This window comes from Biomphalaria glabrata, chromosome 8, assembly GCF_947242115.1.
Source record: "Biomphalaria glabrata chromosome 8, xgBioGlab47.1, whole genome shotgun sequence".
NCBI lineage: Eukaryota > Metazoa > Mollusca > Gastropoda > Planorbidae > Biomphalaria > Biomphalaria glabrata.
Genome location: NC_074718.1, coordinates 37,774,428 through 37,846,516, shown reverse-complemented (window position 1 = coordinate 37,846,516; position 72,089 = coordinate 37,774,428). Strand labels below are relative to the sequence as shown.

At 36.9% G+C, this 72,089-nt stretch overlaps 2 protein-coding genes across 8 annotated transcripts in view; both read left to right on the top strand.

Annotated features, from left to right (window-relative positions):
- Positions 1 to 8,184, top strand: part of LOC106078134 (E3 ubiquitin-protein ligase makorin-like) — a 24,596-nt gene extending 16,412 nt beyond the window's left edge. Inside the window, exons 3-5 of the mRNA XM_056039162.1 lie at positions 2,308 to 2,477; positions 6,476 to 6,593; positions 6,885 to 8,184. Of these exons, the coding sequence (XP_055895137.1) occupies positions 2,308 to 2,477; positions 6,476 to 6,593; positions 6,885 to 6,911 (315 nt within the window). The 3' untranslated portion in view covers positions 6,912 to 8,184. The remainder of the gene's footprint in view (positions 1 to 2,307; positions 2,478 to 6,475; positions 6,594 to 6,884) is intronic.
- A 16,298-nt stretch (positions 8,185 to 24,482) lies between these two features.
- LOC106078128 (uncharacterized) lies at positions 24,483 to 64,942 on the top strand. 7 transcript variants are annotated; one of them, XM_056039489.1, is made up of 8 exons: positions 24,490 to 24,626; positions 26,743 to 26,962; positions 27,371 to 27,471; positions 34,198 to 34,436; positions 35,015 to 35,210; positions 38,332 to 38,432; positions 60,685 to 60,917; positions 62,174 to 64,942. In XM_056039489.1, the coding sequence occupies exon 8, from the start codon at positions 62,183 to 62,185 to the stop codon at positions 63,920 to 63,922; it is 1,740 nt and encodes a 579-aa protein (XP_055895464.1). In that variant the 5' UTR covers positions 24,490 to 24,626; positions 26,743 to 26,962; positions 27,371 to 27,471; positions 34,198 to 34,436; positions 35,015 to 35,210; positions 38,332 to 38,432; positions 60,685 to 60,917; positions 62,174 to 62,182; the 3' UTR covers positions 63,923 to 64,942. The 7 variants fall into 7 exon arrangements, with proteins under 7 accessions (XP_055895465.1, XP_055895463.1, XP_055895470.1 ...); XM_056039490.1 differs by lacking the exon at positions 26,743 to 26,962 and having other exon boundaries at positions 24,483 to 24,626; positions 35,117 to 35,210; XM_056039488.1 differs by lacking the exon at positions 26,743 to 26,962 and having other exon boundaries at positions 24,483 to 24,626.
- The last annotated feature ends 7,147 nt before the right edge of the window (positions 64,943 to 72,089 follow it).

Here is a 72,089-nt window from a genome sequence, read left to right as displayed (position 1 = left end):
CAACTTACTATTTCATGGATCTAGGCCATGTTTACATGAAAGAAGATTGAAAAGGATCTAGATCTAGAGATGTAATTTTTAAGAACTACACTTTACACAGATAAGTTTTTACTTTGACTTAAACACATGAACATACCATTTTGGTCCATTCATTTCATATTTCAAATTAACATTCAGATTTGTTTTTCTAAATCATTTTTCATACATTTGTTCACTAAATTTATAGCTGCGAAGTTATGTTGACATACATTTTAATAGTTCCATTCATGAGTCCCGTACATCTAACAAGAATTAAAGGTCACACATGCGCATAGCGAAGCTTTCACGCACGCGCAGAACGAAATATGTCCAAGCCAATATTTAACTTAAGATCTATATTTAACTCTAGATGATAGATCTACTTTATACTTTAACACAAGAACATACAAAATAAAGTCTATTTCATATTTTAATCAAATATATGTAGGCCTACAAACAAATATTTTTATTTTTAAAAATAGATTTAGGTCGATTAGCTTTATTGTGATAGCTCCATTCATACTATTTTTATACATACATTCATGCTTTCGCTTTACTTATAACATTATTATTTCGTTAAATTGTTTCCAAAACACTCTCAATGACTATATCGACAGTGATGCGCAAATTGAGACCCAGGGGCCACTGGTAACATATGTCTAGTAATCTATAGACCTATATTATAAAGCGCTGTTAACAAAGAAAATGTAGACTGAATTAAAGGTATTGTAATAAAATAAAAAAACATAAAACACAAGAGCGAAGATGACAAAGTAATCTTAAAATCTTCAGAATTATGAAAAGCCTTATTATTTTCAAACCATCTATCTATCCTTCTTTCACTTATATGGTCAAAGGCAAAATGCAGTAGTACATTACCAAAAAATAGATATTTTACTCTCAATTTCTGTTAAATTCCTACCTTTAGCTCACTCTCTCTTCAGGGATAAAAGGTTAAATTTAGAATTAGGATAAAGACAAGGAAAATAGCTTTAAAATACTGTAATACAATTATACAGCTTATAGAGCGAATAAGCCTACTTTTCTCTTAACCATTAATGAATGTTACAAAAAAAAAAAAAAAAGAACATACTTCGCCACACCACCTCTTCCCTGCCCAGAATCCTGTTATAATTAATGTATAGATCTACTAGACATTATAAAATACCATAATAGGTCATAATATTAGATCTAGACTTTGAAGATGATGTGTAAAATGTTTCTGAACATTAATTTATTAAACTCTTGAATGAATAATGCCTACATGCAGAATTACCCAAAGACATATTGTCTGTTCAAGATAAATATGTTCTCGGTCCCTTGGCAAGTTTAAATTTATTTCTTTTTTACTTTGAAAAAATTGAATGGTCAAAGTAGAGTTTTACCTTGGTGGCCAATGAGCTAGTAATTTTTTTCCTACAATATACAGCAACTATCAAATTTCCTGGAAATTTGTTAAAACCATTTTTTGAAATCCTTGTCCAGGTTTCGCCCACCCAGGTTCCATGAAGGTATGAGTTAAATAGAGGTATTATAAAAACTAACTCCTATATTTCATGATAGCCTGGTCGTGCGGATTGTCATTCGGGCTTATCGATGGTCTCGGGTTTAAACCTTGCCGCTTCCATCCCTCGTCGTCCTGCGGGAGGTTTGGACTAGGAAGTAACAAGTAAATAATCTTCAACTCTGAAGGAACATTCTGAACATGTAAAACATTTTACAAATCAGAATTTCACACAGAGAAATATGGCTGGTTAATATAGCTGAAAGAGCAATGAATGAATGTCATGAGATTGATCCCTATACTGGGCTTTTTTACAATACCTCATCTATTCAACTCATACCCTCATGGAAACTGGTTAGGTGGTCTAAAAACCTGGACAAAGATCTCAAAATGGCTCTAAAAATTTGACTGTTGATGTTGTATTTAGGATTTTTTTTTCTACAGTGGGAGGGGGGGAATAAGTAATATTGATAATCAAATTCGCAGTTAAAGTATGTGTTTAACAGTTGTTTTTTTTAAGTGTTCAAGCAGGGAGAAAAGAAGGTCATGGGGGGGGGGGGGGTAAAAAGTGACATAGAAATCATAAACAAAAAGTCAGTGTATAACCGAAAGCTGAAAAAATAATCTGATAGTGTAAATAAGATTTGTTAAGGCGCAAGGAGAATATATTACTTGTCTTTTCCGCAACCACATAGCTTAAAATGTTGTCATCTGAACTATGAGCATTTGTTCATGTATTTTATTGGTGTTATTATTTAAGGACTGTAATCTTTTTTTTGTTTTAGGTGTGTCTTGCAAAACACCTGGAGCAAAGCCATCACATGGAATGCAATATTTGCTTTGAGAGTTTCAAAGATACCAAGTATGCATTTGGGATCCAAGAGAATTGCAATCATTGTTTTTGCATTCAATGCTTAAGGCTTTGGCGACAAAAGAATGAAATGGTTAATTATAGGTATATCTGTGTAAAACTAGTTACTAGATATAAATGTTGTAATGATTTTGTAATTGGTGAATGAAAAATGTTATGTAGCTCTGTAGGCTACCAAAATTATCTTTCTTATTTAAGTATTTTTTTTAGAACATCTCTATTCAAGTCACAAATTTGGTATGGGCAAAACAATTAGGGTGGACAGATTTCTCTAAAATGGCTCTAACAATTTTCCTAGAAATTTTAGAGTTGATGAATATTATTGAAAAAAAGAATTATAAGCTTGTTGGCCACATTGGGAAAACTCTATTTTGACTTCTAATTTTTCTTAATATAGAAAAAACAACTAAATTTGGCTAAAAAAATCTTTTATCTTGAACAGACGCCCAAAATAAACAAAATCAAAGCTAAAATCAGTCACTAAATTCTGACCCCCCCCCCCCCCACCTTTCCCCCGGCAGTCAAGAGAGGTTACACATTTCTACCAGTGGCAGGGCTCCATTAATAAAGTGGAGTGAATGGTCATCTCCCGTAATTGAAAAAACTAAATGTGGCTCAACAAAGATTGCTATGGCAAGTAAGCGCCTAATCTGGTCTTTAAAGCGTTTCCGCAGGGCACCTCTGTTTCGTCGACCACCTTTTAGCTCACCAAAAAAGACAGCTTTTGGCATACTTCGTCCCCAATACAGGGTACATGCCCTGCCCAGTATAACTGTTGGACCATAAGAAGTCCCTTTATACTACTTTATACTGTCCATAGCGGCGTTCGCAAGGACATCAATGTTAGTTTTGCTGTCTGGCTACCTTATGTTTATGATTGAGCTCAAGCATCTTTGGTGAAAGCGTTCAAGTAGTCTTAGATTGCGTCCGAACGAAACGTGATGTCGATGCCTTCGTGCAGTCGCTGTATCATTTGACCCAGCATTATGCCAAGGAAGATAGCGAATAGAGTAAAGTAGATAGCCTGCTTCATGCCATTTTCTATTGGGAAATCATCGACATGTCATCATTTTGTCTGATCTGGCCTTTTTGTTCCACATGAAACTGTTTGAGAATGGATATGTGCGTAGTTGGGCATCCAAGCCTGGCCAGAATCCTCCATTAACCATTGACCGTGTCGAAAGCCTTGGTTAGGTCCACGAAGGAAACGTATGTATAGGTTTAAATCTAGTCAAAAATTAAGACTAAGTCTAAGACTTTAGATCTAGACTGCCTAGAGTACCAGTAAATTCTGATTATCATAGATCATGTTTCTTCTATATTTATAGCCTAGATATATATTCTAGAAGTAGATCTATACATTCTATAGTTACAATTTCAATTCCCTGTGAATATTTATGATTAGGCCTATATAGATTACAGATTTTTATCTAAATTTTATATATCTATGCAGTAGTGGCTTTAGGGGGTGGCAAGTGGGGCAATGATCCAGGCCCTGCACCTGAGGGGCCCTGCATAAAGAAATTCCATTCACTCAGACCAGTTCTCAAAAACCTGTTATTCTATATTTTAGAAGCCCTTTCCTGCATCAATGTGATACCAATTTCCATGTAAACATGACATTTTTGGTTTCGAAACTCCATTCAGATTCGACACCTGTTGATTTTAATAGGCCTTGACCTCCATATCAAAGGTGCCGAATAGGCCATCATTGTTTAACAGTTCAACTTTAAACAAAAAAGTTTGCACAGCCAAAAGCCAGAAATGCTCTCCGACTAAATCTGTATTTGACCTTCTAAGCAACTATATGTGGTGTTAGTTTTATTGCAACTGTTCTGGCTATCCTCCATAATTAATGGTTATTTTCTGACTCTGGAAAGCATCTAGTTTGTTGATTTTTCATGCAAAATGTTTCTGAATCATTATAGGCAAAAATCTTCCATGAAGAAGAATTATGTGCTATACAGTAGCCCACCTAATGTAGTAAAACAACCAATAAGTAAGGTACTATGTTTTGGAACAAAAATAAGGCCTATATACACTGCCTAAAGCATTAGAGGCGGACGGACGAGCCCGTTAGCTTTAAGTGGTATGGTTTATATGATCTATGACTATTATGACAAGGCCCAATTTTTCAAAGCAACTATAATTAATAGACTTCATCTACAACCTATCCCATTATTGAAGACAATGTGCATAATTTGTGTGAACATTAATTTATGATAGGCCTACTCTTGAATCAATAATGCCTTGCATTCTAAAATATCAAACACAATAGTCCTTTCAACAACGTGATCATACTTTCAGAACCAATGTTTGCTCTAGATCTAAGTTATTCAACGTCTAGTACTCAAGCTAAATTTACATTTAATTATTTTTTACTTTGGAAAATTATAACAGTCAAGCTAGAGTTTTTCCTGCGTGGCCAACAATTAAGCTAGTAATTCTTTTCTCAGCAATAAACATCAACCATTCAATTTATAGGGAAATCTTTGAAACCATTTTTGAGATCAGTGTCCTGGCTGATTCTAGATTCCATGAAGTTCTGATTTGAATAAAGGTATTGTAAAAAGTTGGTATTGTCATATTTAAAATTTTAATTTTTCTTAGGCTCTACTCTTCTTACTGTTAATGATTATGGGTTTGAACCTTTGTAGATAGTAAAAGTAATTTAACAAAATAAAAAAAAATTTTAAAGAAAAATGATATCTTGGTAAAATATTTTTAAAGAATGAATATATTTAAAAAAAAAACTTCTTGCCAGAAGTTAGAATTATTACAACTTGCCGCAATCCACTATAATAATGTAACCAAACGTCTCGATTTAGGCGTGATAGTCCAGCTTTGGACCGCCTGTCACATTTTTCATAAAATGTCCAGGCGGGACAGCGAACATCTAGCTTTCATTAAAAATAAGTGGATTAATGTCACTCTTTTGTTTTGTAAACTTTTTAAAATCTTGTAAGTCTCCATTAATTTAAGGTACTTCTCCGACATTTAAATACCTAATAGATAGATCAATTTGATTCTGGAAAATTTATTTTTTTCAATTATATAGTCCAGTTTTTTATCAAATGTGAAGCAATTAATTGTTACTTAAGGTTTGGTCCCTATATAATGAACAAAGTAAAGAAGCTGGCTAGTGATGCACAGTTTTCAGATACTTTAAGCCCACAATAAAGTGAAATTGTTTTCCCTGATGATACATTTCTTTGTGCCTTCGGTGGAATCTTTAGAGGAATAAAAAATCCAATGTATAGATTTAGAATATAGCAGCTAGAATTCCTGCTATGTAAAGACCAAGTGGTTAGTTCTGAATACTTCAGCGAAGAGACTATTAAAATTATATCCTGCTTTGATTTCTTTTCACTAGAGTACTTTCCCCGCAATAATAAGTTTAATTGAAAACCTGTGTACTGAATTTAGGCTGCCTTTTGTACTGTGAAATCCAACCCCACAAACCATGCTTTCGACTCCATATCACCAAACTGTGAGTGTAAAAATGTATTTTTTAAAAAAGTGAAATGTAGGCATATAAAGTATATTATTGGGAACAAAAATCATAGTGCTATGACACTAGAGTGATAACATTTTTGAAGAGGTCCTACAAAAAGCTACATAGAGCTTGTGAAATTATTTAATGTTGAATTACGAAGCCAAAGGAAGGTAATTGATTTTATGTAGATTTATTTTTTAGAATGGTGACAGGGTACAGCTAAAAAAAATTGATGCTAGAATTCTCAGGCCAGAAGTATGTGTTTATTTGTGGGAGTTTGATATAAGCAGGCCGTTCTAATTTAAAGTCACATAGTATAAGTCATGGGCTGAAATTAGGTTTGAGGAACATTTAAATTGGTGGGTAAGTTCATTCGAAATTGTATGTTTATGTCTAATTTGCAAGATGCAGTAATAGAAAAATGATTTACAGGCTAGATGTGAGTGTGTTTGGGAAAGTTTTTTTAAAACAGGACATAAGCCAAAAAAGGAATTGTTGAAAGTGAAAAAATAAAAAGGGGAGGTTATGGCCAAAGTATTATATGAGCAACAGGATTTGCATGATGTAATTCTCTTTTTTTACTCAGGTCCTGTCCAGTGTGCCGTACTCCATCAGGTGACATTTTGAAATTCCCATTGTGGTTCACATGTTCATTGTCAAAAAAGTTGATGTTTGCTTGTAAGAAAAGAACACTGGCTTTGGAGGTAATTAATCCATTCTATCAGTACTTAGGTAGAGGGGAAGTAGTGTATTTCTTTCTGTTTATTAAAAAAAAATATTTATTGAATATTGTATCACATATGTTACTTTGCAATAACATTTCTTGTTTTAGATATTTATTTTGGCGGAAATTTAACTAGCAATTTTAGTGTTACAAAAGTTAAATATTTTTTGTTTCATTATTTAGTTTTCATTTCCGATGTTTTGTTATAAACTTATCTTACTTAAAAAGTTTTACAGCAAAAAAAATTTTTTTTTGGTTTGTTTTGTTTCAGAAGTATTATCGATATGTTGCCTATTAAGAAAGACTTTGCAACATGCTGATTTTTTTTTTTCATTCAAATTGAATATAACTTTAAAATAAAAGAGACTTTCTTTCTTTTGCTTTTTTCTTGACCTTGTTTTCTTTAGTTTTATAGTTTTAATTTTTCGATGTTTGAAATGCACTTGAGAAAGTAGAAAAAATCATGGCCTATAGCTTAAAATATATTTATAAAGCTAGAAGACAAGATTGACCTATTGCTGATTGTTAATTAGAGTACATATAAAAATACAATATATTCTGATGTTATTGGCACACATTGATTCATTCAAAACAATGATTGCTTACCAATAAAAAAAATAAAAAAATAGAATAATTATAATCTACTGGCATGTATGTGAGCTGGTGCTCCCAGATCTATTTTTGTATTTTAATTTGTCATTTTTACAGGCTAATGTAGGATAGATGTATTTTAGTGTTTTTTTTAAATTATTTTGTATAGTACAATGCAGAGTAGAATATATTTTTTGCTATTGATTACATTCTGCTACTTATATATATCTTTTGGGGCTATTTGTGTTTAACTCAGCAAACAAAAAGTTTTCAGAATTGTTAATAAATGTTAAGAGTTGGATACATTTTTTTTTTCCTACTACGTTTTACTAAATGTAGTCTTTAGTACCCATGTTCCAGTAGTAGTTATTATTAATTTCATTTTGAATGTAGGTCTATACTATAACTTTTGGTCATTATGATGTCACTGAAAGTTCCCCTTATCAGATCAAGCAGTCTATAGGGTAGATTATGTTAAGATCTTCTGTTTCTTTGGCCAATGGTTGACTCAGGTGTCATGTAGCTAGCACAATGACCAATGGCCTTTACTTTCCCCCAACTTAAGTCAGGTACTCATTAGAGTGAAGTGGATTAAGGGGCATCCTAAAAATCCTGAAGTTCAAATCCCATTCTTCACAGAGATTCAAATCCAAGACCCAGATATGTTAATTAGAAATCTGACCGTTTTAGATGTGAAGGAAAAATTACATGAGAAAAAACAACAATTATCTTATATATTATAGACATTTTTAAAAACAAGATAAGAGAGTTTGTGTTATCACAAATACTCGGAGGCGGTCCGCATTGAATTCACCAATGGACGAGAAATATTCAAATCATTGTCTGGTTTTGATCGTTTAAAGTAATAAAGTAATACAAATTTAAAAATCATTGGGCAGTAAAATAATACACATTTTGTTTTCTCTTTTACATTTTTTTTTTTTCAAAATGAATTTTTATTAAACATAAACTTTTTTCAATTACAAGTTGTTGTTATATTTTTTGTTGTTGTTTTTTTTTTGTATATTCATTAATTAAAGTTCCCTTTTCATATCTAGTGATCTATGGGGCAGATGATGTCAAGGTCATCTGTTTCCATGACAAGCGGTTAACGCGACCAACCACCTTTACTTTTCCCCAACTAATATCAGATAACATTTAGAGCTGGGTGTACTCACAATGGAAAAAGAAACCCCAACAACTCAGAGGTGCCCTGAAGTTACCGAAAGTAAAATTCCCAGGATTGGAAGCAAAGCCCTTTACCACTCAGACACCATGCATCCTGTATATTATTCAGCGTACACTATAATTCTTTAAATAATAATTATTAACCTTATCAATACATTGAAATTTAATTAAATGTCATATGTAATAAGAGAAAATAATAAAAATAATTTTCCCCTCGCAAATAAAAATTAATAAATCCCTTACCATTTGTCATACAATGACTATTTTAGTGCGGATGGAGATATTTTTTCAAGCACTTTTCAACCATATAGCGTTAAAGTTCTTATATCTGTACCGCTATTTTGAGTTTAGAATTTTTATCAAACTACCTAAATCTAAACTAGACTTAGATCAAGACTAGATCTAGAATGTTGATATATAATACTTAAAACTAATGCGATGTTTCGGAAGGAACATTAAAGGTTAAATCAGATTTTCAATAGCTTATAGCGTTTTTGTTTTTTTATCTAAACGTGACTGACAGACTGACCAATAGACAAAACGTACAAAAATAAACGGCTTATATTCTGATGGGCTCTAAACAAGAAAACATTTTTTTTTTATTTTAATACAATTTTATTTAAAAGAAAACACATAACATATTATTTTATATCAATAATAATACAAAGAATATGTTGGAAAAACAAATTTTGTGAAGAAAATAGTTTCAAAAACACACTCCATGATTTCCATCATGAACGTTGAATAGACCGCAGCAAAGGTCCAGAAAATGATGACAGCAAGAGCCAGAAAATGATGCCAAAGCCAATTGACATAAATCTTGAAAATTATCCTCAAATCAAATATTCCACACAAAAAAATTAAATTTTAAGGGCTTATGAGTTTTTTAAAATTCATGACTTTTTGCAACAATAGTTCCTCTTAAGAAACCAAGACAAAGAATCTCCATCCTATATCATCAGGAAATCTCTGGGGTTTGTTAAGAGTTACAATAATGTATATATAATGAAACAATATATTTACTATAATAGTACAGAACTCCTATAAGTATGTAATTTTTTCGGTGATTTATATATTCTTGTAATCTCCCTTGGGACGAAGCACTAGTGTTATTTTGAGTTTCTCCTTCATTTTTTTTTCCAGTTTGTAGTGGTGTAAGTTCCTTCGAGCCACAGAATTTCTTGTCGGTGTTGTAAGCCTCCTTTGACTTCCGGTCACGGTGTGCTATTGATGTTCTTCCTCTTAAGCAGAGGAACGTAAGCACTTGTGAGTTCATTTGTTGGGTGCGCTGGCGGTGGGACACTCGCCAAGATATAGAAATTGTCGTCTCGTTCTCATCCTGTGTCCACGGGCTTGCCATGTTCTCAGAGTGTATAGCAGACAGATGACACTCGGGTTAACCTGCGCCGTGCTCTCTGATCACGTGTTCCAGGAGGACGTAACAAGAAGGAAGAAATAGTCCCGCAGAGGTGTTGACTTTCCTATAATAAACAGTTCTTGAATAGTTTTCCGTGAGCAGTATTTATTTGAACTTTCACATACTCATGTAAAGTAACTTTAACCAAATATAACTTACTAACAAAGGAAGTGTCATTGGTATCCCTACAGATTAATTGCAACATAGAATCTGATTATGTAAAATTTTAGGTGGTAGGATAGTCTTCGTTTGGTCATTATCACTGTAATGAGGCCCATCTCAATACTGCACGAAATGCTGCACGAAAATCCATTTTTTTAAATGTACATGATATTTACATAAAAAGTGCTTTATTAGCCTTTATAAACAAACAGAAATGTTTTCTTTTAATTTTAACGGCTAGTTGACCAGAAAAAAGTTAACTAAAATTTATATTTGTAAACATTTCTTGTACATTTTATAAATACATTTACTTCATGATACTGTAAATACACAAAAAGTTATCTTTCTTCGTTAACATGTTGTAACATTATCTCCTTTACATTAATGCATTGTAGAATTGGTGTATTTTTACGAATAAAATCGCTTGCATAATTAATTTATAAACTAAACAGTTTGCTTTTGGAAAACCAAAAAAGTAGCCGTCGCACCTAAACTTTGCAAGCCACAACGCACCGTGAACTAATATATTTTTTTCTCTTCTAGTTTTTGAGATCTGAGTCTGACAGACGGACGTTTTGCACAAACCTAAATAACTGTTTTTTCCCTTACGGGGGCAGCTAAAATGCTTCTTCTGAGGTGTTACCCTTTTAGTAAACAATTGTAGGTCGAATATCAAATCTGCTAACCTCTGCACTTTATGTAATGGAATAACGACTACTAGAATACCAATAGCATGGCTTTATTCGACAAGGTTACAGTAGACAGAGGACGAGCACAAACACATCTCACACGACATTGCTTAACTACTATGAACACACACACACTGGATATGACCTTCTGACACGCTGTACACACGCTGAAAATAAAAAAAAGAATCAGTTACATTACGACCACCCCGCCTTGAAGTTATAGGAACCAAACATGTAAATAATAGAAAATAAACAATGATAGTTTTATAAGAGTTGTAAGTATCTATACAGAATGCTTACAGTATTACTCTATTAAAAAGGCATTATGTAACCATAAAGAAACAATATAATCAGTTCTTAAGTGTATCATACTATGCGTATACATATCAAGTTAGACCATTAGAAATTGTAGTTTAGAGTAATAAAATAACAATTAATACAATACAAAATGTCTAACTAGAAATGTCATATACTATTATATGGTCATTTCCTAAGTGTGTCACATTATGCCTATACATGTTAAGTTAGACCAATAAAATAAAATAACAATTAATACAATACAAAATGTCTAACTAGAAATGTCATATACTATTATATGGTCATTTCCTAAGTGTGTCACATTATGCCTATACATGTTAAGTTAGACCAATAAATACAATGTTAGACCTTGTAATTAGGTCTGTTTTTTGTTGGTTTAAGTTGTATCCACTAGGACCAATGCTGCCGTCTCTCTGAATTGGTGACATCGGCGGCTCTCGAGCTAGAGACTCAGCCCCTGTATTTACTTCTTACTGTTCATTTTCCCCCTGTTGTACTTGTGTGTTGGGAGTAGCCATTGGTTCCATAGTAGCATGGTCAATAGGCACCTGCGACTGAGTCTTCATGTTCTGTATGTTGGTACACCTCCGTATCTCGCTCTCCTTGAGCGGGGGCTAACTGTCGCAGTGACACTGTTTCTTCTCTTCCATCAGGAAGTCTGACAGTGGCATACTGTGGGTCATGGGCGTAGCCAGGGGGGGGGGTTCCTTGGGGTTCAAACCCCCCCCCCGAAATGAATTCCCCCCCGCGGGGGGGGGGACGGAATTAAATGACTGATTTTTGCTTTCATTTTGTTTATTTTAAGTGAGATTTTAATACTAAATCCTCACTTACCACAGCACAGCCGAGGCAGTTTTGAGTTCAAAACCCTCTACCAGGGGGTTTTGAGATTTTAAAAACCCCTATCAGGGGGTTTTCAGATACAAATCCCTCTACCAGGGGCCTTTGAGTTTAAAACCCCCTACAGGGGGTTTTGAATTTTAACCCCCTGTAGGGGGTTTTTGCAGTTAAATCCCCCTCTTCTATAAAACAAAAAAAAAAAAAATGCAAACAACAATCCCCAAATTCCAACAGCAAAGTTGAGGAAGATTTTGATTTTAAAACCCCATCCAAAATTTACGATAAACCCCATCTTCAATATAAAAAAGCAAATTACACACTCAAAATTCTATGAGCGTAGCCAAAGGGGTTTTGAGTTAACCCCCCCCCTTTCCAGTTGGGGTTTGAAGCTAAAAAGTACCTCTTCAATATAAAAAAAAAAGCAAATTACACACTATAAAATCTATGAGCGTAGCCAAAGGGGTTTTGAATTTAAATCCCCCTCCTCCAGATGGTTTTTTCTTTAAAGTTGAAAACCCCTCCAGATGGTTTTGAGTTTAAAATTCCCCTACAGAGCGTTTAGAGTTGAAAACCTCTCTCTTCAATATTATTTTAAAGCAAACTGCAGTCACCAAATTCTATGATCGTAGCTAAATGGGGTTTTGAATTAAAAACAAAACAAAAAAAAAAACAGAGATTTTTTAGTTTAAAACCCCTCAACAGATGATTGGACGAAAAAACTTTCCTTTTCGATATAAAATCTAAAGCAAAATACAGGCATGTAGTCAAGAAAGGTTACAAATTTCTACTAGTGGCTTGGGCTCCATTAATTAAGTGTGAATAGTCTTCTGCCGAAATTGAAAATCATGGCTAATGGCTAGATGGCTAAGACAGATTTTAGGAGTCAGTCATAGAGATCGGGTCTAAAGCAAAGAAATCATATGCCGAACTGGGAGTCGAATCCTTAGTAAGGTTGTGACAGAGCGTCGCATGAGGTTTTGCGGGACATGTTGTCCGACAAAATGAATTACGCAAAATAAGAGTTGCGGAAACAGCTTGCGGGAAAATGCGCCGAACGGCGCGAGAGGGTCTAAGTCAGTAAGAATAGCACATTAGGTTTTTGAAATAAAACTTTTTAATAGCAAGATAATGCACTGTAGATACCTCAGAATATGCATTTTGTTGGCTTTCAATACCAGAAATAGTGCTCGGCGGCGGGGCTTCGCCCCGCGCTGGGGGAGCGCTGCGAACTCCCCCAGACCCCCTTGCTAGCAAGGGCGGGGAGTCTACAATAAACGTCTTCCGAAAGGGTCAGAATGTAATAAAGATTAATTATGTACACACACACACACACACACATATACATATATATAATTTTTTTCCGCGGGAGGGGGGGGGGTGGACCCAAAACCCTCCCCGAAAAAAAATCCTGGCTACGCCCATGCTGTGGGTTGCATGTGTTTAAGTCGTCATATTTTGATGGACGAATTCCCTTTCTTAACAAAACTTTTCCAGGTTGAGTTAACCATATCGGGAGTGATTTTTCGAAGGTGGACCTTCGTTAGTAGCGGTACTGAGTAGAGAACGAATAGAGTGCAGGACTTGGTTTAACACCTGCTCCCATGTGGAAACCGGGAGTCCTTGAGTTTTTAAGGCCAGGATTATAGCTTTCCATAATGAGCCGTTTACTTGAGAGTTTCCTTAGGGATTATATGGGGTGGTCCTGCTGGTAGCTACCCCACTCTCATGTAAAAAAAAATCCTGCACCTCCCTTGATATGAATGACGTACCTCTATCAGAGTGTACGTAGTCATGCATTCTGAGTAGTCCGAATAGGTTATCGAGATATCTGATAATTGTAGAAGCCGACATATCAGAACAGGCGTATGCAAACGGGAATCTTGAAAATTCATCCACAATGGTTAGCATGTATGTGTTCCAAGATGTAGAAAGGAGCGGTCCTTAAAGTCCATACGTAGTCTCTGGAAAGGTTTCATCGCCTTAGAGTTCCATTAGGATTACTGAAATATCTGGGTTTTACTTCGGCACTGATTGACAACCAGCCTGGCATCTTCATTCAAAGAAAGGTAAGTTTTTCGCTCGCACTAAATGCCATAATCTTGCTACTCCCGGATGACACAGAGAGTCATGGAGCAGTTTTAATTCATTTCGACTCATAGCAAAAACACACCCGTTTCTAGAAAACATATCAGCCGCTACATTGTGTTTGCCTGGTCTATACAAGACATCGTAGTGGAATCAGCTCAGTTCCAGTCTCCACCTTTGAATTTTTTCATTCTTTATTTTCCTTTTGCTCTGTTTATCATAGATGAAGGCCACAGAGCGTTGATCAGTGACAAGGGTAAAGCAATTACCTACTAAGTAGTGGTGCCATTTCCTTAAAGATTTATCATTGGCGTAGGCCTCTTTTTCTATTGCTGAGTGCCGCCTTTCACTTTTGGAGAGTGTTCTCGAAAATAACTCTAAGAGGCAGCCATCCTGGTTGAGTGTGGTAGCTATCGCCATATCCGAGGCATCCGTTCCAACCGTCAGAGGTCGAGTATAGTCAATGGTGAACTTGTCAGCTTTCTTCAGCTCCTGCTTTAATTTTTTAAGTTATGTCTTTACTGTTTCTGAAAGTAGGAATGACGTGTTATTTGCCAAAACATTTAATTTGTTAGAAAAAAATGGGATCCACTGTGAGTAGTACGCCAACATGCCCACAATTCGTTTTTGTGAGGGCATATCATGTAGAGGAGGAAGGTTTCTTAAAGCCTGGAATCTGTCAGGGTCTGGTTTGAGTGGGCCTTTAGAATTTTCATATTCTAATAGACAAACTTTGTCAGTGACTATCGTACTTTTGTCTCCATTAGACGTGATCCCATACTTTCTAGAAGCATCTAGAAATCTTTGAAGATTCTCATCGTGCGACTCTTTATCATGACCACACACCGCTACATTATCCACGGGATGCATCAGAACTGATAGAGATTGCCACACGCTTCAAAGGCAGTAAACTGCCTTTTTTCAGTCTTGATTGTTATTTGATGGTAGGTACTCTTGAGGGTTCGATGCTTTTTGTACGAGAGGAGTTTTCTAACTTAGACTGAATAAATTTGTTATCACCTATTGAGTGCTTTCGGGACTTAGTAGCCACCGGTCTGCAGTCAGAAGTTAGATTACTGAATAGGCTAGGTGTTTCGACTCGTACTGCCTTAAGACCACAGTAGTGTAAGGGATTTCGTTTTCCTCCGTACGGTATGGTTGACTCCTGATGAAGATTTATAAAGTCTACGCCAAGTATTACATCCGAGCACAATCCAGCAAGTATAGAAAGTCATAGTGTTCTTCCTTGTATTGGATATCAGCAAATGTATGTCCGAGTGTCTTTTCAGAAAGATGTGTAGTGGCCATAAATATTCTGTTTGTAGATAAGTGATTTTTCAGCAACTTTAGTTTAAAGTCTTCGTTAATATCCTTGATGGACGACAGACAATTCTGAAATGTGTCACACCAGTAAGTCCATTTTTCGGAAGCATTTGGAGCATATGGATCAATGTCCAACTCTTTTGGTCTGAGTAATTTATCCATTGTCGATTAAGAATTCCAACACTAATCCAGGCACATAATCTTGTCGAATAAATTGGTATAAAATAACAACTACTATAATACCAATAACATGGCTTTATTCGACAAGATTGCAAATAGACAGTGAACGAGCTTAACTACACTATGAGCACACAACTCAGTTACATTACAACTTTATAAATGGAGATCAGTGACCGATAAAAAAACAAATCAATGTGTGAAATGCTTTATTTGTGGTATGATTGAACCTCCAATGACTATAGTTAGCTTTTGTAGCTTTTATTAATAGGTTACAGCACCTGGCAGAAAAAAAAATACTAGGCTCTAATGATAACTATAGTTTTCCTTTGTATTTTTTTTTTTGGTCAACCACAAACATTTGATTACTTTAGTTTTCCTATAATTTATTATAATTTTTTCATATTGGAGGAGGTTTTAACATCTAATATCTTTCGTGACTACGTACGCTCATGGAATATAATAGTTGAAGCTTTGCGGTTTACTTTTTAAAAGGGGTAACCTCTAGCTCCCACCCTCACGCACCGGTTATGATTATGGAATCTATTGACTAATGATTCATCAGTTTTTTAGTTAAAAAAAATGGGGAGGCTATACACAAATCCCTTATTTTACCTACGCTTTAGTTACTTAGTGACTATAATTTTGCAAAGCTTTTATATTAGAGAGAGGGTTTTAAAATCCTTGGCAACATTTATGGATTAGGGAATTTGCTGACTGTAATTAGCTTTAGTTTTTTTCTTATTGAAGAGGGAAGTTTTATACTTTCTTGAAAGGGGGGAGGGTCAAACTCAAACTGAGTCCTTGGCTAGGTTCATGTTATTTGGTGACTAGTTCGCCTTATTTATTTATTTTGTATTGAAGATTGTGGATTTAACACAGCTCCCCTGAAGGGGAGTTTTTCACTCAATTCTCTCTGGAGGAGGATTTTCAGGTCCTACCCTCATCCCCCCCCCCTCATAACTATACGCTCATGGAATTTGGTGACTGTAATATGATTTATATTTTTTAATTGAATAGTAGATCTCTAGCCTGAAAACCCTCTGTAAGGACATTTTATAATCCAAACTCCCTGTAGGGGGGGGGGATATTAGGCTTCAAACCCCTTTTATGGCGGGATAAACTGTAGTTCACTTTAGATTTTTACTAAAGATGTTTTTAACCTCAAAACCCCTTGGCAATGTCAGGGCAAGTAAGGGTTTAACATTGAAATCTCCCTTCCAATTAAAAAATAATTATAAAAACAACAGTCCAAAAAATTCCCCAACCAAACAAATTTCAGGGGGGGGGAGAGAGTTAAGCTCGGACCCTCCCCCACCCCCTGGCTACGCCAAGAGCGACAATAACACTGGATGCTTGATACATTAGAATCCTTATTAAGACTTTCACCTTCTACACGTTACACACAACACCACAAATGAACTCTCAAGGGGAATAATTCTACGGAGCACAACAGTAGAAACACATAAACACAATTTGAACTCTTAGCTTGGAAGAAGGCACACATGATATTTACTTTACCTTTCCGAAATGCCGATGGGAAACATTTAGAAAAAACAACAACATTTGTTTCTTAGGAATTATATACAAACAGGCCTCACTATAAAATAAAAGCTGTAATAACTTGCCAAAAATATAAACCAACATAACCATATTTATATATTAGACAAAAGTAGTGGTCAAAGACAAAACCGTAACAGCACCATTACACAATCACTAAAAAACATATTTAACTCTTTCACTCCTAACTGATGATACCAACGTTGATTTGACACCATTGAATGTCATTAATTATGGTTTATAAACTTTAATATGTGTTATATAAAAATAGCATGTATTCTTCTATAAATATATACATTATATAACATTTCCTGATTGTATACGAAAAAAGTTATTGAAGTTTAATCATAACAGGGTAGTGCAACATACATGAGCAAAATTAATACTGCCATCGGAACGTTGAAAATAATTACGGAGAGAAAGAGTTAATTGGGGATGAAATGACTGGACACCATCCCGCTAAAGCAATTCTTTCCTTTCTAGACAAAAAATCACTTGGTTGGGACCAGTAAACATAAGTACCACTGTCAATGAAGGTGCATTTTCGCTGGTGTTCTTTTCTTTAAAAATAAAAATTACTAAAATTTCTATATTGTGAAATTGAAAGAATCAAACTTAATTATATAAGATGTTTAGTTTTCATTTAAATATGAACTTGCTTCCATGTAAAAGAAATGCAAATATGTGTGTGTACTGAGTGTGTGTGTGTGTGTGTTTTTGTGTGTAATTTGACTTATGGTCATTTTTTAGTTTAAAGATCCAGATAGCTATTACAACTAAATCAATTTTATCTTTATTTTAAAGAGTCTACCTCGAAAAACAGGTAGCGGAGGGGGTTTAGCAATACTGTACAGAGACAGTCTAGCCAAGTATGTAGCAATAAGACCTGACAGCCCAACGTATAGGCTACTACCTTTGAGATGTGCGAGTTTCGCCTTTCCCACCACAGTAGAACACTGACTTTTATTTTCCTGTACCGCCCACCACCAAGCAAGAGAAATGAATTGACAACAAAAGTTTTCATCGAAGATTTTCAAGACCTCTTTGACAGTCACATAGCAACAAAAGATCTATTTGTCATAGGCGATGTGAACTTGCATTTTGACAGTGAAAATGAGACATACGCGATGTCGCTGAAAAATGCGCTAAAGAATCGCAACTTAGACTAACTGATAAACGTCCCGACACACGTCAAAGGCCATACTCTTGACTGGATTGTTACACATGCAAGTGAACTTATAGCCAAACTCAATGTCTCAGACCGCGGCTTGTCAATCATTTTCTTGTACACTTTGAAATGCGCCTATCAAAAGCAAAAAGGCCAAAGAAAAACGTGACTTCCCGTAAACTTAAAGCCATAGATATTGCCTCCTTCAAAATGGACGTGATCTCTTTGCTGTTGCAACAGAGCAACACAGACGTTCTCAGCAATTACAATTCTTGCTTGAAAAAGTTGCTGGACAGCCATGCACCTCTTGTCACTCATACAGTCTCAGTTAGGCCATCTGCACCCTGGATGACGGAAGACATAAAGACTGCCAAACTTATTCGACGACGTGCCGAACGTACATTTCAAAAGACAGGTCTGACGATACATCGACAAATATACATACTAGAAAAAAACAAGGTTAACCGTATGATTAGAGACGCAAAAGCTAGTCATATTCGACAAAAAATCGAAACTTCTGATTCATCAAAGGAGCTATTTAGGATCACCGCTGAAATGTTAGGGGGAGCTAATAACGAACGTTTGCCGTCATCTATCCCAGTATCTGAACTCCCTGATTCCTTCAATAGATTCTTCATTGGAAAGATTGAGCAAATCAGAAATGACATGCCATTCCTCTCATCACAGCTTGACCACTCTCCAATCTTTCAAAATTCTCCTTTTTGCGAGTTTCAGCGTGTATCTGAAGATTATGTCAAAAATAATATTTTAAAGATGCCAAATAAGTCATGTGACCTTGATCCCATTCCAACTTCCTTGCTCCTTGAATGTTTGGATGAGCTTGTACCCACAATTACTAACATTGTGAACTCTTCACTGACTTCAGGCATTGTACCACAGCAGTTTAAGCATGCACTTGTCAGGCCCTTATTAAAGAAATCCAGTCTTGACCCGGAATGTCTAAAAAACTATCGCCCGGTATCAAATCTTCCCTTCTTGTCAAAGGTTTTAGTAGTGCCACGTTTCTCCCTCAAAAGCTACAGTCTGCGGGCTTTTTCAGTTCACGGACCAAAGGTTTGGAACTCACTCCCCATTGATCTCAGACAGACAACATGCGACACCACTTTTAAGAAGAACATTAAGACCTATTTGTTTAAAACTTTTTAGATTAACTGTCATTTAAACTGTCGTGTTTGTGTTTGTAATGTTATTCCAGCGCCTTGAGCCTACATTTTGTTTGTTAACAGCGCTTTATAAATAAAATTATTATTATTAATTGAATTCTTGAAATAGGACTTTAAAAATACGAAAACAAACTTATTTCGTATTGCAAAACTTAATATAACTTTTATTAATAATCCTATACTCTTAAGCGAGCAATTCTTGTATGTATGTATGTATATATATTTATATTTATATATATATATAAATTTTATTTCGAAAACGGCTCTAACGATTTTCTTTAAAAGTTCACGGTATGTGCATAATAGTGAGAAAAAAATTCTCAACTCATTGGCCACATCGGGAAAACTCGAGGTCGACCGTTATATCGGTTTGAAAATGCCTCATTATCGAAAAATTAATTTTGGCTAGAATGTTTTATGAATGAAAATTTTCCATGACGTAAACGGGAAAAACGCTGCTTACGTCACTAGGCTTACCGCAGTACACTAAAGAATCAATAGACCTAATTAAACATTTGCCAACCATCTTACTGTAGATTAATTTATTATAGAACTATGAAAGAAAAGTAATGAAATTAAATGTGCCGGTTTATGATTAGTTATTGTGTTTTAAGTGCTTAATAAATTGTTTACTCTTTAATTGCGTAGAGTGGTGTAGATACCTTTTACATTGTTGTTTATTTTGCTGGTGACCTCCAGCTGTCTCGTTCTGTGCTATCTTCTATGTCGGCTAAGGCAAGTTGGCGCCTGTCTTTTAAGCGTTACGGTGTTACGTCGACCACTTTTTAGCTCACCAAAAAAGACTGCCTTTGGCATACGTTCGTCTGAGATTCGTCTCCCATACAGGATACTGCTCTGTCCAGCGTAACTGTCGGACTTAAAGAATTCCATCTATACAAAGGACGCGGATACACATTTGAGACCAAAATAAAATCTGCTGCCGAGGACAGACGCAGACGCTAAAAGAAAATCTTAATCGATCACCGCGGACAATGGTTATGCTTGCCCTGTATTTGGCAAAATATGTAGGTCACAGCTGCAATCCTCATTAATTTTCGGACTCGAAGACAAGCCTTATTATTATTATTATTTTGCTGGTGAATTATTACCATGTGTTCATGCTTCGGTATCTACTGTCCTGTACCAAAACAAAGGAAATGGTCATAACACAGCTTCTCTGCGCCTTACTTGCGAACTTCTTATAGTCCTACAGTCAGGCTGAGCAGGGCACGTATCCCGTATGGGGGACGAACATATTTTTCGGCGTAACAGAGGTGCCCCACGGAAACGTTTCTTTAGAAAACTAATGCAATGATTTAAGTCTATTAAGAAAAAAATTGCCATTTTACTTTGTCACAAAGTGCCTATTTTAACCTATAACGTAGAGATTTGCGTCACTTGATGTTTCGTACTAAAGACATAATGAATATACTAATTCCATAATTAAATGTCTGAACGTAACCATCTGAGAAGTAACACTGCAAAGACTTTCTTCTAAGCCAAGAATAGTAGGCCTACAATAGTTTTACGCAAAAGATGGATTGTAAAACTATAAGACGGATGTGAGATGTGGTTGGTCTAGACTATAGGAGGACTTAAGAGACTTTATATTTAATCGCCATGTGCAATTACATTTAGAACTAACAGAACACTAAAGCAACTCTTCAGATTAGTAGTCTTTATCTGATCGTTCATTTTCGTAATTACAACAATAGCCCAATAGTTTTACGCGAAAGAAGCAATGTAAAACGTTAAGACGTGAGCTGCGGTTTTCTACAGGCCTACTGTTGGGGGGACTTTCTATTCTATCGCCATGTACAATTACATTGAGAACTGACAGAACGAAAAAGCAACTCTTCGGATTGACAGTCTTTACCCGATCGTTCATTTTCGTAATTACAAAAATATTCCCAAAATGACTTCGGGTATATATCCATCCTTAACGAATTATTCATCCGAGCGAGGCTCGGTCACCTGATATTTTATAACAATTCAACTTGAGATGGGATATAGATCTAATAGCATTAGCGTAGCTAGGAATTCGCCATCATTTGGAGGCCCGGGAAGATTGACCTCTTTAGGGGTCCTGCATTTTGACATTCGACATCATGATATGAAATAATGTCGTAATATTTAATATTGAATTTAAAAAAATAATTTCAAACACTCATTTTGGTGCCCAGAGGGATTTTCAAAATCTCTCCCCCCCCCATCCCTACCATAGCTACGCCGCTGTCTAATAGTAACAAAATTAATGATATTTAAACAAAATCTACATGACCGTAGATATAAGTGTACACCCTCTTATGTCTATGATTCCTCAACTCGCACCTACGTCAGTTCTAAACGTAAATTATGAACACTAACATGAACAATAGATAGTTATATAGTTTTCCCTATCACTAAAATCTTTACTAGCAAAGTGGTTACCGTGTTGGCTTGAGAAGGGTTTAGCCTGCGAGTTCGAATTCACGTCGCTCACCCAGATATCCAGTTTTTTTCCCCATTCATTTATAACTAGCCCTGACAAGTTATAGGATCATAGCTAAAAGCATGAAATTGCGCTAAAGAAAAACAATAGGTAAAAATCGGTAATAAAATGTGTAATTGCACAAATGTATTATTGCTAGATCTATTATATATTTAATTAGATGGCTGATGCAAACTAATTGATACTTACTTACTTAATCTTGTGTACTCCAAGGGGAGCATAGGGCCTCAACCACACCTCTCCAGCGAACTCGGTTCTGAGCAGCTTTCTTCATCTGCTCCCATGACATTCCAGTACCCTCAGCTTCACTGATGACTGACCTCTTCCAGGTTTGCTTGGGTCTGCCCACTTTCCTCTTTCCTTGTGGGTTCCAGTCAAGTGCCTGCCTTGCAACATTGGTAGCTGGTTTTCGCTGGGTGTGTCCTATCCAGCTCCATTTTCGTTTTGTGATGTCTTGGGCTTATGGGCTTTTGTCTAGTTCTCTCCCACAAATCGATAGTAGTTATCTTTTCTGGCCACCTAATTCCTAATATCCGGCGTAGGCATCTGTTAACAAAGGTCTGGATCTTTTTCATATTTGTTTTAGTGACTCTCCAAGTTTCTGAACCGTATAGAAGGACAGACTTAACGTTTGTATTATATATTCGTATCTTGTTATGTAGAGATAATGCCTTAGAGCGCCAGATAGTTTGAAGAGTTGAAAAGGCAAACCTAGCTTTATTGATCCGAATTAGTATATCATCATCAGCTCCGCTGTCTTTACTAACTCTACTTTCCAGATAAGTGAAGTGGTCCGTATCAAGGATGTTCTCTCCCTGTAACATGATTGGGAATGGGTTTTCTTGTCTGTTGTTGATCCTCAAAACTTCTGTTTTCTTTTTGTTGATTAGAAGTCCAGTCTTTTTCGCTATTTCTTAGAGTCTGGTGAGTTTGGTCTGAGCATTTTGTTGTGTATGGGAGAGGAGGCAGATGTCATCGGCGAAATCCAGGTCCTCTAAATGTTGTGTTAGTGTCCATTGTATGCCGCTTTTATTATTTAAGACTTAGTTTAGTTTAACTATATTTTGAAAATCATGATAAACGTTTAGTTTAACTACTTTATTTTAGTTGAAAACTAGTTTTAGTTTAACTTTTAAAAGTTAGTTTAGTTCCCATCACTATCAGTCCCATGTACACGTTTGTATTACTCAGAAGTAGCTCTACCCACCAGTAATTCAATATTGATATCTTCTTCTTCTTTTTCTTCTTATCTTATCTCATTTTATATAATGCAGACGTTACTTCAAAAAAGAAGATGATTACGTCCTACGTGTGATGCATTCAGTCATGCATATTAACCAATGACTTAAATTCTGCTAAGTCACTGGTTTTCCTGGCCGACTCAGGCAACTTATGCCATGCTCTAATAGCACTAGGGAAGAAGGAGTATTTGTACAAATTTGTACTAGCATATGCGACGAGGAATGTGCTTTTATCTTTGTGTCTTTCAGAGTATTTTATTAAATATTATTTTTGTATTTGAATAAAATATACATGCTACTTTTACCATATTTATCCCAATACTCTTTTGTTTGAATATTTTAAAATCAAATTTAATCGGATCCCGAAAGAATCTGTTTAAATCTGTTATGATCGGATCCGAATCTCATTGAATCAAATTAGATATGATCATATCTAATTTGATTTGTTCAGATTAGATCAAATCGAATCTAATCATATTTGAATCAAATCAGATCCGGATCGGATTGGATCCGAATGTAATGGGTTTGGATTCTATTTTGATAGAGTCGCTTCAAATCGAAACCGATCAGATCTGAATCAAATTGAACTTGTTCAGATTGTGTTGAATTTTTTTTCTTCTTCTTATATGTTACAGACGTTACTTCAAAAAAGAAGATGATTACGTCCTACGCGTCGTGCATCTAGTCATGCTTATTAACTAATAACTTAAATTGTGCCAAGTCACTGGTTTTCCTGGCTAACTCAGGCAACCCGTTCCATGCTCTAATAGCTTTTGCACAAATTTGCCCTAGCATATAGAACGAGGAATGTGCCTTTATCCTTGTGTCTTTCTAAGTATTTTATTAAATTTTGCTTTTGTTTTAGAAGATTATGGTTCAGTGTTTTATGTATAATTGCTACTTTACTTTCAAGTATTCTATCCTGAAGGTTTTCTAAATTTAGTTATTTTACTAAAGGTGTTACTCTAGTCAAATGTGAATATTCGTTTGTTATGAATCCCACTGCTCTATTTTGTGCCCGTTCCAGTTTCTTAATGTAATCTTATCATATTGATATAATCGTATTGAAAAGAATCCGTATCGGTAATTATCAGACAGACAGATAGATAGATAGAAAGATAGATAGATAGATAGAAAGAAAGAAAGATAGATAGATAGATCGTCTATCACAGCGGTTCTCAACCTTTTAAGCTCGGCGACCCCTTTTTACAATCCCCCACTCTGCCGCGACACCCCCCCCCACACACACAGCAATAGAAGAGTAGACAATACCAATCCATATTTTCGATGGTCTTAGGCGACCCCTGGCAATTGATCAATCGACCCCCAAGGGGGTCGCGACCACAGGTTGAGAACCCCTGGTCTATCAACAAGTATAATGCACATGTGCACAATTTAGCATCGCCAATTTCTATTGCACTATTGTGGTCATATTACGTCATTGTATTTCCTATTTCCGTCTAAAAACAACCTGATATTATAAGGCTAGGTTGTTGTTTTTTTTCTTTGAGTCAGCAGTGTTTTCTTTGAGTCAGCAGTGTTTTCTTTGAGTCAGCGGTGTTTTCTTCCTTTTTCTCGTGTAAGTGACATATATAATCATATATTTATATACGTATCGTTTTTTTTTCCTACTGGCTAGTTGTCGATTCGCCTTATTCTGTATGTAGAGAGGAAATTTTAAAAAATGGTCTGATTCTATATTTAAGAAACTAGATCTATCTTCTAGTACTCATCTAGATCTAGATCTTTTTGTGGGCCAACTTTGAAGCCATAATAGATCTAGATCTATATGTTCTCATCTTAAATATTAATATAATATATTACTTGCAGAACACACCGGCTACGCCCGTTGATATGGTATCAGCCTTTATATTGCTTGTTATGGCCGAGCCTCCCCTCCCCCCCCCCTTTTTTTTTAAAATAAATAAGGCACATTTTAAATGTCAACCAGAAACCATTTTTGATCGTGTAAATGTTGGACCTCATTCACCAACCGTCAACAAATAATAATGAGCCATGTGCTTCTCTATATCTTCTATATAATTTACGATCTCATTTTAATCAAAAAATGGTTATCACGTTACAAATTAATGAAGCCTTGATATATCATCTACGATTTTAACACACCGTCTTATTATAGTTGTACACCGTTCGTTTTGATGACTGAGGACCTGAGGTCCATTAGTGTTTCTGCGAAATGAAATTTTAATGAAATCTTACGGCCTGCTCTCTCTCTCTGTCTCTCTCTCTCTCTTGGCTCGGAAAGACCCGCTTCATAACACATACTCTCTCATATGTTGGGCTCGTTAATTCTAGTATCAATTGTACTTATCCCCCCCCCCTTCCCCCAACAAAAAGCTAGTTCTACGTACACTCTATTCCGTTTCTTCGGCTTCTCAATTCAATCTATTGTATATTTCGACAGTGAAACCCCCCCCCCTCTTTTTCTTTCCGCTTTGATTAGTTGTACTTGCAATCTTAAAAAGTAAGCAGTGTAGGCCTACCTATTTTCTTATCTTATATAATACAGACGTTACTTCAAAAAAGAAGTTGATTACGTCCTACGCGTCATGCATTTAGTCATGCATATTAACCAATGACTTAAATTCTGCCAAGTCACTGGTTTTCCTGACTAGCTCAGGTTTTAGACACCGAATATATTTCTTTATACTACCAAAAAAGTTTCAGGCCTAGAGGGGAAAATTGTTTTTTTCGAATGCCCCAATCGACTGCTACACGTCCGTTCCCCTTGTTACAATGAGTTTGGTATTATGTTCTCTAAATGAAAAGAAATATCAATTTGATTTTTATTAATTATAATCGTTTATTTGACCCCCTTATGAATGTAGTAAAATGACAATAGATCTATAATTATCTTTTTTAATGTAATTAGGATTACTTTTTTTATTTAATCACCGTAATAAAGGTTTCTCCGATTGATAACAGCACACTTTTTAGATTTCAAATCTTTATATAGGCCTAGCATCTGTGGTTAGATTAGAGGGTTCGAATCTCTGTGAAGATTGGGATTTTGAATTTCGGGAATTTTTTAATTTTTTTTTTTTTTGGGGGGGGGGGGGGCGCCCCTAAGTTTACCCAGCTCTAATTGGTACCTGACTTTAGTTAGAGGAAATTGAAGGCGGTTAGTCGTTGTGCTGGCCTTGCTCGTTAACTGTTGGCCAAAGAAACAGATAAGCTTAACATTATTGGTCCTATAGATCGCAAGGTCTGAAAGGGAACTTTACTTACTTTATCATTTGTCCTTTAGTTCGCAAGGTCTGAAAGGGAACTTTACTTACTTTATCATTTGTCCTTAAGATCGCAAGGTCTGAAAGGGAACTTTACTTACTTTATCATTTGTCCTTTAGATCGCAAGGTCTGAAAGGGAACTTTACTTACTTTACTTCAATAGCGTTAGTTTCAATCTTTTTATCTACATACTTTAATCATTAGATAAATAATCTAGACTTATCCTTTTTAATACTGTTAGGATTAGGTTTGTTTATTGTTTTAAGTTTTATTTAGACCTCGTGTAAATAGAGCGAAAATGACGTAAGGCATATTAATAAGTAAACTCATGAAGAAAGAAACAAAAAATGTGCTTTAAAAATACGAAATCAGTGTGATATTGCTTTACATATAGAATGCGGCCTTCATACATCAACTTACGATTAACAAGTCGTCTTTTTTTACAGCCGCACATTCCAGATACAAGATGAACTCTGTCACGTGATTTGCTGGGGCCACGCACTTTGGCCTCTATCTCTGCATCTAGTTAATCTGTAGCAACCACTAATGAATTTAGGTTTATACAAAGACAACGATGTCTCACAAAAATGTTTGATGAATCCAGTTGTATATGATCAAGTACAAGGATAGGTTGTTTTACATGAGTGACATAAGGTTTTTCTGATGGTAAAATGCATTCTCCTACTATCAACTGTTATCTACATATGCATAAAAACAATCCACTAAAATGACTTTGAAGCATTAGACCTTCGAATTGAGTGGTCTGTGGTTCAAATCCCACTGAAAACTGAGATTTTTCTATTTTTTTGTGTTTTTTTTTTCAATATTTAGGGCGCGCCTATTTGCTCACAAATCCACACAACTCTATTGGGTACTTGTATTGGGTAAATGTAACGGTGATTGGTCATTGTGCTGGCTACATAACTCTCTCGCTAACCGTGATCAACATAAACAGATAAACTTCACCTCATTTGGCCTATAGATCACAAGATCTGAAATGGTGTACTTAATTTACTTTGTAAAGATTGGTCTAGTGATTACATGTAGATTGCTTTAAGATATTTTCTATTACAGGCTTTTAAGAATAGGAGATCATCATGCTAGATGGTTGTTTTTTCTTACATGTGCCATGGGTTTAAGTCGAGCGATACTACTCAACATACTGATCTGTATAGGTAAGAATATTATTGTTCATGATATATATTCCAATAATATTAAATCATTGCCAATATAATATTATACCACGAGAGTCAGTTATGTTCAACATTGTGCCGATGTGCCAAAAAAAAAACCAACACAATCTCCTTTGAATATTATTTGGCTTTTCAGTTCCTCATCAAAATATTTGAAAAGCTATATGATGCTTTAAGGCTAGGGCTTTTTTTTTTAAATTTTATCCAACTCATCTTAAAACTAAAGTAATCATTTGAGAGCTCTGTAACTGTGTCGATTAGAGGTCATCTGCTGCCAGGTACATTTCTTTTCTTCAATGAGGGCAAAATAGTGCCTTTTCTAAAATTCATATCGCTTTCAGGGATACCTTTGTTACGATCTCCACTTTTAAAGTTAATAGCAAGCATAGAGATTTAAGCTCAAACATTTGCTGTAATTTTTCCCCCTAATGTCCTCGTATCACAATATCAATGAAACTACATTTTATTACGTGTTACGATTTGAAAATACAGTTATATAATAAACTGTTGTATTAAACATATTTAAAATTATCCGATTCGGAAATGAGACTTTACGTCTAGTATACAGTCAAATCTTTCCACGATTCCTTCTTCTTGTAGCGAATGTATTAAAATATTAATTTTAATTTCAAAATGTAGTTGGCATACGATGACTGGCCTATAAAGAGCTTGCTAAGACCATTTAAATGAAAACAGCATCCCATACAAATTGTATAGAAAATAATATTTCAAAAAAAAAATAGAGAGAGATTGTGAGGAGGCTAGAGAGAGGATTGAGAGGTAGAAATAAAGAGGGATAGACGGGGGAAAAGAATAAGACAAGAGATATGAAGAAAAGAGGGAGAAGAGAAAAAGAAGAGGAGAGAAAGAGATAGAGGAGAGAGGGAGAGAGTGTGAAAGATAAAAGGGAGAGAGAGGGGAAGATAGAGACAAATTATGAGAGGAGCTAGAGAAGAAAGAGAGAAAATGAGTAGAGACAGAGACTGTAAAAAGAGAGGAGTAAAAGAGGAGAAAAAGGATGTAAGGGGGAGAAAGCAGAAATGAAACAGAAAATAAACATGAGAGAGTGGGCAAATGGGAGGGAGGGAGAGAGAGAGGGGGGGAAGAAAAGAGTTTGATGAGAGATGGGGGAAGTAAAGGTAGATGGAGAGAGAGAGAAATAGGAGTGAGGAAGAGAGGAGAAGGAAAGAAAGTATTGAGGTTGAGAGAGAGGAGAGAGAGAGAGAGAGTAATATTACAATTTCTGAAAAACAAATTGTGTTCGCTAATTTAACAAGCAAGTTTGAATGTACACTTTTATGAAAGAAAAGACGAAAAAGGAAAGATAGGGTAGAGATGGGGAGTGAAGGAGTGAGAATGAAGATAGAGAGTTGGTAGAGATGGGGAGTAAAGGAGTGAGAGTGAAGATAGAGAGTTGGTAGAGATGGGGAGTGAGGGAGCGAGAGTGAGGATAGAGAGTTGGTAGAGATGGGGAGTGAAGGAGTGAGAGTGAGGATAGAGAGTTGGTAGAGATGGGGAGTGAAGGAGTGAGAGTGAGGATAGAGAGTTGGTAGAGATGGGGGAGTAAGGGAGTGAGAGTGATGATAGAGAGTTGGTAGAGATGGGTGAGTGAGGGAGTGAGAGTGATGATAGAGAGTTGGTAGAGATGGGAGTAAGGGAGTGAGAGTGATGATAGAGATTTGGTAGAGATGGGGGAGTGAGGGAGTGAGAGTGATGATAGAGATTTGGTGGAGATGGGGGAGTGAGGGAGTGAGAGTGATGATAGAGATTTGGTAGAGATGGGAGTGAGGGAGTGAGAGTGATGATAGAGAGTTGAAAGAGATGGGGGAGTGAGGGAGTGAGAGTGAGGATAGAGAGTTGGTAGAGATGGGGGAGTGAGGGAGTGAGAGTGATGATAGAGATTTGGTAGAGATGGGAGTGAGGGAGTGAGAGTGATGATAGAGATTTGGTAGAGATGGGAGTGAGGGAGTGAGAGTGATGATAGAGAGTTGAAAGAGATGGGGGAGTGAGGGAGTGAGAGTGAGGATAGAGAGTTGGTAGAGATGGGGGAGTGAGGGAGTGAGAGTGATGATAGAGATTTGGTAGAGATGGGAGTGAGGGAGTGAGAGTGATGATAGAGAGTTGAAAGAGATGGGGGAGTGAGGGAGTGAGAGTGAGGATAGAGAGTTGGTAGAGATGGGAGTGAGGTAGTGAGAGTGATGATAGAGAGTTGGTAGAGATGGGCGAGTGAGGGAGTGAGAGTGATGATAGAGATTTGGTAGAGATGGGAGTGAGGGAGTGAGAGTGATGATAGAGATTTGGTGGAGATGGGAGTGAGGGAGTGAGAGTGATGATAGAGATTTGGTAGAGATGGGAGTGAGGGAGTGAGAGTGATGATAGAGATTTGGTAGAGATGAGAGTGAGGGAGTGAGAGTGATGATAGAGATTTGGTAGAGATGGGGGAGAGAGGGAGTGAGAGTGATGATAGAGATTTGGTAGAGATGGGAGTGAGGGAGTGAGAGTGATGATAGAGAGTTGGTAGAGATAAGGGAGTGAGGGAGTGAGAGTGATGATAGAGATTTGGTAGAGATGGGAGTGAGGGAGTGAGAGTGATGATAGAGAGTTGGTAGAGATGGGGGAGTGAGGGAGTGAGAGTGATGATAGAGATTTGGTAGAGATGGGAGTGAGGGAGTGAGAGTGATGATAGAGAGTTGAAAGAGATTTGGGAGTGAGGGAGTGAGAGTGAGGATAGAGAGTTGGTAGAGATGGGGGAGTGAGGGAGTGAGAGTGATGATAGACATTTGGTAGAGATGGGAGTGAGGGAGTGAGAGTGATGATAGAGAGTTGGTAGAGATGGGGGAGTGAGGGAGTGAGAGTGATGATAGAGATTTGGTAGAGATGGGAGTGAGGGAGTGAGAGTGATGATAGAGAGTTGAAAGAGATGGGGGAGTGAGGGAGTGAGAGTGAGGATAGAGAGTTGGTAGAGATGGGAGTGAGAGTGAGGATAGAGATTTTGTAGAGATGGGAGTGAGGGAGTGAGAGTGATGATAGAGAGTTGGTAGAGATGGGAGTGAGGGAGTGAGAGTGATGATAGAGAGTTGAAAGAGAGTTGAAAGAGATGGGTGAGTGAGGGAGTGAGAGTGATGATAGAGAGTTGGTAGAGATGGGAGTGAGGGAGTGAGAGTGATGATAGAGATTTGGTAGAGATGGGGGAGTAAGGGAGTGAGAGTGATGATAGAGATTTGGTAGAGATGGGGGAGTGAGGGAGTGAGAATGATGATAGAGATTTGGTAGAGATGGGAGTGAGGGAGTGAGAGTGATGATAGAGATTTGGTAGAGATGGGAGTGAGGGAGTGAGAGTGATGATAGAGATTTGGTAGAGATGGGAGTGAGGGAGTGAGAGTGATGATAGAGAGTTGAAAGAGATGGGGGAGTGAGGGAGTGAGAGTGATGATAGAGATTTGGTAGAGATGGGAGTGAGGGAGTGAGAGTGATGATAGAGAGTTGAAAGAGATGGGGGAGTGAGGGAGTGAGAGTGAGGATAGAGAGTTGGTAGAGATGGGAGTGAGGGAGTGAGAGTGATGATAGAGAGTTGGTAGAGATGGGCGAGTGAGGGAGTGAGAGTGATGATAGAGATTTGGTAAAGATGGGAGTGAGGGAGTGAGTGTGATGATAGAGATTTGGTAGAGATGGGGGAGTGAGGGAGTGAGAGTGATGATAGCGATTTGGTAGAGATGGGAGTGAGGGAGTGAGAGTGATGATAGAGATTTGGTAGAGATGGGAGTGAGGGAGTGAGAGTGATGATAGAGATTTGGTAGAGATGGGGGAGTGAGGGAGTGAGAGTGATGATAGAGATTTGGTAGAGATGGGAGTGAGGGAGTGAGAGTGATGATAGAGATTTGGTAGAGATGGGAGTGAGGGAGTGAGAGTGATGATAGATAGTTGAAAGAGATGGGGGAGTGAGGGAGTGAGAGTGAGGATAGAGAGTTGGTAGAGATGGGAGTGAGGGAGTGAGAGTGATGATAGAGAGTTGGTAGAGATGGGGGAGTGATGGAGTGAGAGTGATGATAGAGATTTGGTAGAGATGGGAGTGAGGGAGTGAGAGTGATGATAGAGAGTTGAAAGAGATGGGGGAGTGAGAGAGTGAGAGTGAGGATAGAGAGTTGGTAGAGATGGGAGTGAGGGAGTGAGAGTGATGATAGAGAGTTGGTAGAGATGGGAGTGAGGGAGTGAGAGTGATGATAGAGAGTTGGTAGAGATGGGAGTGAGGGAGTGAGAGTGAGGATAGAGATTTGGTAGAGATGGGAGTGAGGGAGTGAGAGTGATGATAGAGAGTTGAAAGAGAGTTGAAAGAGATGGGGGAGTGAGGGAGTGAGAGTTATGATAGAGAGTTGGTAGAGATGGGAGTGAGGGAGTGAGAGTGATGATAGAGATTCGGTAGAGATGGGGGAGTGAGGGAGTGAGAGTGATGATAGCGATTTGGTAGAGATGGGAGTGAGGGAGTGAGAGTGATGATAGAGATTTGGTAGAGATGGGAGTGAGGGAGTGAGAGTGATGATAGAGATTTGGTAGAGATGGGAGTGAGGGAGTGAGAGTGATGATAGAGATTTGGTAGAGATGGGAGTGAAGGAGTGAGAGTGATGATAGAGAGTTGAAAGAGATGGGGGAGTGAGGGAGTGAGAGTGATGATAGAGATTTGGTAGAGATGGGAGTGAGGGAGTGAGAGTGATGATAGAGAGTTGAAAGAGATGGGGGATTGAGGGAGTGAGAGTGATGATAGAGATTTGGTAGAGATGGGAGTGAGGGAGTGAGAGTGATGATAGAGATTTGGTAGAGATGGGGGAGTAAGGGAGTGAGAGTGATGATAGAGATTTGGTAGAGATGGGGGAGTGAGGGAGTGAGAATGATGATAGAGATTTGGTAGAGATGGGAGTGAGGGAGTGAGAGTGATGATAGAGATTTGGTAGAGATGGGAGTGAGGGAGTGAGAGTGATGATAGAGATTTGGTAGAGATGGGAGTGAGGGAGTGAGAGTGATGATAGAGAGTTGAAAGAGATGGGGGAGTGAGGGAGTGAGAGTGATGATAGAGATTTGGTAGAGATGGGAGTGAGGGAGTGAGAGTGATGATAGAGAGTTGAAAGAGATGGGGGAGTGAGGGAGTGAGAGTGAGGATAGAGAGTTGGTAGAGATGGGAGTGAGGGAGTGAGAGTGATGATAGAGAGTTGGTAGAGATGGGCGAGTGAGGGAGTGAGAGTGATGATAGAGATTTGGTAAAGATGGGAGTGAGGGAGTGAGTGTGATGATAGAGATTTGGTAGAGATGGGGGAGTGAGGGAGTGAGAGTGATGATAGCGATTTGGTAGAGATGGGAGTGAGGGAGTGAGAGTGATGATAGAGATTTGGTAGAGATGGGAGTGAGGGAGTGAGAGTGATGATAGAGATTTGGTAGAGATGGGGGAGTGAGGGAGTGAGAGTGATGATAGAGATTTGGTAGAGATGGGAGTGAGGGAGTGAGAGTGATGATAGAGATTTGGTAGAGATGGGAGTGAGGGAGTGAGAGTGATGATAGATAGTTGAAAGAGATGGGGGAGTGAGGGAGTGAGAGTGAGGATAGAGAGTTGGTAGAGATGGGAGTGAGGGAGTGAGAGTGATGATAGAGAGTTGGTAGAGATGGGGGAGTGATGGAGTGAGAGTGATGATAGAGATTTGGTAGAGATGGGAGTGAGGGAGTGAGAGTGATGATAGAGAGTTGAAAGAGATGGGGGAGTGAGAGAGTGAGAGTGAGGATAGAGAGTTGGTAGAGATGGGAGTGAGGGAGTGAGAGTGATGATAGAGAGTTGGTAGAGATGGGAGTGAGGGAGTGAGAGTGATGATAGAGAGTTGGTAGAGATGGGAGTGAGGGAGTGAGAGTGAGGATAGAGATTTGGTAGAGATGGGAGTGAGGGAGTGAGAGTGATGATAGAGAGTTGAAAGAGAGTTGAAAGAGATGGGGGAGTGAGGGAGTGAGAGTTATGATAGAGAGTTGGTAGAGATGGGAGTGAGGGAGTGAGAGTGATGATAGAGATTCGGTAGAGATGGGGGAGTGAGGGAGTGAGAGTGATGATAGCGATTTGGTAGAGATGGGAGTGAGGGAGTGAGAGTGATGATAGAGATTTGGTAGAGATGGGAGTGAGGGAGTGAGAGTGATGATAGAGATTTGGTAGAGATGGGAGTGAGGGAGTGAGAGTGATGATAGAGATTTGGTAGAGATGGGAGTGAAGGAGTGAGAGTGATGATAGAGAGTTGAAAGAGATGGGGGAGTGAGGGAGTGAGAGTGATGATAGAGATTTGGTAGAGATGGGAGTGAGGGAGTGAGAGTGATGATAGAGAGTTGAAAGAGATGGGGGATTGAGGGAGTGAGAGTGATGATAGAGATTTGGTAGAGATGGGAGTGAGGGAGTGAGAGTGATGATAGAGAGTTGAAAGAGATGGGGGAGTGAGGGAGTGAGAGTGAGGATAGAGAGTTGGTAGAGGGAAAAAGAAAAGAGCGAGATCAGTTTGACAGAAAGAAAGAAAGAAAAGAGAGAGTAGTGACAAAAGAGAGGAAAGTAATAGTAAACAAGAACACACTCTTAAAATAACAATTTCATTGTTTGCTAATCATGTCTGTAAATATGTTTACTGTTTTAATAAAGTTCAAACACTATATTTATTTTATTTTAAAAATTCCCATATAATACTTATGTTTTAGTTGGAGTGTGTACAAATCAGATCACTACTTCATTAAATGGATTTTTGAACCGGGACCGGAACGATTTATCTACATTTAACCTCAGCTGCATTGTAGTTGTCCACTCTGTCTCGCCACCAGAGTCTCTTACTTCAGTGATCATTGCCAGAAAAACTTATGGCGAATCAGAGTTCTCTAAACTAGTTGTGTTAGAGACATATTTATCCCCAACTTCTATTGGCGACCCACAACTTAAGATAGTAAGTAACATTGACTATTTGAAAGCTTTTGTCTACTGAGGTATGTTTTTATTTTCTTCTTATGTCCGATGTAAGAAATAATGAAAAGAAAAATTCTTGTATCATGTTTAGACTACAAACCTCCCCACATAATTATTGATAAACAAATTGTGTAGTTTGTGTGCAATTTCCAACACTGTAGAATCAATTTTCTTATCTCTATCTCGTATAGCACAAATTAGTCATGATGTTTACATCTTGCAGTAATGTACTTTGTAGTGAAAATTATTGAACGTACAGTCAATCCTTTCTATCAAAACTATTTCAAAACTAGACATTCAGCTTTAATTTTTCAGATTTAATTTTCAAGTTCATTAAGCCGCGAAAGTGTTTCAGATCCATTCCAGGAGGAGTTCGTGTGACCTATATAGACTGCAAACTAACTTTTCATGACAGAATTTTACGTTTTCATGAAGAGTTGAAAATGAGACAACGAAAGTATATCATTCAGTTAGTTTGTCTGTTGTGTATATTGCGCTAATAAAATACCTTAGATGTTTGTTATTTTCAGTCTTTCATATTTTACTTCTATTCCTTAGTTTATTCCACCATCAAAGCGTTGGGCGGCTACTTATGATACAAATTCTACAACTATAGATAAACACTTATCGAAACTCATTCTGGCAATTACGGATTTTCAGTGTGAAGACACTGGAACATATAAGTGCATATCAATGGTTGACAACGGAACTAGTGTGCAAGATATTGTATTAGGCGAGGAAGTGACTACCGCCGGTAAAGTCTTTTTTTTCTGTCCACAATTAACTTTTGTTATAACATTTAACCCTATATATAATGTTACGTAACCTATTTATATATACAAAAGTAACAAAATAAAACTATCAACTGCCGTACGGATTCACATGAAATTTCGTATATAGGTTCCTTTTACATTAGGTGCCTACTGAGACTTTATTTAAGACTTAGGTCCTCCCGCGCCGGTTGCCGCATTTAGCGGCAAGCTGTCTCCACAAAGATATTTCACGGGCAATGTCCGAAGCCTCTTCTCACCTGGTGTCCACTGGTCTGAGGTCCTCCATGAAATTGTGGCGCCAAGTTATACGAGGACGTCCATGTATGCGCTTTCCTCGTATTGCTCTCTATGTCATCGTAACTCTTGGTGTGCGTAATCATTTTGTCGGAGAACATGTCCCGCAAATTTCATGCGACGCTCTGTCACAAACTCACCAAGTGTTTGACTCCCATTTCGGCATAGGATTTCCTTGCTTGAGACATGATCTATATAACTGACTCCTAAAATCCGTCTCAGTCATTTTTGTTGAGCTGCTTTTAGTCTTTTCTCAATTTTGACAGATGACTTCCATGTCTCACATGCATATGTTGCTGCTGGGGTGATGATTGTGTTAAGAAGGTGTATTTTTGTCTCAAGTCCAATGGCTTGGCTTGTCCAAATAGGCTGCAGCTTTGGGAATTGTTCCCTGCCTTTCCTATTTGGCACATCATTGTAGGCATCCCCATCGTTTGTTATGATGCTGCCTGGGTATGTGAACCTGTCCAACTCTTTATGCTTTGACTTGCAAAGTCTGACGGGATACCATTTGCCTTATATCCCACTCGCAAAATTTAATCTTTTTCCAGTTTATGCGGAGGCCAATTTTGGGTACCTTTCTATCTAGGCTCTCCCGTCATTTCTTGTATGCATTTATCTGTAGCCCCTGGTAGTGCAACATCATCAGCGAATGCCAAGTCCGTCATTCGGTTTTGTTCACGCCAAGGAATACCAAAGGTAGTTTGGTGTCTTGCTCTCATCATTATGTAGCCAATGGCTAGGAGGAAGAGGAAGGTAGATAAGATGCACCCCTGTTTCACACCTGTAACGATGCTGAAAAACACGGTTGTTCCTTCTTCTGTTTTAATGCAGCAACTAGATTGACTGTATAAATGTAGTAGAATCTTGACGAATTTTTCTGGGATGCCGTTTTCTCTAACTATGTTTCATAGTGATTCTCGGTGAACACCGTCAAACGCTTTTTAAAAGTATACGAAACTGATCGTTAGCCGTTGTGATACTCGAAACTTTGTTCTATGCTCTGCACATAATCTGCCTCTTCAGAAGCCTGCTTGCTCTTCTCTGAGCCTCTCATCTACAGACTGTTGAAGCCGTCTCAACAGAACAGTGCTGAAAACATTGCCAGTTATCTACCCATCTTGCATTCTGTTCTTCTTTCGTTAGCAAAGTTTTGCCTTGCTTGTTTTTTATCGGTGATCCCTGTCCACTCCTGCTCCAGTGAGATCTCGGACAATACGATGGAGAGTCTTTGTGTCATTTCTGCATGCAGCTGCTTGTGCCTCTTGTCCCTTCTGCTCAATCCAGTCCCGTTTATCTCGCCGACAACTTCACTTTACTTTCAGATCTTCTTCCCTATAGGCTTCTTCCGCATTTTTCTAGTTCCATCTTTCCTCTCATCGATCATTTTCCATGTTATGTCTTGTATCCACCGTTCTTTGTATAAACCTCACCTCGTTCCCATGACTTCTTCCGCGAAATCAATAGTAGTTTCTCTGAAGTTGTCAAACTCTTCTTCAAGGTTTAGAGTATCTGCAAGAGCCTCGAAGCGGTTCTTTAGTTTTAATTGGAACTGTGCTGCAATAATGCAGTCTTTGAGCTTGTCTAAATGAAATGGGTGGGGTCGTGTATCTCATTTTGGTTGGAATTTAAGCCGGAGCTTGCATTTGCTTCTGACAACGTATTGGTCTGAGCTAATATCCACTCCACTGCGGGTTGGCGCGTCTAATGGAGATGACCCCATGGTTTGGAAATGTGATTGTAATTAATATCGTTAAAGGGTTTCTCCTATGGTTATCGCCATGTTATTTTTTTTTTTTGGTGTACTTGTTTGTGCTTAAAATATGTGTTTCAACTTGATAGGCTGTTGGATGTGCAAAGAGAAACTAGGCGCTAGCCTAAGAGCATCAAAAAGCTAGACTATTTTTTTCTAGGCAAAGTAAGACACAGAGAGAGACAGAACATAAAGTCTCAATACACCTTCCCCAAACAATAACTTTTTAGAAATCAGATGTCGGAAATTCGCAGGACAAAACTTTTTTTAAAAATAAAATAAACTAAGAAAGAATGCTAAGTTTTTTTTAAAATATAATTTGATTTTAATAGTTATGATTGATTTGAAAATTATATTATTATATTAAATGTATTCTACTTCAACTGTCGGTAACTAAAAATGCAAAATAATTATAAAGAGAGTATTTACTCTGAAACTAAACACCTTCAATGTGTACAGTTGTAAACAGATGTACTAAATGATATGTATTAAATCATAGCCATCAGTTTGTTTAGTGTCACGTACGTTGTATTATATTGTTACGATCTCTTCTACTAATCAGGCCTTCTGTAAACACTGCTAAACACAACACATCAAGAACTTGACAACAAGGCTCCAAATAATCTGGTACTTTAATAATGAGTGAATAAGTAGATAACAGCCAATACTAGACAATTGGCATCAAACACATCAACAACTAAAATCACCGTACAAAACTCTACTGTCTCTCTTTCTGGACTCGTACATCACACCTGAGGACTCAACCAGGACCGACTTCATGGCCGACTAACAGTCCCGGTCTCAGCGCTCTCCGGTCTTGAACTGACGCTTTCCTACACACTGTGTCACTCGTACACGCAGGCTTTCGATCACATGACCATAACATTGGTCATATTTGCGTGTAATCGTGTAATCGTAGTACTGTCCCTTGTCCATGGCCCCGCTGACCTGAGTGATTCACGTGTGTGTCAGCTGAGCCTATAGTTAACCCATTTGCGCTGCCAATAGGGTCATAACAATATGCTATATTTTAATATTTATTTGTTACATTCCAGCTCTTGTATCTGTTAACTTGGCCTTAACCCCTCTGGTAGAAGGTGAAGATGTCACTTTAATCGATGCTGGAGTAAACCGTACGTACACTTGCAATGCTACAGTAAGTAACATTTGTATATGTCACCTCAAGAGGGCTGGAAGCCTTAAGACTAGTTGTCTCTCCCACCATCTATTGGTTATTCGAAACATTTAAAAGGTTTTAATTTGTGTTTTAATTTGTTAGGGTAGACCTCTCCTCATTCATTCCGAAACTTTTGAAAACATGTATCTGATTAAGTATGATCAGGCTGCATCTGGTGATAAAATTTCCTTTTCAGACCATGTGACCTATAGGGCAGATGATATTAAGGCTGTCTTTTCTTTACCCAACTAAATTCGCGTACCCATTATAGTTGGGTGGACTTAGGGGGGAGGGCGCTATGATCCAGAAACTCAAAATCACAGTCTTCATCCAGATTTGAACACAAAACCCCAGGTTTGGAAGCCAAGCGCTTATCCACTCAGCCTTCGTCCCCCCCCCCTGGTTGGTGATGGATTTTTACAATTCTTTTAGAAAAAAAAATAAAAATTATATTAAAGGAACACCCTGACTTTTACTATTAAAGTTTTTTTTTGACCTTTTTAAACCCAAATTTCCAAATGAAATACACTAAAACTGTGATGCGCCACTGATTGAAGAAAAGATGAGTCAATGAGTTGACCAGATATAAAACCAATTTCAACAACTCTTAAACTTTTCTAAAGAAATATTTATATATGCAGAAATAGGCAGATGCCTTAGATGTAAAGATGGGTCTTTGTTGATTAGAAATTGCGTTTGAATAAGTTTTTGTTACGCGTTTATTTTATTTCATGTTGTATCCCAAGAGTCAATTTCTGATCACTCAAACAATATACACAATGCATAAATGCACCGTACAATTAAACTCGTATACATTGACTATAGTCGCTGAGGTTCCCCGAAACCGATAATGCATGGTTTGATATCCGTTGCAATCTTTGTTTTTTTCTGAAACCATTTCATGTTTCCCCACTTATTATCCATTTCCCTACCCAGACTGGGCCCTTCATGCTATATGACCTTGAACCCTTACATTCCGTGACACCTTGATTTGCAGACATTACATTTTGTTTTTACGCAGCTCTGTAGCCATGACAACCTGCTCACTTTCATAATATCGTAATAATATTAATGTTAATTTTACTTAATTCTAATTTCTCTTGCATGTGATGTAATTTTATATTTTACCAGGGACCACCTGACATAAAAATTGATTGGAAATTCCAAAGACACTTGGTGGTTGGCAAAATCTTTGGATATGATGCTTTATATTATCCTAAAGTACGATCCGACGGTACGCCAGTATGCCCAATTCATAGTTCCGTGATTCACAAAAGTTTTGAGGATAGCGATAATGGAACTACCCTTTTTTGTGGCGTGACGGACAAAAACGGTAAAGAGCTCGCGAAAAAGCAGCTTAATATTGTGATTCGAGCCCCAGAGAAAGGCTACTTCAGCAATGTGGTCTCTATGAAGCAAAGTTTGACTATGCTTCTCTCTATTTATATCTGTAAAACATTTGTAACTGATTAAGTATGATCAGGACAGTTTTGTTTCTTGTTTCAAAAATACTGCGTTTTAGTAAATTCAGAAGAGTATTTTGCATAAAAGCATTTGAAAACAGATAGACTAAATATATGGCATCTTTGTTTACTTACTTTTGATAATTGAAACTATGCTAAATTTTGAATAACAATATTTGTGCAGCATAAATGAGAGTTATGTTATTTATTTTTCTTTTAAGTAATTTTTCTTTTATCAAAGAAAAAGTTTTTGTCCACGAAAGTCTAATTTTATTTAATTTTGCGCTTTACAATTTTTGTTTGCCTACTTTTCTTTCGTTTTTCATTTCTTCTTTTACATAATTTTTAATTTGTTCTATTGCATTTGTGTTAAGCTTAAGGTTTTTATTTAAATTGACAGTCATCCTTCTTTCTTATTTAGTAACGAGACCTTTCAACTCTCCTCGATAACAGTTTTTTAAAATAAAAACATTGACCATTTATTGGGTACTTGACGTTAGCTGGGTGGACAAAAACCTTAAAGTAAAACTACTTGCCTACTCTCCAATGCTTCAAGTCGATAAACCCTTCCATGAAATACAGAGGGCATCCTAAAGAAAAAAAAAGTTCTAAAAATATTTCTACATGAGAAATAAATAGATGCAGCTTGTATCCAAGAAACTCATTTTAGTAGTTACCTATTATTCTCCATTAGAGGCTACACCTGTATTAGACAAGGCAGGGGAAAAAGACCTAAAAGAGCATGGGCGTAGCCAGGGGGTGGGGTTCAAACCCCCCCTTCCAAATGAAATTCCCCCCCCCCCCCAGGGATCATGTGGCGCCATGTTGTTCTAGGGTACACCCTTTTTGCGCTTTTCTCGTAATGGCCTCTATGTCATCTCAACTCTTGGTATGCGTAATTCATTTTGTCGGAGAACATGTCCCGCAAACCTCATGCGACGCTCTGTCACAACCTTACCAAAAGGTCGACTCCCAGTTTGACATCCTAGTACAACTTGGCACCACACTTTCATCGAAGTCCTCAGAGCAGGTGGGAAGAGGCTTCAGACATAGCCAGTGACAGATTTTTGTGGAAGCGGCTTTCAGCCCAGTAAGAAAGCAAATTAGGTTTTTGAAATAAAACTTTTGAATATCAGGATAATGCATGTAGATACCTCAATGTGCATTTTCTTGGCTTTCAATACCGGGAATAGTGCTTGGCGGCGGGGCTTCGCCTCAGACCCTTCTGCTGCCGGGGAGTCTACAATTTTTCCACCAAGTGCGGTAAGCTAGGGGTGTCACTCCCCCACCCCCCAGGAAAAAAAATCTCACCCCTAAAAAAAATAAAAAAAATTAAGATGTAAAATAAGACATTGATCGTTACATCCGAGAATAGTTTTCGTAAACAAACCGGGTTGGATTTTGCAGACGACATAGCATTACTTTGATTCAATACAATTAAATGTATACACGAGATGACGGTTAAAGATTCCCTCAAACTTATGCATACCCAGTACCCCCATCAGTTTTGGTAATACAGATCTTGAACAGATAGAAAAGTTAACAAATCAGGCGGTGTTATCTCAAGCGATAGAGATGCATATCATAGTATTACATGTATGACTGGATACCAGGGGCCGTCTTTCAAAAAGTACAGCCTTTCTGAACAAACAAATTAATTAGTCTTTCAGAGTTGGAGATACCCTTCCCTCAACGACAGGGAAGAAAAAATAGAAGAAATTCAAGCAGAAAAATATTTTACCTTAACTTGATAAATAAACCTGAGGAATAATCTACTTTTTTCTCAATAGTCGGGTTAATGTCTATTACTCCAGATCTTGCCTGTGCACCCAACAATATATCCATAAAGTGGACAGGAGATGTCAAAAACTTCATGAGCGTATCTTATTTGCTAATCTTATAAAATACAGACGTTATTTAAAAAAAAAAGAACATAATTACGTCCTGCGCGTGTTCCTATGTTAATCTAGTCTAGTCATATTATTTATTACCAATGACTTAAATTTTGCAAAGTCATTGGTTTCCCTGGCTAGCTCAGGCAACCCATTCCATTTTCTAATAGAACTAGGGAAGATTGAGCATTTCTACAAATTTGTCCTGGCAAATAGAATTAGGAATGTGCCTTTATCTCTCGGTCTTGTTTAGTATTTTATTAATTTTTTTATATATATATTTCATTTATTTAAAGATTATGGTTCAGTGTTTTATGTATAATTGTTATTTTACTTTTGAGTCTTCTATCCTGAAGGCTTTCTAAATTTAGTGATGTTAAACTTATGAAATGTGAATATTCGTTTGTTATGAATCTCACTGCTCTATTTTGTGTCTGTTCCAGTTTCTTAATGTTTTCTTGAGTTGAGGGGTCCCAAACAGAGAATGCATTTCTATTATTGGCCGAACCATGGTTAAATAATATTTTAGTTTTATGTTCTTTTTTGATTTATAGAAATCTCTCATCAAGAACATTAAACATCTAACCTTATAGATCTAGTCCGAGCTTTTTGTTATTTTAATGTTTACTACTCAAATTCCTGATCAATACTACGTATGTATGCACCGTTTTCGACAAGTGAAACTCTCTTAAACCAAAGTTCACTGCTAGATCTATAAAAACTGACTTTTTTCTCCATGGGATAGGAGATGTATCTTTGGGTACTACGATTTTTAAAACCCTAGATGCATCAGCCAAATAAAACCCAAATAAAACCAAGATAGAATGCTTGTAAATAGACCGGGAAACACATACATTTCACAACTCAGGCTTCCTTTTCCCATTAAAAATTAAATGAAAATGCAACGACAAATTTCTTAAGACGTCAAAGCGCAATAGTAAGCATTTCTTTTTTTTTCTTTAACTTTTATATATATACTTATTGATGGACCATGTGCGTTAAAGGCCTTGGCATATTTATATATAGGTCTACGGGTTTATTGTTGTTGTTTTTTTTTTTTGTAAAAAAAGCAACTGCATTGAGCCTACTGAACCTGTGAGAAGTGTATCTATATATGTATCATGAGGGTAACCAGGATTTTATTTTGGGGTGTGTGTGTGTGTGTGTGTGTGCGCGCGCGCGTGTGTGTGTGTAATTAATCTTTATGACATTCTGACTCTTCATTATTTCGTAAAACGTTTATTTTACCCTAGAATCGGTTCTACCCAGAGTTAGTGGAAAATTCGTAGACTCCCGGCCTACGACAGCAATGGGGTCTCAGAGCTCCCCCAGCGCGGGACGAAACCCCTCCGCCAAGCACTATTTCAGGTACGTATTCACTAAAACTGTTTGCAATATTCCATTACATGCCAGCGAGGTTTTATAACACTTTGTCAATGTTTTTGTTTTAAAAAAGATTAAATTATTCTATTTGAATGTTAACTTTAACGTTTTTCTTAATAAACATTTACATATCAATATATTAACATGTGTAGATAACCTATAATCTAAAAGGTGTATTACATAGTTTGTTTATCAAATCACGAACGTTTATGCGCGCAAGATCTAAGGACACTAAATACCGTACAATTTCAGCAAAAGAGTAAGAATTTAAAAATAGAATATGGGATTCCCGAACTCAATTTCTAACATTAAATTAGAAGCAAGCTAATTATAATTTGTATATAGTTTGCTAGCTTTAATTTTCAGAATTTTTTTTATTTGTTTTGTTTCAGTGCACCTTTAGTTTCCTCTGTCCCCCTTTGTGCCCACCGCCCTCTTACCGCCCCCTATTGTGTACAGCGCCCCCTTCCCGCCCCTTTGGCTTCCATCGCCCCCAAAATTTCGAAGACGCCCTCAAGGGGGCGATAGCGCCCCCCGTTAAAACCACTGGTCTAAAAGATAGTCTTATCAGAAGAGTGTGAAGTCTCTCTTCACCCCCTCCTTTTTTTTCCATGTCCACATACCAGGAGAGTGGAGACGCTCTAAAAATAAATGGTGAAAGAGAGAGAGAGAGAGAGCAGGAGAAGAGCAATTATCGATCGAGCAGGTAGTGGTACCTTACAAAGGTGTGACAGACTCATACATTGAGTTAGTGGAATTGCGCTATGGGGAAAAACTGTCTTTCTACACAGGAGAAGCCAGGATTTTTTTCGGGGAATGTTTTGAAGGGAGATTTTTTCTCATCCCCCCCCCCCCAATATATTGCGATGTAGACAACCCAGAATATGCATTTTTTTAAATTTTAAACTACAGGAGATATTGCTTGGCGACGGATCCCCGCTGGATGACTTCGCAGCGCTTTTCCACACCCCCTAACTGGCAAGGGAATTATTGTCCGTTCACTAACTCCAGATCATATTCAAGGATATCTTACAAAAGACGTCCGAAAATATTAAGGAATTGGATGAATTGATAATTATAGACAGGTGCGGCCTTAGCAGTGAGCAGGGGCCGTGGGCTAGTATAAAGTCTCTCTCTCTCTCTCTCTCTTTATATATATATATATATATATACTTTAAAGTAGAATGTTTGGCGCATGTACGTATGTATGTATGTCCCCGTATAGAAATAAAAATTGCTTGACCAATCTTGATAAAACTTGGCTGAAATGTTCCTTGGGTACCAACTTAGACCGTAGTGTATGTATTGTGGCCATTAAACAAAATTAAGACCCTCAAAAAAAAAAAAAGACCAACTTTATTACAGCTATATTGTTTTATTGATCTAGGCCATGTTTACTATTGTTTACTATGTTGACATGAGAAAAAATCGAAAGGATTTTGATCTAGATCTAATTTTAAGAACTAAACTTTGCACTTATTGTTGTTGTTTTTTTTTAATTTTGTGACACATAAAAATACAAAATATAGTCTTTTGATTTCATTATTTAATAAAATTAACCTTCAAATTTGTGTTTCAAAAGCATTTTTACATTAATTCGTTATTTATATCTGCGAATTTAGATATCCCGATGCACATTCTTTCATTAGACATTACCAAATGGTTACACATTAACACATCTCTCTACTGAGTCTATTCCTAGGTCCTAGGTCTAAAACTCTAAGATAATAAAACTTCTTTCGCAAAGATAGTTTTATTCTTTAACACACAAACATACTAATTATAGTCCATTCATTTCATATTTTAATCAAATTAACATTCAAATTTGTTTTTCTAAAGTACTTTTAATACATTCGTTTAGAAAGGCCTATATTCATTCATGAATCACGTACTAAAACGGTAAACCCGTTTTAATTGTACTATTAATCTATCGCATTTTTCGTTTTTAATAGATATGTATGTATCGGCTTCGGGTAAACCCATTTGCGTAAAACTTATTTTATTTTCGTAGCGAAAGAGAAAAAACTTGAAAGGATCATTAGCTAAGTTTAACATAATTCTAAATCCAATCCACTAGATTAGTAAACACAAACTTAGACCCGCAGGCCGCGGGTAATGTCAGGCTAGTATATATATATATATATATATATATATATATATATATATATATATATATATATATATATATATATATATATATATATATATATCGTAGCCAGGATTTTTTTTCGGGGAGGGTTTTTTTTTTGGGGGGGGGGAATTCCCCCCTGACCCCCCCGCGGAAAAAAATTATATATATATATTTATATATATATATATATATATGTGTGTGTGTGTGTGTGTGTACATAATTAATCTTTATTACATTCTGACCCTTTCGGAAGACGTTTATTGTTTATTGTAGACTCCCCGCCCTTGCTAGCAAGATGTCTGGGGGAGTTCGCAGCGCTCCCCCAGTGCGGGGCGAAGCCCCGCCGCCGAGCACTATTTCTGGTATTGAAAGCCAACAAAATGCATATTATGAGGTATCTACAGTGCTATTGCTATTGCTATCTTGCTATTAAAAAGTTTATTTCAAAAACCTAATGTACTATTCTTACTGACTTAGACCCTCTCGCGCCGTTCGGCGCATTTTCCGTCAAGCTGTTTCCGCAACTCTTATTTTGCGTAATTCATTTTGTGTGAGAACATGTCCCGCAAAACCTCATGCGACGATCGGTCACAACCTTACAAATGATTCGACTCCCAGTTCGGCATATGATTTCTTTGATTTAGACCTGATCTCTATGACTGACTCCTAAAATCTGTCTTAGTCATCTTTGTTGAGACACATTTAATGATTTTCAAATTCGGCAGAAGACTATTCACACTTTATTAATGGAGCCCAAGCCACAGGTAGAAATATGTAACCTTTCTTGACTACGCTCTTGGAATTGCATGCCTCTATTTCGCTTTAGATTTTATATCGAAAAGGAAAGTTTTTTCGTCAAATCATCTGTTGAGGGGTTTTAAACTAAGAAATCTCTGGAGTTTTTTTGTTTTGTTTTTAATTCAAAACCCCATTTAGCTACGATCATAGAATTTGGTGACTGTAGTTTGCTTTAAAATAATATTGAAGAGAGGATTTCAACTCTAAACGCTCTGTAGGGGAATTTTAAACTCAAAACCATCTGGAGGGGTTTTAAACTTTTAAGAAAAAGCCATCTGGGGAGGGGGATTTAAACTCAAAACCCCTTTGGCTACGCTCATAGAATTTTGAGTGTGTAATTTGCTTTTTTTTTATATTGACGAGGTACTTTTTAGCTTCAAACCCCAACTGGAGAGGAGGGGATTTAAACTCAAAACCCCTTTGGCTACGCTCATAGAATTTTGAGTGTGTAATTCGCTTTTTTTATATTGAAGATGGGGTTTATCGTAAATTTTGGAGGGGGTTTTAAAATCAAAATCTTCCTCAACTGTGGTATTGGAATTTGGGGATTGTTGTTTGCATTTTTTTTTTGTTTTGTTTTATAGAAGAGGGGGATTTAACTGCAAAAACCTCTGGTAGGGGGGGTTAAAATTCAAAACTCCCTGAAGGGGGTTTTAAACTCAAAGCCCCCTGGTAGAGGGATTTGTATCTCAAAACCCCCTGATAGGTGTTTTTTAAATCTTAAAACCCCTGGTAGGGGGATTTTAACTCAAAACCCCCTGGTAGAGGGTTTTTAACTCAAAACTGCCTCGGCTGTGCTGTGGTAAGTGATGATTTAGTATTAAAATTTCACCTAAAATAAATAAAATGAAAGCAAAAATCAGTCACTTAATTCCGTTCCCCCCCTGCGGGGGGGGGATTTCATTTTGGGGGGGGGGGTTGAACCCCAAGAACCCCACCCCCTGGATAGGCCCATGCGGGGGGGGGATTTCATTTTGGGGGGGGGTTGAACCCCAAGAACCCCACCCCCTGGATAGGCCCATGATATATATATATATATATATATATATATATATATATATATAGAGAGAGAGAGAGAGAGAGAGAGAAAGACATATATATATATATATATATATATATATATATATATATAAATCGTAAACTCATCAAGTTAACGGGCTCATCGATCTCTAGCGCTGTAACAATAACAATACTGTTTGTCCACCTCTAAACTGTTGGCAAAGATTTTACTACATAACATATAACATTACGTAGCTATATTACGTAAGTACATTATATACAGCATTTTAATTGTTCTTCGTTAATAAAAAAAAAAAAAAAAAAAACACTCGCGCACTACTTATATTTTTATCTCCTCTCTCACTCTGCAAAATCAAGCCAATTCGACGTTCTATAAGAACAAAGAGTGCATAAGAGTTTCAGGGGTCCATACACTTTCGCAGACTCGCAGGGGTATAGACAGGTTTTCAATTACATTTTTTTTTTTTTACAGGTGACACGGGTTTTTCCAAAACCAAACGATTTTTATGCACAGTAGCCTATTGGGAAAAAAAAACAAACTATTTAATACGTCATCGCCAAAATTTCTGGAAGCTGATTGGCCGAAAAAACTGTACAAGCACATCAACTGATTCAATACAGGCTAGGTTACAGTACCAAATAAGGAATTCTTTTTTTTTCCAATGCAGACTAAATTAACAGTATATTTAACTGTATACGTACCAATTCTTTATACCGTAATGCGACATAATAGCGCTGTAAGACACTTAAAAAAAATTATTTAACATTGAATGAGTTTTTAAAAGGGACAGCATGTAAAAGTTATTAATGAAATGGGAAATGGTTATCTTGAGGTTTTAAGTATTTGGGGATGTTTTGTGATATTGTCCTTATTTGAAAATAGTGTATGCTTATGAAATTAAATACCGCGAAAATCTGAACTTTGTGCGTGCGGTCTTTGAACGTATCACCAGCGAAAGTCAGGAAAACATTGCATATTTGTTTATTAATGTTAATTTTCAAAAAAAAATCTAATCTAATTTTCAAAAGTTGCATTTATGTTACTACAAATGTTATAAATGACTCATTCAAATACAATATTCATAATCCAAACAGTAGTTCAAACTTTATCACTACTCATTTTTATAATAAAATCCGCAAGACGTCGATGTTTATATTCGAAATATACGATTTGAATTGGTTACTTACACCTATGTGTTTTTATTGTGAACTGTTAAACGATAATAGCCTCTTAGACTCATAAGGTCATTTGATGATGTCTTTACCGAAACTGAACGGTATTTCGAAACCAAAAAGAAATGTATGTTTAGATTTTAAATGGTAATTGCTATCATAAATATACTGGAAAAATATATTGAGTAACAAGTCCTAGTTTATGAGAACTGATTTGGTTTTCAAAGTTGGTGACAATAAAATCTCCGATCTCAGGCGCAGGGCCTATTAAATTTGCCCCACTTGCCACCCTTTAAGGCCGCTACTGATTATACATATATCTGTTATATGTGTGTGTGTGTGCAATGGAATACAATCCCCACCCCCCCCCCTGAAAAAATTTTTGTCTACGCCCATGATACATTTTCAGAGCAAGGCAAGGTAATCGATTGCTTTGACGTGTACATTCCGATATCGATGCAATTATATGGTCGATAACTTTGAAGAAGAATTATCAGATATAGAGAAAGTTTGTGAATCGTGCATAATCTATGCAAAGACACCGTTTCGACCTATAATGCATTTTCTATTGCTACAAACTTTATTGAGTTTGAGTTTTTGGGAACATCGGCACACTTTAGGCCATGTCGCGCCCGTCAAACTTTATTTTAAAAAAGTAGCAATGGTTATAATAAAATATAAAGGTAAAAAATAGCCCTTGGAATTGATGGGTCTACCGCATTGGTAAATCTGTGCATTGCTCGAATCACTCGAAAAGTTAACGTATGTGTCATTGTAAACAATTTAAAAAAAAAAAAAGCACACATTTGAATCACGAGACGTCGTTTAATCTTCTTAATTAGGACCTGTTACAAGGTATACCGTTTGCGGGAGAGGCGTATGTATATTTTTGAAAAAAAAGATATTTTAAAACAGTGAATATTCTTGACCTGTGTCAGAATGGTCGAAATTCTTCCGACTGTTGTACATCGTTCTGCTGAGTTTAAAAAAATGACCCTGTGGTTCAGTGTGTTATATATAATCTCTACTTTACTTTTGGGTCTTCTCTCCTGAAGGCTTTCTAAATTTAGTGATTTTACTAAAGGTGTTACTCTAGTTCAATGTGAATATTCGTTTGTTATGAATCTCACTATTCTATTTTATGTCTGTTACAGTTTCTTCATGTTTTCTTGAGTTGAGATGTCCCAAACAGAGGATGCAAATTTTATTATTGGCCTAACCAAAGTTTAAACATTTTAGTTTTATGTTGTTATTTGATTTATATGAATTTCATTTAATAAACCCTAATGCTTTGTTAAATTTTTAAATAGTTTCATCAATATGGCGATTGTATGACAGTTTTTCATTTATTATAACACGAAGGCCGCGGGATACACATTTGAGACCGAGGCGTTTTTAGCCATTAGTTTTTTAGTTTTTGCAATGAAGAGTGAGGAGCATTATTCTTAATATTATTTGGATCAGGCATGTAATTAAACTTGTAAAGTTCCCATAACTTTTCTAGACCAGTTGGAAAAAGTGGAGAAAGCTTAAGGGGGTATCTGGGTGATGTTTTTTTTTTATTAATGAAGTTGTAAAAAAAAAAAGATGAGCAACCAGAATTCGATCTCGAGAGAAAAGCCTTCTAATGCCATTACATTAACCATTGTGCTATGGGAGTGCTTATGAAAATTGATTCTATAATTATCAAACTTTTCTCTCTACAAAATATACCACCTTATCAGTCAAGTAAAATTTCTTCCCCTTGTTCAAGATAACAAAACAAAATTAATTTAGTAATTACTCTTAGTTAATTAACTAATTCATTGGTAACCAACCTGTGATGTATGCACCAAAGTGACGCATTGCACAATTACAAGCGACGCATTTCACCCCCTGGCTCGAGAAAAAATCAAGGAAAAGCATGCCTGTTCGAAAAAAAATGATTATAACCAATTTCTAAAAAAAACAAAAGTTAAACAGGAATTCAATTTACTAGCTATTACGACGCCCAAATCACCCGCTTGTTTATAATGTTAATCAGACCTTGGACTAAGACTAATCAGCCTTGGACATTTTTTATGTTACCTATTTAAGCTTTTTGTTTTTAGAGGTATCGATGATAATTTCAAGGTTAAGTCAGTTCTGCAAAAAAAAAAAAAAAAAAAAATGATGAGTAGTTTCAATGATATGGCTGAAGAGGAACAAGGAAAAGAAATTGTACTCGACAAGTGGGGGTATAAACTGAGTTAGTCCCCATTATAGGTCGTCGTCTGAGTCTTAGTGAACACAACAAAAAAAAATAGGACGAGACTGTAGAAACAATAGATAACTTTACAATCTTCCATGTTCATGAGCTCTTCAAGAGCAGAGTAGTTACGGTGTTGTCAAGGAGAAAATCATATTTGTTGTAGATCTACCTTCTCTAAAGCCTGCGACCCAGAATAAACTCGTTCTTACTAGATCTGATGCTTTGCTGGTTTAAGCTGAATTAGTCTCCTTTATAGGTCGTGGTCTGAGTCTTAATGAACACAACATGAGAAATAGGTCGGGACTATAGAAACCTTAGATAACTATATACAATCTTCTATGTACATAAGCTCTCCACTAACAGAGAGGTTATCGTGTTAGTTTGAGAAGCTTGAGAAGGCTTGAGACATGAGTTCATATTCAGGTCGTCCCCCTATTTTTTATTTGTATAAATGTTGTTGTTTTTTTTTTTATTGTTATTCTAGATATATTCCATTATTTAATTTGTGAATTACCCACATTAATTAATACAACCAGGGCCGGACTTAGGCCACTGCAACATATGCGACCGCAGTGGGCCCCGCACTTTCATCCCTCGTTTCCTGATTTACAAGGAGCTCCAATAAATTTCCTGAAATTATTGAAATCTTTTGAAAACTCATTAAAATGTACTGAAACATAGACACAATTTTCAATTTGGCGTGTCATTCAATATGGAAAACACCAATCCTACGCGCAAGAAAAAAAAAAGGCATTATACAATACTCGTAACTGTGGCATCTGGTGAAAGAAGCTTCTCGAGCCTCAAACTAACGAAGAAATACTTAAGATCAACAATTCTCGAAGATATATTGAAACATTGTATAATTCTTGCTATTGTGCGTGATTTATGTGGGAAACAGAAATTTTGATGTTATACTGTATGACTTCGATACATACAAGATGTAATGTAATGTAAAATTAATTTGATCGTGATTAGTTCTTAGTAAAGAATGAATAAAATAAAAAAAAGGAATGTATTTTCGAATAAAAACTCTTAATTTAAGTGTTAGAGCTCTATGCCTGAGCGGTAAAGAACTTGGCTTCAGTACCGGGGTCCCCTGTTCGAATCCTTGTAAAGACTGTTTTTAACTTGGGGATCTTTAGGAGTGTCTGAGTCCACCATCTCTAATGCTGGCCCCATGACACCCTCTTTAACCGGCGGCCACAGAAGCAGATGACCTTTACATTGGCAAGGTCTGAAAGGGGAACATTACTCTTATTTTACAACATACAAATGTGTATAAGTGACCAAATAGCGGTTTGTACAAATGATCAAACTTTTAAGGACTGAAACTTGTCAAATATTAAGTGACGCATCTAAATAAGAGATGAAAAAAAAAATGTCGTACAAGAACAAAAGGCTCGCCGCCCCTGAATTAGTTGATTTTTTAAAAATTATCCTTTTGTCAGGTTAAAAGAAATAATTGTGCGAAATTTCAGTTTGATGCAAGATTGGGTGTTAGAGAAATAAAGTGTAAAAAACGTATACCAGGGAGCTGATATAAGCTTTCTAAAAAATAAAAATTTTCGGTGCAAATACGAAACAGGTAGGCTATAACCCAAAGACATAAAATATAAGATGTTTCCTTCTTCCGGCTTAAGAGGCTAGGCTACTATCGCTTTCTCTATCTGCCTCTTATTCTTTTGCCTGGTACTGTTTTCTGAAGGAAGCCCCGAAAATCTTGTAGTATGCCCATAGTTTTTTAACTTGCGTTTTTTTGCGATAGCTAGCAGATCATCATGGGGTCCACTAGCTGCTGTTTGTGATGCGGTCTTTGAATGTTAAAATTAGGATCCTTCTGTAGCATCTCAATTCCATTGCTAGGATCCTCCTCTCCAGCTTTGCAGTCAGCCAGAACAAGATATATTTATAATATATATGTTATAAATGTAATAATAATTAGGGCTTTTATAAAGCGCTACTTTCATGCTTATTGCATGCTCAGAGCGCTTTGGTCCAATCTCATTTGTGGACCAGTGGAGGGAGGGGGTATCTAGGAGTAGGTTTTCCAGGCTGCCTTTAAGCGCTCCATATTGATAATTTGAACAAAATTTTAATTATTAAGGCAATAGCTTATCTTCTGACAGCTTAGGGGTGCAGATTTATTTGTTATGTAAACAATAGTATCACATTAAGATTACCCGGTAACAAAAGGCCTAGGTCTAGTAATTTTAAGATTAAACGTTTTAATTCATAAGAGTTCTTATCTAGATATAGTAGCCTAATATTCTATATTAAGATTCTATATCTAGTTAGATCTAGATCTAGACTTGCATCTAACTCTAGATCTAGACTTAGATCTATTTCTAGATCAAGACTTAGATCTAGTTCTTCACCTAGACTTAGAACTTGAATCTAGATTTAGATCTAAAACTAGATCTAGATCTAGCTAGATCTATTTCTAGTTTGTATGACTAATGACAATGGAGTTTTTAATTTCTATTTCGAGGGGAAAGTCTTAATGTTAAGTACACAATTGTAGCTTAAAGTAGGTCAAGAATTATTTTTCTTCGTGTTGCCAATTTATCTAATTTTGTTAGAAGAATAAATCCTTTTTAGTTTCTCTTTATTACATGTTACATATATATGTTATTTATTTTGAATGTATGGATAAGGCTAATAATTATACTTTTTTAAAAATATATAGGTGTACGCTAAGTGAATATATGGAGAAGATGTGGCTGAAGGGTAAAGTAGCCTACTTGGAACCGGAAATTCCTTGTTCGAATCCTGGTGAAGATTCTAGGTGGACCACTTCGGGGCTTATTTTGAGTTTGTGTTTCCACACAAACTGACTTCGTAACCTTGTTTGTCTTTTTTTTTTGTCGTGCAGCGACATTTTCTATTTTTCAGGCTTTGCTTGGAACAAATACTTTAGTTCATCTTTGATTGAAGAGGTCGAGAAAAAGGCGTGAAATTCCGGTTTTTTTTTTTGTTTTTTTTTTAAGAAATGACAAAACTAAACGAAAACAAAAGTAACTTTTCAAATTATCAGAGACAGATGCAATACAAATGCTCTACATTATACACACAAAGCTAACTATCACAAAGTAATTTCTTTAAATTGTTTCTTTGCAACGAAAACAAAATTAAACGCTGTCGCGTGCGCTTGAAGATTTCTTTCTTTCTTTATCTTTTTTTTTGGCATATGAAAATTGATAACCGTCTGGCCAGGGCTAGTAGCGCTTTTGGATGCGAGAGTTTGGCGGAATAAATCGCTCCTCCTGCCTACAAAAATCAATGTCTACCAGAAGGTGGTTCTCTCATCCCCTATATATGGATCTTAGACATGGGTACTATACAGAAAGCAAGAAAGACTACTTGAGCGCTTTCAACAAAGATGCTTGCGCTCCATCATGGACATACGGTGGCAAGACCGCACTACAAACAGTGATGTCCTTGCGAACGCTGGTATGGACAGTATAGAGGGACCTCTTATGGTCCAACAGTTACGCTGGGCAGGGAACGTATCCCGTATGGGAGACGAATGTATGCCGAAATCTGTCTTTTTAAGGTGGTCGACGTAACAGAGGTGCCGCACGGAAACGCTTTAAAGACTAGCTTATCGCCTAACTGTTTTAGCTGACATAGAATAGAGCACCTGGCTGCATGCGGCCTCCTAACGAGAAATCTGGAGGTCACTCACAAATGCCACTTTTGAGACCTAAAGAAAATCGCTGCCGAGAAGAGACTCAGACGGCGAAAAGAAAATCTTAATCGACCACTAATCGACAATGGTTATGCTTGCCCTGGTTGTGGCAAAATATGTAGGTCACAGATTGGGCTGTGTAGACACGGGAAATACTGCATTCCTAATTTTCTATGTACTCGAAAACAAGCTTTATTATTATTATTATGTTAGAAATGAACGAGTAGTCATTCTCTGGCGCTGCCAGGGTCGAGTTTCGCTAAAGAGAAACAAAATTCATCGTAGTCCCTTTAACAGTTTCCACTGAGGAATTTTCTGGTGATGTGGCAGGTCTGCAGCAGTACCGCCCTCTGACAGGCAACGAAGATGTTCCCAGGAATGTTAAGGGCCTTGAAGGTGTCTGTGAGGTCAGTTGTTATTATCCCCTCGGTTGATATAACAATGGGGTATATTGTTATTTTGGACAATTTCCATAGACGCTTAATCTCCAAGCCTAGGTTCCCATATTTTATTATTATTATTATTATTATTATTATTATTATTATTATTAATCGTGTTTTTTTTTAGGACATATGCAGTAGTCTATATTTTGTGTGCTTTGTTTTCTAGAAAAATTGTGTGTCACGCTTTTGTTCCTAATTTTTTATTTAGTGAAAAAGACGTTCTGGCTGTAGTCTATTTCTGCGCTACAGTTTCCACTGTTTCCTCCTTTAAAAAGGCACATAAGTACATAAAGGCATCAATCAGGTTGATATTTCGGTACGCGTGTCATTCATAAAATTTTCTGGTTTAGCGGCATTCCTAGATCTAGGTTTCCTCTATGTTTCTGGGTGCTAGACTTGGGGCTGCGATGTCTTGCTTGCTTCGAGTCGCTCTTGGAGCCATACCTGAACCAGGTCTTGGGTAGGTCGAGCAGGCCTTGATCAGATTGAGCCTTGCATCCTCCGTCATGCACTACTAGAAGTTATCGGACCGTGTGACAAAAATGGATCGTGTGCGTGAGGTGTGTTACATGTATAATTATTCATGCATTAATAACTTATTACTCACATTGGCACATTATGGTTATTATTTATTTGTATTTAGTATTATATATTGTTATTGCTCAACGATCGTTGACCACTCATTGAAAGTTCGTTGATTGTGTAGCTTGGGTTTGCTGTTGTTTTTTAATTAATACAGTAGCCTGCAGAGCAGGGGAGCCCGATTGATTATATCTTCCCCTAGATAAACTTGTAAAACTTACCTTGACTAACGCTAGATGTGAAGAAAAAAAAATGCCGACTAAGTTCTGTTTCAAAACAACCCACACGAGGTTCAATTAACCTAAAAAAAAATATGACCTCAATACGTTGGCATTTTTTTTTTGGACGTCACCTTCAGATGTCAAGAATTTGATGTCAGTTCTTGAAGGCTAGATATCTGTGGTCACTCTGATCTTTGTCAGCCGGTGCGGTTAACTGAGAGTGTCACCCCCCTCCCTCAATTAACTTTTTCCCAAATATATCGTTAGTTTTTTTGTTTTTGTTCTTGCACCAAAAACCAGCGTGCTGATGAGCTCCTTTCATTGCTTTTAATACAAATATAAATCAAGTTTCGATTTTTATTTTAAATATTACTTGTATATGAAATTTTATCAATAGTTGTTGGTTATTGCATATGTCAAATCTAAAAACTGACTTAACATCACCAGAACATGTTTACTTTGTTAGACTTTAAAGACTTTTAGACTTGAAGGAAATGGTATTTCATTATGCCAGTGTTATTCAAACTCTTGCAAGTGACGCCCATCTAGACCAAAAGATGTACTTTCGCCACACACAGGGTCGGATTTGGGGCATAGCAGGCGTGTCTACTGTCCCAGGCATCCACTATAAAAATACTTTAAGTCTCAAATTCTATTTTATTCCGCACTATTTGTTTAGCAATTTTTACATACAATACTTTCAATCCAACAATGACAACCATTGCTGCAGAAGCTTTTTCAATTCTTTTTTTGTCACCTTAATGTCTAAATTTAGTTTGCTGGCTATAATCGATTCCAGGTTGGTAAAGCCCTGCACCATCACAAGGGTGTGATTGAGAATACTTAACACGGGTAATTCTGTGACGTCTCGTCCCATAATTTCAGTTTTGGTGATAATCATTTTAAGATTGAACAGCTGACAGCAGTTGTCAAAGCAAAGCTATCGTTATAAATGTAATCCTTCTACAGAATAGGGGGAAATCCCGTCGTCGAAAAACAGTTCCTGAATCTAGATACGCATTTTCGTTTTGCTTCTAAGTCGGGCCAGGTTAACTCTTTCTCTCTTAATTGACGATACCAACGTTGATTCCACTAGAATGTGTTAAATAATTACGGAGAGAAAGAGTTAAAGAGGCTTCCATTGGACTTACAGTAGATATATACTTCCTCTTCCATATATTTAAAAATGCTTGCGATTTCAAACGAAAATATAATACCGAATAGTGTGTTTGGTCAAATCCTACCTTTGTTTTACCCTGTTCTTATGAAAAATGGCTTATAGAATGAGTCGTCAAACTGGAAAGTGCACTGCATGTTTTTATGACAATGTGACACAAGTTCCTGTAGCTTCTGCAGGAATTCCATCTTATTCGGGTGCTTTTCAAGGAAGTGAATGGATGTGCTCAGTTCCTTTACAACTAATTCATCCAAAACTGGAAATGTTTGAAAGTTAGCCTAAGCGGTTAGAGAAAGAATTTTCGATCTGGTAGAGTTCTTCATAATCCTCTATCCATCGTTCCATTAACAGAGCACGATCACTGATGTTGGAGGCATCTTTCGACTTAGGCAGGGACGCACTTGTTGGTCTAAGGTTTTAAGGCTTTTTTCATAAACTCATATAATCCTCTGATGTTGCTACAGATTGTTAAAACAGAATGGGAGCAAGATCCTCATCTTCCAACTGCTCCTTTCGGACCTTTTTATCACACCGAAACCCGATAACCTCTACTTCTAGATGACGACAGTTAATATCCTTTGCCTCTGCCTGTCTGCAGTGCCTGCATTCCGTTATGCAGTCGTCGAGACAATGTATGTGCATTCTGATGAATCAGTCTCTTCCTGTGTTCAGTCTCAAACTCCTAACCCTTCAAGTGTTCAACTCATCTCGCCACCTGCCCCTCAGGATTCTCGGAAGATAGTAGCCATTTCAAGGTTGCATGGACAGTTCTTAGTTGAAACCTTTGTTCATAGAGATATTTAATTGAATCAACCACAGCCAACCATTCCCGTCTCGTAACACAATAATTTATTTCAAACTTTGGCAACCTTCTTCTAAAAAATAAAAAAGCTATCACCTATTCGTTGAAATCAATATTCTGCGATAGTACAGCACCGATCCTCTTACTGCATGCGTCTGTATCCAGAATGAACGGTGTACCCAACATTGGGTATGTTAACAAAGAAGAGCCTCTTGTAATTGTTTAAACTTTTCCTGAAATACTATTCTCCCCGCAACCCTAGAGAAGCCAGGAACAAAGCGTCGGTATTAGGTACAATGACCTGGACAACTTTTCAATTCATGTAAACTTCCAGGGCTAGACCATTGCTTAACCTTCGCTTGACACAACAACAGTCATTCATTTTATATTTATAAATTATTAAATTTGAGTTTAAAGTCGTAGCGACATAATATACCATGGGCGTAGGCAGGGGGGGGGGGGTTGGGGTTCAACCCCCCCCCCCAGAAATGGGGGGGGGATCGGAATTTAGTGACTGATTTTTTGCTTTAATTTTGTTTATTTTAGATGAGATTTTAATACTAAATTATCACTTGTCTCAGCAAAGCAAAGGAGGCTTTGAGTTTAAAACCCCCTACCAGGGGTTTTTAAGTTTAAAACCCCTACCAGGGGGGGGTTGAGTTTAAAAGCCCCTACCAGGGGGGGTTCGAGTTTAAAACCCTCTGCTAGGGGGGTTTGAGTTAAAAAAACCCTACCAGGATTTTCGCAGTTAAATTCCCCTCTTCTATAACACAAAACAAAAAAAAAATGCAAACGATAATCCCCCAAATTTTACGAGCACAGTTAAGGAAGATTTTGATTTTTAAACCCCTTCCAAAATTTACGATAAACTCCCACTTCGATATAAAAAAAGAAAATTACACACTCAAAATTCTATGAGCGTAGTCAAAGGGGTTTTGAGTTAACCCCCACCCTCTCTTCAGTAGGGTTTGAAGCTAAAAAATACCACTTCAATACCCGGTATAAAAAAACCCAAATTACGCACTCAAAATGTTATGAGCGTAGCTAAATGGGTTTTGACTCAGTTTTAAACCCCCTTTCAGTGGGGTTTGAAGGTAAAAAATACCTCTTTAATATTAATAACAAAGCAAATTATACACTCAACATGTTTTGAGTGTATTAAAATGGGTTTTGAGTTTAAACTCCCCTCCAGTGGAGTTTGAAGCTAAAAAATACCTCTTCAATATAAAAAAAAAGAAAATTACACACTCAGAAATCTATGAGCGTAGCCATAGTGGTTTTGAGTTGAAACCCCCCGCAAGCGGGGTTTGAAGCTAAGAAATACATCTTCAATGTAAGAAAAAAGCTAATTACGCACTCAAAATGCTATGAGTGTTGCCAAAAGGAGTTTTGAGTTTAAACCCCCCTTTGGAGTGTTTTGATGCTGAAAAATACCTCTTTAATATAAGAAAGCAAATTACACACTAAAATTATTTGAGCATAGCCAAGACAATTGGGGGTTTTGAATTTAAATCCCTCTCCTACAGATGGCTTTTTTTAAAGATTAAAACCGCTCCAGATGGTTTTGAGTTTAAAATCCCCCTACGGAGCGTTTTGAGGTGGAAAACCTCCATCTTCAATATTACTCTAAAGCAAACTACAGTTACTTAATTCTATGACCGTAGCTAAATGGGGTTTTGAATTTAAAAAAAAAAAACCATAACTCCAGAGATTTTTTAGTCTAAAACCCCCAACAGATGATTTTGACGATAAAACTTCACTTTTCGATATAAAATCTAAAGCAAACTACACTCACTTAATTCCAAGAGCGTATTCAAGAGAGGTTACACATTTCTATCAGCGGCGGGGCTCAATTAATAAAGTGCAGTGAATAGTCATCTGCCGAAATTGAAAAACACTAAATGTGGCTTAACAAGGATGGCTAAGACAGATTTTAGGAGTCAGTTATAGAGATCGTGAGTAAATCAAGGAAATCCTACGCCGAACTGGGAGTCGACCCCTTAGTAAGATTGTGACAGAGCGTCGCATGAGGTTCTCGAGACATGTTCTCCGACAAAATGAATTAGGCATAAGAAGAGTTGCGATGACATCCTAGTACAACTTGGCGCCACACATTCATGGAGGTCCTCAGAGCAGGTGGGAAGAGGCTTTAGACATTACCAGTGACAGATTTTTATGGAAACAGCTTGACGTCAAATGCTCCGAACGGCGCGGTAGGGTCTAAGTCAGTAAGAATAGCACATTAGGTTTTTGAAATAAAACTTTTTAATAGCAGGAAAATGCACTGTACCTCAGAATATGCATTTTGTTGGCTTTCAATATCAGAAATGGTGCTTGGCGGCGGGGCTCAGCCCCGCGCTAGGGGAGCTGCTAGCGCTCCCCCAAACCCCCTTTCTGACAATGGCGGGGAGTCTACAATTTTCCCACTAACTCCAGAAAGAACCTATTCTAGGGCACAATAAGCGTCTTCCGAAAGAATGATAGGTGAGAATGTAATAAAGATTATATATACACACACACACATAGATACATATAAATATATTTTTTTCGAGGGGGGGGAAGGCGAGAAAAAATCCCCCCCCAAAACCTCCCCCCCCGAAAAAAAATCCCCGCTACGCCCATGTAATATACTATATGGTTAAAATATCAATAAGTAGCAAATTAATATTTATTCATTTATTTTACTAATAGTTTTTATAAATTATGATTTTAATAGAAAAATTAAAAGCGCTCCCCCCCCCCCCCAAAAAAAAAAAAAGTTCAAGTTGACAGTGGCAGCGCATTAGATAGAATAGCCTACTTCACCCCACGTCATCGACCAGAATTATCAATAAGTAGCATATGTTACATAAATTGTTGACTAATTTTGTTCGTAAACTGAGATTTTGGAACAAAAAAAAAACACCCATCCACCCGGGTATTATGGGGGTAGATGCAATCGCTCCCCCCCCCAACCCATCAGAATCTGTCAAAATACAAGAGGCCGGCATAATATAAAAACTTGGTTACAATATAAACAATTAGTATATATTACTAAAAAAAATAAATTATGTTAGCACAAATTGTGTGATTTTTCTAAAAAAATAATATCTTCGTGGGCGGGGGGGGGGGGGAGAGGCTCGCCGCTACCGCCCCATCATTCCTCCGATTCGCGAGTGAGAGTGGTTGAAGTTTTGCAGGAAGTGATCAACTTTTTATGATAATGATGACAACTTTTTCTCCCAGGTACTACTGGTATTGGCTGTGCGAGAACCAATCAAAAGGAAGCGTTCTTAAAGCTGGAACAATATATAACGACTTAATCTTTAACTTGGACTGACAGAAATCAAGACTTCACTTAAATCAAGACTTCACTCGAATCAAGACTTCACTCGAATCAAGACTTTACTTCAATCAGGATTTCTCTTAAACTGTTTGATTCTTCTAGACAGTACCAAGCCAGGCTTTACTAAATACAAGTAAGTACTACTATTAATACTATAATGTAATTTATATTTAGAAAAGAATCTATATTTTGATTTTTAATTTCTTATTGATAAGTAAATTGGAATATATATATAAAATTTATTTATTTATTTATATAGTAGCTTGATACCGTTTCTAGCAGCGTTTATAAATATTGGGTAAATCTGAATGGGAAGCGTGGTCTAGAGGCTAAGTACGCTTTAACTTGGCTTGTCTTGGCTACCTATGAAGGGGGCTCGAGATTCAATGACTTGTGTTTACTGAGCACCTAAAGACTCCTAGATAACCCCTCCCCCCCCCCCCACACACACACAAATGAGATTGCATCATAGCGCTCTGAGCATGCTATAAGCATGAAAGTACCGCTATATAAAAGCCATAATTATTGTTATTTACTGGTGATTAGATTATGTTATTAAGAAAGAATAGGAACTATTATACTAGACTAGATATAGATAAATAGTGGCGCCTCAGTGACGTTACTAGGAGTTGCGAGGCTGTGGTATCCACCGGGTGACACACAGTAAGGCGACACCCAATAAGTAACTCTGCACTTTTGCAGACTTTTTAATTTCTTGAGGAAGATGGTCGTAAAAAAGGATTGACACCATGATGTAATCGAACTGGATGACACCTGCGCTAGTGACGCCACAATCAGGCGTTTAAAGATTTTAATTTCAACAAAATAGAGAAGGAAGACATCACCTATTGTTAGGAATCCTGACAGCCAGCTCTTCAAATAACGATTCCGTATTGTTCCTACGTTTTCCCAAGTTAGATTCCTGTCCAGGGCCTTCAACTTCTTAAATCCGGCCCTGGCTCCCTTAGTGTGATCTTAGTCTGTCTTAACCTGTCTTCGTGTAAAAAGGGAAAATCTGGACGAAAATTTAATATCTGCATTTCTGCGCTTTGGAAACATTCATTTTAAGTCGAAATCGAGCAACTTTTTAGGTAGCCCCCGATCAATGGTTCTCAGTCACATTCCATATGTACATTATTTAAAAACAACTTTTTAGGTAGCCCCCGATCAGTGGTTCTCAGTCACATTCCATATGTACATTATTTAAAAACAACTTTTTAGGTAGCCCCCGATCAGTGGTTCTCAGTCACATTCCATATGTACATTATTTAAAAACAACTTTTTAGGTAGCCCCCGATCAGTGGTTCTCAGTCACATTCCATATGTACATTATTTAAAAACAACTTTTGATCCATTTTGTTTCATTCGTTTATTTTTTTTTATGTCCAGGAACCAACAATGTTCTTCTTCAAAGTCTGCATCACTATGACGCTATTAGAAATAGCAAACGCAGTATGCAGATCCACATCATGGACTCGAAGCTTTGATTCTGCTGGTCAATCGAAATGTGATAGAGTAGACTTTTTCATGAGAGGTCTACAAAGAAGCGATCAATTATGGTACGACGAAATAAGTCAATTAGACGGAGTGCAGTGCTGCAGCGCTTCCCCAAAGTGGTCCAAAAGTGAACCGCAAGTAATTTATGCGGACTGGTCAGACCTATGGGATGGTTATAATGTCTGGGTAAATTGCCCAGCGGGGTATTTTCTACAGGGCTTGCAGCGATCATCTTCAGGCTGGCCCTGGTACTCTGGTTATTTGCACCATATTGACTATGGAAGGTGTGCTAAGCCGTCGCACCATCCATTTTACCACGGTGACTGTTATGATAAGAACATTGATTTTAGTTATAGTGGTATATTTACCTGCAACACTGATTACTTCATAACTGGCATGTACAAAGGAGATTGTAGATATCTGTATTGCATTAAAGCTTTGCGTTGTTGTAAGATGTCAGATACATCTGAAATAATAGATGATGCTGAAACATTTAAGACAAAAATTATGGACACCACACTTTTCAATTTAGCCAACGTCGCTGATCGCCTGGGCTACGGCTGGTGCGGGGGCGAAAAAGGTGACGACGTGGGAGAAGATTTCTATAAAGATGGTGATTCGTGGATTGCAGACGCGACACCTTTTAAGCCAAAGACAGAATGCGAGGGCTTTAAATGCGACGAGAGGCTGAAAATCGACTATTTGGGATGGAACCTAGCAGTGAAAAACATAATATATGGTAACAGTATAATAGACAGTCTGCAACCTGAAGTCGTTAACACTGGCAGAGAGGTAAACAACATGGATGTAAGCTCTACAAGAAGCTTTGAATATTCAACAATATTCACGGATACAGTCCAACATTCATCGACCAGCAGTTGGAAGACTAGTCTTCAATTGTCTTTTTCATTGCAGGCAGCAACACCAGGTGCTGCCAAAGTATCAGCAGGCGTTAATGTAGCTTTTGATTATTCAAAATCAGATACTGACACATCAACCGAAGTAAAGTCGCAAACTACTAAAATAACTACGGTCCAAACCATCCCGCCACATTCAGCAGCAAACTATACAGTAAAGGTTCTTAAAACCAGAACGACAAATCCCTATACGGCCGTCATCATTGCAAAGTTTAATGTTAGGTTTAGAGGTTTCTTGAGGTGGGGAGGAGGTTATGGTAACCCGTTAACCAATTATCATTACCAGTACAGGGGAAGCGGAGCTAGACCGAGTTTTCCTTACACTTTTGGAAGTCAATCTGATGCTTTCTACAAGGCACTCAAGCGCCAAAACATAACTAAATCTAGACCTTGGATGTGGAACGACATGATTAAGAACTACCCTTCTGTTCTTCACGTATTCAACCGACTTACCGATGAGAGTCAGTATGAATTTACTCTGAGAGGAAAGCTGGAGCATGTCGCCAGTAGAAATATCATTGTAATCTGGAATAAAACGAGATTGAACAGGCGATCAGTTGTCGACACAATCAATTCTACCACACACCACATTGGCAATATCACCTTCATCGCTAGAGTAGGCCCGAATGATAAGCCTGTAGATGTCAAGTACCCTGAAGTAGTCCTGGACAATGCAGAGCCGTTTAAACTAGAGACTATTCCGTTGAATCCAGATTTTAACTAGTTGAATGTAATGACGATGACCAAATGAATTCTCGAGCTAAAAAATCTTAAACATAATTAAAAACGTATGTATTATTGGTGTAATTCTTTACAACTACATTAAAGCTAATTGACTGAAGATGAAATTAATTTGTAATTTATGTAATTTTTTATTTCACAAGTTTAGGCTACAATCTCTGAGACTCAGATGATAAAAAACAAATGTAATATAAGAAGAACGTTTAAAGTTTCAACTATGTAAAAGTTATAACGCCGTTTCTTATGTTTTACCTTATAAAATGTACTCAAGCTTTTCTCCCATGTAATATTTTTTATCATTATTATATTGCTCCTTCTGTCTCGGAAGCAATTGATGCGCCCAGATGAGTCACTGGCTTTGGTTACGTCTTGAGATGGGGCAGAATCTGGAATGTCTGATCAAGCAAATTCTGGAGCGGCAGAGTTTCTGCAAGCGAGACACGAGAGCCACGGGCATTTTGGAGGAGATAGCCCATTAATGAATGCATTAATATTTTTGTTTATAATAATATATCTATATATCTATAGCCTTTATAATAATCTCAATTTTAATGCAATGATGACTGTTTAAAAAAGATACTAAATTTTATTTACATTAAATTTATATTTGTTTTATTGATACTGTGTAAATCATCTTAACTTTAACCATTAAATATTAATAAAAAGATATTATAGTTAAAACAGGATTTAGCTAAAAGCATTTTGGGCTTATTCGTAAAATTACAATGTAAACTAAAGCAATTATTCTATGTTAGTAGGTATACATTTTGTATTGAAAATAACATCAGTTAATCATACACATTTTTTATCTCCTTTGTACATTCTTTTATATTTATGGTCAGAAGCTAATTTCAATCTGTTAACTAAATGTACCAGTATTTGGTTCTGAAGCAAATCCTTTTAGCGTTAATCTAGTGTACCTTGAATGCTTTTATTTTTATGTTTTATGCATTTTTACTTTTATTATTTAAATAGCTTATGCATGCCAATAAATAATCACCAAGCAAAGAATTATGAGTTTTCTTAAGTACTTTTCTTTAAATATGTATGTTATAACATTGTTATTCTCAAAAACTAAAAATAGAATTTTACTGAGAACAAAACAAATAATAACTTCAGATTTTTACCATCCCTCCTAGCACTTTGCAAACACTTCAGAGGGTCATAAAGTACACTAGCGGGAAACTACAAACATGTCATTATTGAACATAAATCTCAGACATCTCTAAACTATAGTCATTACCAATCATCACACCATAAACCAGCATTCAACCTCAAAAACAATTTCACATACTGGTCAATAACATAACGGAATATTACCAATAATAAATGGAAATTTACTATTACAGAAAGCCTGTTAAACACATACAATATATAGAATTAAACTCACGACTAGAGATAAAGATAAATGCAACATCTATAAAAAAAAATTAAGCACCAAAAAAAATGGTATCATGTGTTGTTTCTCCGTATGAATATTCTATGCATTAGGCAACAAAGATGCATTCTGGCTCTTTGTGCTATGTGGGTTAACCCAGTTTACACTAGGACTGTTTGATTCCTTTGATGCAGACATTTCTAGCCCATACAACAGATGAACCACAGTCTCAAATCAAGCTCACCAACCGCTAGCTTAATCCACTCCAATCAAATCTATTAAACCTAATAAAACACCCTCATAAAATAAATTTACCAAAGCAGCAATACCAAGAAAAAGCTCGCAAACAGAAGAGGCTTCAAGGGAAGAGAAAAGCGACAGGCCCACAAGAGATATGAGTCAATGAAAAGCATTAAAGACCCTATGAAATAATCAAATGAAACTTCTCAATCTGTCTTATCAAACAAAAGCATAGACCACGTTGTAAGGATAGAAATGAATTATTAAAAAAAAACTACATTAAATATCACAATGGTACTCTTCTCAACTAACAGACCTGAAATAGAAGTAGAGTATGACATGATCCCGGGACCACCTAACCACGATATCGTTACATTAATAGTTTAATTAAAGCAGTAACAAATAGAGAAAAAAGTATTAGAGCTCTACTAGCAAAGTAACCGAACACCTAGGTCTAGGTGCATTATTTTTTCAACAAGCATTTCTATCAGAAAAAAAAAGACTTTACAGTTCTTAATCTCTGGAATTGTATTAAAAGCCATTCTAAAAACATTATAGAAAATTCAATTTGAACTATAAAAAAATCATCACTAATAAAATGTAAAGTTCCCCTTATAGAACATGTAGTCTAAAGGTCATCTGTTTCTGTGGCCCACGGTTAACGAGAATGTCATGTGGCCAGCACTGTCAGATACCATTGGTGGACACAGAGGTGCCCAAAGATAAAGAAGTTTAAATCCCTGTCTTCTACAGGATTCGAACTCGGGACCTCGGTACTGAAGAAAAGCGCGTTACCACTCAGCCATCCCGCTTTACAAAAAAATAAAAATTATCAAGTAAATAAAAAAAAAATTAAAAAAATGCTGGTTTAAAAAAAAATTAACATTTTTTTTTAATAACATAAAAAAAAAACCTTTTTAAAAAAATCATACAAAAAGGAAGCACAGTTTCGGGGTTTGATTAAAAGATTTTTTTTTTCCATTTCAAACATGAGTAAAATGCTATTTAACGTGCATATAACGTTCTTTAAAGACATTTCCATCTGCTTGTATAACAGGTAAAGATACGATTAACTTTGGTGGTAAATGTCCCAGCCCTTTTTACTTGGGGCGATTTTCTTCCAGGGCTGAGGTCAATGCATTTTTCTCTGTCCATAGCTTTCATGGTAACCATGGTAACCATGTCTCTCCAAGAGGAGCGGTGGCTGAGTGGTGAAGCGCTTGAGTTCCGAATCGGGGGGTCCTAGGTTCGAATCCTGGTGAAGACTGGGATTTTTAATTTCGGGATCTTTGATCGCCTCTTAGTCCACCCAGCTCTAATGGGTACCTGACACTAGTTGGGGAAAACTATTATTGTTCGAAATATTTAATAAACTTTATTTCGCTTTATGTTGCTTTTGGACAGTATCCCCCCCCCCCCCAAACACACACATATTTTCATACTTTTCAGGCTTTAAAAAAAATACATTGACAATCCTTTACATCACTTTCACTGAACTTAGAGTAGCGGACCTAAGCTGGGTATGGTCTCAAAGAATGTCATAAGCAGAAGAGGGCGTGAATCCCCCCACCACCACACCTTTCGGTAACCAATGCTAAAACCATGTTAAAAAACAGCAGACGCTCTATTAAAAAAATAATAAATAAAGTGAAAGCAAAACATGGGTTAGCGGATCTAGTAGAATAACATTTAATGACTAACAAGTGTATCCAAAAAAAAAAAAGGTTACAAAAACAGTTTGTGTGTCAAAATCGACCCCCGAAGTGGTCCACACATGCAGATAAAAAGGCAGATTTCAATATTTTCAGAAAGAATATCAGAATGAAACTCTTTAGTTGGGGAAAGTAAAGGAGGTTGGTCATTGGGCTGTCCACATGACTCCTTGCTCGTTAACCGTTGGTCAAAGAAACTGATGACCTTAACATCATCTGCCCCAAAGCTCACAAGGTCTGAAAGGGGGACTTTTACTATAACCCCGAATTCACTCCCTCCCCTTGTAAACTAATTTTGAATCAGTGGCATTTTTATTTCTGTAGCGCAGGTAAAGCTGTTAGGTCTAACCTTGTTGTGACGTCAGGTACTACCGAGAAAAAATATTCTGAGCGCAGGAAACCTGACAACGGCTTGTGTTATTGCGCTGGTGTCAAAAAAAAATGACTTCAATGTGAACATGAAAGATTAATGAAAACATTTTTCTTTGATTTGCTCAAAACGTGGAACAAAAGGATTGAGCGTACGAAAGAGAAAGTTGGGGGGGGGGGAGGGAGGGCGTGCTGAATTGCTCTCGAGAATCTGGTATAATCTTTACGGTATCCACGCTACGTGGTCGATAGGCAAAGTACACTTGGCTTGGCCTGGCTTGATGGGGGCTCAGGGCTCGACACCCTACTCGAGCAGAGTTGTGTTTTCTGAGCGCCTATATATATTTCGATAGTGACCCCCCCCCCACACACACACCACTTCTTTATTTTTCTATCTTAATGCACGCAACCTTTAATCTTAATGCAAGCAATATACGGTATCAGACACCGCATACATTTCTTCATAATATCAGTAAATAATTGATAAAATAATTGCTCAATTTTCCCATTGATTCATGTCTTGTTAAGGCAATAAATAAACTGCAAAATTTCATCTAGATTCAACAATGTGGGAGAAATAATGTCTATAAAATTTAGCGCAGATAGACTGGCTTCCAATCGGCTAACAGGTGAAAGACATAATATAAAGACCTGTTAAATAACAATAAAAAGTTTTAATCATATAGATATTTAATTTGATTCTGTTAGCAAGCTGTGATTTCTACAAATAAATAGGAACGCCCCCCCCACTCGAAAGTTTATGGTGGGGGGAGGCGGATTGATGCCATCGCCCCCTCCCGACCCTACCAAATCGGCCAAAATACTAGAAGGGGGGGGCGAAATAATCTAAAAATAGGTTGAAATATAAATAATTAGTATATATTATTAACATAAGTAATAAATTCGTATATAAATTGTGTGAATTCTATACTAAAATTCATCCGCCCCCCCCCCAGGGGGGGGGGGTGGCCGAGTGGGGGGGGGCGATCGCCCCTACCGCCCCCCCACCCCACTGGATCCGCCAGTGAGATAGAACAAGTTGATATACGCTTTGCTAAAAATTGGCACAGTGGTTTTTGTTGAGAAGAATTGAACCCTTGATTTCAAATTTAGGTCGTTCATTTTTTTTTTTTATATATTTTTAAAAAATATAATGCATTTCAAACGCGATAACAGTAACATTGAAACAGGTACCCAATTTTTTCTCACCCACCTCTTTCCTAACTGATCCAGATTAGTAATAGGGTCATAGGTGATAGAATCATAGGTGAAAGGATCATAAGTGATAGGATCATAAGTAATAGGATCATAGGGGATAGGGTCATAGGTGATAGGATCATAGCGAATTGAGAAAACTAAGAGCATGATATTGCGCTAAACAAAAAGAGCTGGCAAAATATATTTATTCGCACAGATATATTTATATTAGACTTGATATATTTAAAAATTTAACAATATGACTGATCCAAGTAACTGTAACAACTAGGCTTAATATAAGCTATGTTGATGTTGTTGTTTTTTTTTTTTTTATTTTATTATTTGCCTTTCGTTAGAGATCGTTATCATTTCATTTACTTTTTTTTTGTTTTTTGCATGAGACATAGTCTGATCGTACATTCTCTCAATCTCACAGTGACGCGATTTTGTCTTGACCATGCATTGCGCACTGCCACTAGATTGTTGATTATAACATACAAGACAGGAACTTGGTTAGAGAAGAATGGAAATGGTTGATTGTGTAAAGAAGAGGTGTAAAGAAGAGATGTAACTCAGGGTATTGGTTATTACTTTTCACTTATTTTAACTATCTATTAGTAAACGAATGTTATTATACCCTTTTTTTTCGTTAAGTTTATTTTTTTTTTCGGCTATTAGATGGGTTACAGCATGGGAGTACCAAGGGAGGTTGTTGTTTTTTTTTTTGGTGGGGACAATTTTGACCTTTTTTATTTTCTTTGCGCACAGACACATATATACACATACATACAAACAGACATATAAAACATACACACACAGACACATATACAGAGACCTTCATGCTGCTCCCTTTTTCAAGTAATTAGGCTATATTCTGATGCGTAGTGGGGGCAAGGCAAGGTGCCACTATGACCCGGGAGCCACCCACAGGAGGGTACGCCACACGCAGCTAGGCGCTGGAAAAAAATAAATTATCGTTTATATTTAAGTTAAGTAATAGATTCTAAGGTAATTTGTACTATATTATTATTAAATACTTTTTATTTCTAAGCCTCTATTTCTATGTGACGTTCATGGAAAATGGAGGGGGCGCCAATAAAGTTTCTTGCCCCGGGCGCACGTTTTGTTCACTACGCCTTTAGCTAGATCACAGGTTTTCTAAATGGTGTCATACATTTTTTTATTGACACTAATTAAAGTTGCATTTCTAAAATTGTTTGTACAAATCGATGTTTCATATGGTCTGTCTAGATGTAGAAATGCAATACAAATACGCTAAATTAGGCCTATCTGAACCCATGCTTGTATGCCTGAGTTCAGTTATCAATGCAGTATCAAAACTTTTAACTATCATGAGGGGAGGTAACCAGAAATGTATGTCATATGACAATGGATTTGTGGTTCGGACGGTACAGTAAAATGTCAGGTCTGAATTTGACTCCCAGCCCGACCCTGCTGAACTTTATTAACGGAGCCCTGGTAGAAAAGAAAAAGATTAATATGTGCAATATTCTATTTGGGGTAGGGTTGGAACTCAAAAGGCAGTAGTTAGATATAACTCTTATTGAAAAACTGAAATCAACATTCTCATTCGGCGGATTAACCAATGTGATTTTGCATGTTACGATATATCAAAATGTCCTGTTGTTACACTCATGTGGTGAATTTTGCTGAATTTTTTTTAAGGAAGATGATGAAGGGGCTTAAACTTCAGAAATTTGGGGACAGTATTTGGCTTTCGGTTTATTTAGTCTGTCGCTACAATTTCTCATAGATTTTTGAATTAATAGTAGTAACGTTTATTGGAAATGGGATAAACCTAAACCCCTTCACCTCGCTACGATCATTAAATTTAGGAATTAAAGTTTTGTTTTAATCTACTACGATATAGCGGTAGCGGAACAATAGTTTTGCTTTAGTTGTTCTGTTGTTTTTTGTTTTTGTTGTTGTTTTATAGGTAGGGTTTAACCTCAAAAACTCGCCTTGGCTAAGCTAAGGGAAATCGCTGGCTAGGGTTAATCTTGAGTATTTTATTGGAGGCGGTCTTAAACTCAAAACCCTCCAGGCTAAACTAATGGAATTTGTCGATTGTATTTTTTCTTTTAAGTTTATTGGAACCATCCATTGTTTTTCTGATTGAAAGATCGCTTAACCTCGAAACCATAAAAAAGTAACACTAAAGTACGTCTATAGGGTTCTTGTTTTCATTGAAAAGTGGCAGGTCACTCTATAATAACATATACTTAGTTACGCTCATTAAAAAAATGACTAAAGTTTTTCTATAGCTTATCTCATTATTGGAGGGTTAACTTTAAAACCCCATTTCCTACGCTCATGGAACTTGGCAAATGGAGTTTTTCTTTTTTTTTTTTTTAACTCCGCCATGTTTTACAGCAAATTTATCTACAATATTTAGTGCAAAAAGGCCCGCCATTAAAAACGTGGTCGCCACAATGTCCTGCTTCTATAATTATACATTGTTAATTAATAAATACATAACTGTTATTTCACTGTTATTACATGAATCTTTCATAGTTATACTTTTTGTACTTACTAATATTTTAATATTTTAAAATCTGATTGAACAAATGTGTTTTGAGTGATCAAATGACCCGCAACAATTTTTTTTTATATTTTGAAAACAAAAGAGTTAGCTTACACAAGACAAAACAAACTAAAAATTAACACAAAAGCACGATTGCACCTGTTTTAGCCTGTTTAATAAGAAAAAAAAACGGATTTTTCATGATGCATGTTGTTATAGAGCTCAAAAGGAGGAGACGAGGCGGGTGGACAGACGAAAGACAGACAGAAACCACAAAACTAAAATCATTAGCATATGGTAAGCTATTACAAGTAATTAGAAAGTTACATTTTGGTTTAATGTAAATATTTGTTGGTAATTCAAAAAGGTAATTATATAATATCTCGAAATGTTTAAGTGGGCAAAAAGTGGGCGGAGATTAAAAATGTCCTGTAACCGTGAGACTATTAGGAGCTAAATATAAAACTAATTAACGTTTTATTTATGGTGAAACTAGACTTTGTGGCACTGACTGGAATGAAATAATTTTGCCGTTGTTATTTCTTGGCGGTGTTGTTGATCAAGCCCCCTTTCAGGGCCTGCCTTACAAATTGTTTTAAATTAAGGGAAAGTCTGAAAGGAAGATTTATATTTAATTACTGGACTCCACATACCGGTGGCGGGGTCGATCGGTGGGAGCGACAGTGGGCTGAGGACATGCACACAATCG

Coding starts and splice junctions, on each gene's coding strand:
- LOC106078128 (XM_056039490.1), top strand. CDS start 62,183: ATGTTCTTCTTCAAAGTCTGCATCACTATGACGCTATTAGAAATAGCA.